Source organism: Poecile atricapillus, chromosome 2 (genome assembly GCF_030490865.1).
Source record: "Poecile atricapillus isolate bPoeAtr1 chromosome 2, bPoeAtr1.hap1, whole genome shotgun sequence".
Lineage (NCBI taxonomy): Eukaryota > Metazoa > Chordata > Aves > Passeriformes > Paridae > Poecile > Poecile atricapillus.
In genome coordinates, this window is record NC_081250.1 from 105,922,178 (window position 1) to 105,994,266 (window position 72,089).

General features: G+C 38.5%; 1 protein-coding gene across 2 annotated transcripts; it reads left to right on the forward strand.

Annotated features, from left to right (window-relative positions):
- Positions 1 to 9,625: 9,625 nt before the first annotated feature.
- On the forward strand, positions 9,626 to 59,875 carry YES1 (YES proto-oncogene 1, Src family tyrosine kinase). Of its 2 annotated transcripts, none has more exons than XM_058832567.1 (12): positions 9,626 to 10,568; positions 43,638 to 43,910; positions 48,087 to 48,186; positions 48,891 to 48,989; positions 52,014 to 52,117; positions 52,306 to 52,455; positions 52,676 to 52,831; positions 53,104 to 53,283; positions 55,565 to 55,641; positions 55,959 to 56,112; positions 56,658 to 56,789; positions 57,561 to 59,875. In XM_058832567.1, the coding sequence occupies exons 1-12, from the start codon at positions 10,142 to 10,144 to the stop codon at positions 57,767 to 57,769; spliced, it is 2,061 nt and encodes a 686-aa protein (XP_058688550.1). In that variant the 5' UTR covers positions 9,626 to 10,141; the 3' UTR covers positions 57,770 to 59,875. The 2 variants fall into 2 exon arrangements, with proteins under 2 accessions (XP_058688550.1, XP_058688551.1); XM_058832568.1 differs by lacking the exon at positions 9,626 to 10,568 and adding an exon at positions 41,689 to 41,708.
- Positions 59,876 to 72,089: the final 12,214 nt, after the last annotated feature.

Consider the following 72,089-nt stretch of genomic DNA (forward strand, 5'->3'; position numbering starts at 1 on the left):
GCAACCTAACCTACACCCTTCACAAGTGTACTTGCCTTCAAAAACATGCACTATTTCCATTAGGACATACAGAGAGACTGACACCTGTATTCGTGGATTTGTACAAATAGAAAAAGAATATAAACTATTTTTCAGTTCCATGCTGGATACTTATATTTAATTATTGTCCTTAGACTTAATTGTAAATGTACAATTTCTATGCATATAGCTATACCAACTCCTCCTCTTGAAAAACATATTATGACAGAAATTCCCACAAAAGCCACGCGCAGGAAGGTCTCCCATGGTGCCTTTGAAGGTCTCCCCCACAGAAGTTTGTCTTCAAAGGTTTTCCAAGTTCAGACATTCCAAAGCTGCAGCTTATTCTTTTGAAGTTATCCAGGAAGCTTTGTTGCTGGGTGGCCTTAGGACACTTCTGCTATTTGTTTTCTTCTGTCTAGTTCAGAAAAAAATTAACCAGGTGCTACCAGGAAACCAAAATAATCTACTTAGCAGCTTCCACAAGAGGGTGCAGTTGCATTTTGTTAAATCCAGAGCCAACCACAGTTAATAAACGGATTGCAGCAACAGCTGCCAGGCTGCCTACAGAAATGACTAACGAAACAATTATAGAAAAAAAATCATCAAATGTGGTGAAAGATGAGAAAAATTATATTGAAACACACTAAATCTATTAATAAACAGCACTGTCAGCTGATGTTGAATAAAAAACCTGGCGTTTCAAACCTCTGTGGGATTCATTTGCAATTTGTTTTCTTTGAGCTAGTGAAGAGCCACAAGCATTCCAAGGGGAAGCCCCCAGCTATGAAATCCACTCTTCCATTTTAATTTGACTTCCCAGATGTTCCCAGAAACGTCATTAAGCAAGTAGAGCATTTACTGACTTTACCAGGATAAATCTGCAGTGATCCTGGGCCCTTCAATAGTTCACCCTGAATTCACTGCAGTGTGGTGAAGCTCAGTTGTCAGTGGCCATTTTGCATACTGGACTAGCAAAGGTTGTTTACTTTACTATGCTTTTCATTATGAAAGCCCCTAACAGACCTGCTTTAAGGACCAGCATCTCATTGTGAAAACTGCACACACAAAGAACATAAAAAATGTCACACTCCTGCAAGAACCAGGTGAAAGTTCGCATAACTTCACTGAGCAAATGATCCACATGCCAACAGGCACGATGCCAACCATCATCTTCAAATGCCCATCAGGCTTTGTTTGTTGCTCTGCTCTCCTTGCCTGATGGTCCCTTAAGCCTGATGGTCCCAAAGTTCTGCAATCCCCATCTCTAAGAGCCTTCTATCCCTATGGGACACTTCAGCCTGGCACAAGAGATAGGGCCCGAGTGTGAGTGAAATTTGAGAAGTAGTGATAGATATCCAGAGTGCTTGACACTGGCTGGTCTGTTGGCCACTTCTGCTCTTAAACTTAGTGAATCACCTGTTTATACTCTGAAAAGCATGTGATTAACTTGGGTAATAGGGAATAATAGGCTCTGTCTCCTACCCACTCTTGACAAGATGAAGCTTGCCCTGATGTAGAAGCCAGCACACAGTTTGTCACATTTAAAGCACAGGCTCCCTTGACAAATAAGCATTGAGACAGCCATCAGTTCTAGCAAGCCAGCGACTCATGGCAACTTTTACAAGGATATAAAACTTCCTGGCAAGTTATTCTAACTACCTGTATCCTAAAAATTCAGTAAGAGTATGGCAACCCTTATCTTTCCTGAAAATATTTTGCTGTCATTAAAAAGAGGTTTGTGCCCATTTTTCAAAAACAAATTTAAGAGTATGCTTCTAAATATTAAATAATGATGAATTTAGCTACACATTTTTAAAGCTAAAAGTACGTTTTTAAACATACAAATTTTTGCTTGGTGGACTGAGACATTTTTTTTAAAAAGCAGTGTTCAGTTTTTAAAAAAATGCCTAGTCCTAGCAAAACAGTTGTGAAATCTCAGATGTGATTTCTCATGTCAAAGGCCCAAGCCTTCCACCAGAGCTCTCTCACATTTTTACAGTTCTCAAGTGACTCTCTGAAACATCAAATTTCAAATGTGCTGAAACACACCAAGTTATGCTACATGGATTTTATCAGGTTATTGTTTGTTGTCTAGGAAGTACACTTACCTTCAAATAAAATTCTCATTGCTAGGTTGGAGCAGTCACAAGATTCTCCTGAGAGGACATTTTCAAATGGACTTGATTTTGGTTTGACTACTTCCCTTTATTGCTGCTCCAGAATTTTCTGTTCACGGTTTTTAATAGAAAAGTGGTTTCTGTAATATTTTTTCCACAGGAAAAAGCTGGTTGTGTCAAAACAATGTAATGTCCCTTTGGGAAAATAAAAAAAGAATCCAAAATGTTTTGAGTTGTCCAAGCAAATCTAAATGTTTGGCTTCAGGATGGTTTGTCATTACTCATCATGAGTTTGTCATGGTTTAGGTCCCTCATTTCTCCCCATCATCTGGGGTTTGTGAATGGATTGCATTTTACATCAAGAATAATAATGTCCCTTCTAGCTGTTAGGATGATGTATCAAAGACGTCCAAGCCCACATTTTAAAACCAGTATACTTTTTGGAACTTTCTGTGTTTTTTCTTCACAATTAGAAAACAAAAGCAAAAATGTGGGATAATTTTGAACGCAGTCTAATTTTCAATAGGCTTAATCTTGAAGGAAAGAGGAGAAGAAAATTCTTGTGCTTTGAAAAATCCCACTTTAAGCAAAAGTGAAAGGAAAAATAAGCAGAAGGAAGAAACATCAATGTCATATATTTTTCTTTAGCTGGTATTTTTCTTCTTTCATTTAGCTACATTTTTCTGCATATCATTAACTAGTATTGTACATTATGAGAATTATAAATGTATCTTTTTATCCCATCATGCACAACTTATTCCATGAGAAATTAAATACCAATATGCAATGATATCTGGCTTCAACAAACTGTTTAATGAAATGTATGAAACAAAAGAAAATAGTGGAATACAACATTACTTAAAATTTTTTTAAAAAGCAAAGATTGATACATTCCCTCCAAAGTTTTACAGTTATCTAAAACAACAGGATCAATTAATTGCATATTCAAAGAAGCAGAGGGGAGGAAAGGACTATTTGCCTGCTGCCTTTCTTAGAATAACTCAAAATTTGTATAAATATATGTTGGTAAAACCTCTCCTTTCTAAATATATTTGTAATTTTTATAGCTTGTAGTTCTGAATTCATGGCATATACTTAGTTCTTCTGAACCTTTACAGCAGTCTTTTCTCTTCGAAGAATATGAACAAAAAGGTTCTGTGTGGCTGTGATGTACCATCACCAGCTTCAGCACTCATGAAGGCAGGCTCAGGTTTGGTTCTGTTCTGCTCCTTTTTTTTCTCCTGAAAGCCAGATGCCCAAGAAGTAAAGTGATAAAACATCAGGACAATCAGGAGCTTGCAGAACAAAGATAAGAGTAACTCAAAAGTAGTTTTCCTTCTTTATTAATTCCTGTATATTTTTTTTCTTTTTGAGCTAGGGGTAGAGAAGACTAGAGCTGCTAACATTTTCCCACAATAGTCGTTGCATGGTGGGAGGTCTGTTCCAGCTTTGTGTTCCCATCTAATTGCAAAGAAATGCTGGCTTAGCCTTTGAAGGCTTGGAACAGAGCATCTCCCATCTCCCTGGCTTGTGAGAGGAAATGCAAAGAGAACTCACCTTAGATCCACACCAAGCCTCTACATGAGAAGTGACTGTGCAGAAGCTTACTTGCCTCTGGGTCAGGTATGGATGTACTATTAACACCTACTGCAAAATGCATATCCCTGACATCTGTGTTGGAGACTTGAGACATTTCAAATGCCTGTGTCCAGTTTGGAAGCAGAGGTGCTGCTCTACAACTTAGCTGGTCAAGTTTCTTCCCTCTAACATGAGAAAGCAGCAGATTTTCACTTTACAAATGTCAGAGCAGTGAGGCAGGCAATTGCCAAGAACAATCTTTGCCTACAAAAAGTGGAAGCTGGGTGGCTATAGGCAACTAAAAACTCTCACACTCAAAAATAACAATTAACAAGGAAACGATACAAGCTCTGCTTGTAATAAACCCAGGCTTCTTTCATCTCTTCATGTCTTTTCCAGATGTCAAGAATCAAGTTTTCTATAGTGGCTGCCTCTTGAGTAGTTGTTCTCTTGGCTGGCTCCATAACTCCATCGTTCAACCCCAACACAGATTCTCAGGGAAGAATGGAAGAAACTGTGCCTGCTGCATGGGAACAAAGCAGATAATGATAAGCAAACCAAAGGGTATTTACCTGGAGTGAGGTGGGAGCTGAAAAACTCCATGCAGAACCATGTAACAGCTAAACATCAGGAAAACAGAGCCATCTAGTCTTCCCTATTGCCCACCACCACTGCTCTCTCCTCATCTAGTAATACAATTAATTGGATTTTCCTAAATTCTGAAATTTCAGAAAATTCAGACTGTTCTGTCTGTAGGTAGGATAATAACTCACTGGTGTCCCTATGTTACTACCTTTTTCCTCATGTCAGTGAGCACAACAATAGATTAGATAGATAGATAGATAGATAGATAGATAGATAGATAGATAGATAGATAGATAGATAGATAGATAGGTATCATTCCCTAGCTAAATTGCATCAACATGTTCTTGGTTTATAGAAAATGATTAGAAGACGTAAACTAAGATCATGTTGGCAGAGCTGAAAAACTACAGGAAAAAACTACAGTTGTAGTTACACCAGCAGACCTGAGGGGATTGTAACCTCCACCTGAAGGAATGGTGATGAGAAAATTAAAATAATGAGGAAAACAATAGAAATGAAGGGCATGCTGAGAAATCAAGCCCATCTTGATCTGACAGGTGTCCAGTTTTCTCATATCTCTAAATGGTGCACAACAGTTATGTCCACCTCTAATGGTGAACAGCCCCATCCTGATCCAAGCTCCATTCTAAGGGTTTGTTTGACATCACAGATTGAGGGAATGATTTTGCTCCTGGAACTATTCCCAAAGTAATAAATTTCATCACATTCATCTTTGAATTAAGAAGGAAGGCTTTCTGATCCTCGGGGTTGTAACCAACCATTATCCTCAAAACATTAGGGAAGGAAAAATAACCTGTCACAGAAAATTCAAAAGATCTATTAAGCATCTAAGTATAATGTAGGGTACTCACACAGCCTGAGGAATTCGTTAATCTTTAACAAGGTGGTAGCTGAGAGGAAAAGACCATACAGAGTCCCAACTAAAGTTTAACTACTGATGATAGGAGAATAAGATTTCTTTCTTCCTTTTTTTTTTTTTTTTTAATTCTATTTCACTTGGCTTTGTGTTTATGAAATCATGTATAAAAGCACCACAACAGCATGTGTTCAACAGTAAAAATTCAGGATGCCCTGAAAAAGAGGGCATTTTGATACAGAATCCCCTTCCAGTGCTCCCTAAATGCCATTTTAACTTGGACTCTGCAGCTACTAACATTATTAAGCATTACTCCTGCAATAATGTCTTAAGTAGTCAGCTCAAGGAAAACAAAATTCATATAACCAGTATGTACATGTACAAATCTCCCTAAGTCAGCAGAAAGTACATCTTTATACTGGCTATCAAATGAGGTCAGAATCTTAAAGGCTATGAATGACTCTGGCAGTGATCTCAAAACCAACCCCAGTTCAGGTCAGCTTTACTGCACAAACTTCTTTTCCTCCTACTCTTTGTCCCTTTCCACTCTCCCTAAGAGTACATGACCTGCTTTGTGAGGAGGAAGGCACACATCCCAAATCTCTCAGAAGACACAGTGGCACAAGTAATGATATTATTTTCTTCTGAACTTGTATGATTTCACAGGTTTCAGAGTTTTCAAATATGAAATTTAAATGAAAAATAAAAAATGAATGTGAGCAAGCTTCCCAATTAAATCACGCAAGAACCAAAGACACAGGAAGTGAAGTTGCTGCCAAAGCAGGGTTGAGTGTTAAGTGTTCATCACATATAGCACTGCCCTTGGAACAAAAGCAGTAGTTATTTTAAGTAACCATAAGCAATACTCATGTGCAATTCAAAGGAGATCGGATATAAAGAGATAAAGATTAGAGTACAGCAATACGGCTTTCATTATACAATGTAATCCAGCATGTCTGATGTAACTGGATGTGACACAAATGTAAATAGCAACAGGTTTGGGAATACAGGGTTTTCAAAGTCTAACATGCTTATAAGCATAACTTTTAGTAAGTTCAAAAACAATCTTTGAAACAATATTTTTCAAAAAGAACCCTCCACATACCTGCTAAAAGTATAATATGCATAAATAATTAGACATGTTACACAAGATCAAACAGAAGTGCTATTTGAGAAAGAACAGAATATTGAACCTTACAAAGAGATGCGGGCACAAACACAAAGATCCTGGCCATTTAGAGATGCAGATGCATTTAAAGGCAAAATGGGACATCTTAAAATTTTTAAGTTTAACACAAGGCTTAAATAGGATACTTGCTTCAGAATAGGAAATAACTACAGATCCACCACACAGTGACTTAGCACTCAATTTCCTTACTAAACTACTATACTGGTATGTAATTTGCATTATATCCAAGGAAGATGTTTCACTTTTAAACATCAATGATTTTATTAATAGCTTATGGAATATTAAATAGAAATTAACATGACAAAAACTACCCACTTATTCCACTAATTCTTAGAATATTCAGATTCAAAAGAAATGTATTTGGGATTAAAAAGAAATACCTATGTTTTGCTAAGCACCATGTTCTTAAAATATTGATCCAAGAGCTTCAAAGTAAGCAAATGACTAATACTAATTCCAGGATGAACTGCTTCTTTGTAATATGATCACACAGTACAATGAGCAATGGGAACTTTGCACATGAATTTAGGAGGTGCTGCTATAAAATACCAGTTTTTATAACTGGTATATATTTTATTTCATAAAATACACTTTCAAAGAGCAATAGCTAGGATGAGGCCTTGACTACCTCAGTTATTTCTCAAAAGGAGGGAAATAATTTGGGTCCAGAAACATTTTTCATTTCTTTTAAAAGAAAAAAATGTTTTCTATGAACCACTATAGTGTTTTTCTATTTATTCTGAATTTTTAGAAACCAAAGTGTTTTCAAGAATGTCTAGATGTTTTCAGGTTACTATCATGTTAACTAACCTGAAACCCATAGATTAACTTTTGGCATGTATTGTTAAAGCTCTTTATAGAATCAATGTGTCCATCTCCTTCAGTATCTCAGGATGCAAGTCCTGTATGCCCCAATTACAAACCGCTGAACCCATAACAATGTTTGAAATATCTTAGCCTGCCTTTCTCCACCTTTATTCCTCTGTTTCTCTCTCTTTCTTTCTGGTCTTATACCTCTATTTGTCCATATCACCCTAAAAATACTTTACGTGGCATAATATGTATCTGATGCTAGCATACATTTCTGGTTCTTTTTTTTCAAATTATTCAAACACATTAAGGATTGTATAAATGCTTACTTAATTTAGAAAATAATTCAAATATACGAGAATTTTCAAAGATAGTACATGGAGAATGCCTTCCTAAATGTAGGCTATTCGCAGAAATCCTCATTATTAGGTTAATGCCAACTAACCTCACAACACAGATGAGGAGTTAGTGAATTCTGAGCCTGTCTGAAGGGCTGTTTGGGAAACTGTGTCCAGCAAACAGCAGCAATGAACCCCTGCACCAGTGGCTTCTTACACTATATTCCAGCTAAAGCATTTGGGGGCAGCTCCTCCCTCCCCCTTCCGGCACAAGGTCAAAAACATTCATTTAAAGCAAAAGAATAAAAGAGAGGGGAAGTTTCTAGAAGCAGGCACTGGCCTTGCCTGATGAGCAGCTGAGATTTGTGCAGTTTTGGCTGATTCAGTCTCCTGAATCGGTCAGTCCACCTGCACTGCAACACATTTGAGAGCCCACTCAGGAATGGCAGCGGTAAGGGAGCTTTACCCAGGTATCATGTGGAAGACAGGTTGCAGGCTGCCTGGCTGGCAGGCAAAAGGTGGCAATGACACGCCGAGTCCCATTCTGTGTAGGATTAATCAGGCTGAACCACCAACAGTATAATCGTTTTAAGTCACCTGTTCAACAGCTCCTTATAAAAAGCACACTCCGAGAACACTCAGACTATCAGTGACAAGTGCATGACAATTTAAGAAGCAACCAATTTTTCCACTGCAATGAAAGCATGTCTAGCCTCCAAGACTCCCGACTCAAACCCTCATCTATTCTTTCACACCCATATGGTGTGAGTCTGAGCTTGCTCTCAGCTATGGGACCGGTCAGCTTGTTTTCTCCCCAACTGCTTTGCTATTTTAATCACACTGTGCTTGAAATTAAGCGTGACAGTCTCTCCACTACTGACCGAGTCAATCACTGGTGCAGCCCCAGCACTGTCTGCGGCAGCCAATAGCACACATACATGTAAGACAGTAAGTAGAGGACACAGGTAACAGCTCAGCCTTTCAGAAACCCACCAAATCATTCCTTAAGATGATCTTTAGGAGAGAAAGCAAGAAGAGAGGTGTGATGAACGGAGAATCCCAACATTTTGGTACCACACAGGCATCGCCAGGTGCCATGAGAAAGGACTAATCCCATCCATCAACACCGAACCTGAAACCCAGAAGTCAAATTACAGCGACAGCTGGCAAGAGCCAGTATGTCTCTAACTTATGAAGCTTTAGCCCAACGCTGCAAAATTTCTTAAATGAGTCATTCTGAAACGTAGTGAGGATGATGACACAACTAGGTCTCGTGTTTTTCAGATACGAACATTTTACCAGTGTGCTGTAAAATTAACCTATCAGCAACACTTGCTTGTGTATACAAAACCTCCCCAAATGATACTGGAGTTCAAACCTTGCTCTCACTCAAGATTCCCATAAGCTCAGTTGGAGTTGTGAATCCATGGCAGACCTAGAGCTTCAACTGGTCTGCAAACTGTTAAGTAATTCATTGCCAAGGTCAATTTGTAAAACTCGCTTTTAAAATTAAAAATCAATTCTGTATAATGTGAGTTAGATTTCTGACTGAACAGGAAATTATAAACTCCACCATTCTAAGGTTACATGAGAACAATTTATGGTATTGAGTCTCCAAATCTAGAACACTTCAGTTTTTTTTGTATTTTGTTAACTGTTTAAGTGTATCTGTGATACTCTAAAAGCAAATACATATGTATTTGCTTTATCTGAAATTCAAAAATACAAATGGCTTTACTCTGCAGCATTGCCTGCAAAATAAACTGAGCATCCTGACTCAATTATTTTTCTTATGAATAAACTATATTAGGTTACATTTAGTGATCAATAAAATTACCATTTTATGATCAGCCTTTAAAGACAATAAAGCGGGAAGAGATGTAAATTTGACTACTAGAGAGCTGGAAACACTAAAAGATAATGCTGAATGAGAACTGCTGATTTGCCCATGTAAACTTCAGTAACTTTGGCTCTTTAGGGTTTTTTTTCTGTCCTTTCGCTCCTCCCTGCAGTCTGCAGTTCTGAAGGCTAGATACATTTGAACCACCTTTTTCCATGAAGCCCACCTTGACACAAGTCCGATGTTTTATTTCTTAAAATACGAAACATTGACTTATGGAAGTGGGAAACCCGTAATGTAAAATTCCCCGGAGTTACTGACGCGTAATTTACAGGCTCGTTCTTTGCTCGGTGTTTGGCGACAGCTCTGTTCCGTGGTGCCGCCCTGGGCATTCCCGAGGTGCCGGCGCCGCTCCCCGCCGGCCGCTGCAGCACCCGCACTGCCGGCGGGCCATCTTGCTTCTGTTTGACCCACGGGAAATTAAATGTACCGAGCCTAAACCGTGGCCCATCTGAAGATGCCTAGGCGAGGAGTTTTAAAAGTTATTTTTTGTTCGCTTTTCACGCACCACGCCGAAGGGCTCCGCTGCCGGAATCTTTCACATTCAGCTTCTCTGGCAAGAGAAGCTCCCCGAGCTCACCAGCCCAGAACGGCACGGCGGAAGGAGCAGCTCTACCCGGACCGGGGTCTCCGCGACCCAAGGCCGGGAGTAGGCGGCCGCCCTCGGGCGAGCCGCGGGGCAGGGCAAGCCCCGGCTCCCTCCCCGCCGCCCCGCACGCCTCCACCATGTTGTCTCGGTGCGCAGCGGCGCGGAGGAGGGACCGCCGCCACCAGCCCGGCTCCGCGGGGGCCGCCCGGCTCCTCCCCGCGGCCTCCGGTTCGGGCGCGGAGGCGCTGCCCCGGCCGGGAAGCGCGGCGATCCCAGCCCGGAGCGCATGGAGGGAAACACGGTGCGGAGGAGGGGCCGCGGTGCCCACCGGAGATCCCGGCCATAGGGGCGGGGAGTCTCCTCCTCCTCCTCTCCTCCTCCCGCAGCGAGGCTCCAGCTCCCCGCACGCACCGGAGCGCTCGGCTCCCTCCTCCTCGTCCCTCCTCCCTTCCCCTCCTCCCCGCTTCCCTCCCCGGGTCGCCGCGGCTCCGGGAGGAGCGGGGGGGCCCCCGCTTCCTTCCCTCCCCCCCTCCTTCTCCCACCCGCCACGCCGAGGAGAGGCAGGTGAGGCCCCGGCCGCGTCCCCGCTCCGCCGCCCCACGGGAGCGGCGGCCGCGATGGCGGCGGCGATGGAGGCGCTAGGCCCCGGCCGCCCGCCCCCGGCCTCGCCCCGCCGTCGCGCCCCGGGGGCGGGGGGCGTCCCGTACCCCCGGCCCCTTCTCCTCGGCAGAAACTTTCTCGGCAACTTTCTCCCGGGCCCGAGCCCCTGCCCGCGGGGCCGAGGGGTCGGGCGGGCGGGAGCCGGGCTGCGCTGGGCGGGCTGCGCGGGGCGGGCTGCGGGCAGTAAGTTTGTGGGGGAGGGCCCCGTCACCCCCGCTTGGCCCGGTGCCCCCCGGCCCCTGCCCGCCGCGGCCGCTGCGGACGGCTGCTCGTCCCCCGGCGGTGACGGCGTTCACCGCCCCGGCTGCTGCTCGGCTGGAGCCGCTCCCGGCTCCGCTCCCGGCGCGGGGCCGGAGGATGTAAAAGGGCAAAAATCAGGAGTCGCCTGTAGGTTGGCCTGCGTGGTTTTATCTTCTATTAATTTTTTTTCCCCCCCGCCCCACTGTTCTGGTTTATTTCCCACTATCGAGCCTGGGACACGACCGCTTTACATTTCTGAGTCATTAATTTAAACGTTCAGTCATCACACTTCATCAAACCTACTTGTCTTCCTTGCAGTTTAAAAAAAAGATTGTTGGACACACACAGGCCCCTGTTCCTGCGGAGTCTGCACATAACACTCTGTGTGGACACGCAGGCTTGATGTCCTTAAAGTTGTGTGCTCGGGCTAAAGGCTAGTGTGACTTCTCCAATATTCAGTTCATTCAGTATTACAAATATGTGAAATTTATTATATTGTTATTTATTATATTAATATATGGGCTTCTACGTGTCTGCCATATGTGGGTATGGTCCACCTGGCACTGGGAAAACTGGGACAAATATTTCTGAAGCTCATGTTGTAAAGGTGGATTTAGATGTACCTGCTGAATTTAACCCTAGACAGAGGCTGGTCATTAATTAAAAATTAGATGTTTGGGTTTACTTAAAGTGGCAGAATGTTCCAAAACCAGTTTTGAAACCTGGAGTGTGTTGACAAAGAAAGTGTATTGGTTTTAACGTAATAATTCATAGACAGCTGAGTGATATTTCAGACAAATTTTTTTAGTGAAATTGATCTTAAGTCAGGGGAGCCAGATATGAAAGTTTACTTCAGAGTCTCTCTTTCCTTTTTGGAAAGACGTTGAAGAGGGACAAAATTGCCTTGTCAGTTACCTTTGCAGTACCTCTGTTTGTAGGTAGTACCGTTCAGCCATAACTATGTTTTTGTAGGCTTTATAGAAGTAAGAACATTTCCGTTCCAAACAGCACTTTGAACCTTGCACTTCAACTCTTGTTTCTGATACGTGTCTGTAAATTTAGCTTATAGGAGGTTCCTACTGAGCATAGGCATAGAGTGGAGGGGAGACTGTATTTTGCACAGCCTGGGTGTTGTGGTTAATTTTGGGACAAGGTAGCACCTCTGGTGGCAACAGAGACAGCAGCATGGGCACTGTGCTTCTGCTGAATTTCAAAGAAAAAGATCTAGTGGTACCAGGTGTGACAGTAGTTAGTAGCAATAAATACCAGCAATTAATTATTCCACGTGCTTTGCTGGCTTCATTTCTTTAACGGGTGCAGCTCAAATAGAATGATAATCTCTGTGTGCCTTCAGTCCCTCTAATAACTCTTCTGGCTCTTAGAAGATTTCAAATAAATTTGGCAGCAGAGGTCTCCCAGGTGAGCAGTTTCTACAAAATTTCTGGAAGTAAGGAAGCTAGGTAGAATGGAGCTTTTGACCTGCACACCGGAGAGTTTATGGCAACACTTGCCTCAAGCTGGAAATCGATGGAGGAAATGGAGCATCCCTGGTTTTGCAGCTTGCAGAGCTACTGGTTCAGTTTTCAGTAGTTATTTAATACCTGGACCCCAGTACTACTCTATCCAGAATGAAACTGGTGAACCCAAGGTAGCTTTAATCTGTATTTTGTATTATAAAGAGGGATTGTCAAGGAAATATTTGTTACTCAACAACAGTTCTTTGGCTACAAAACAAATGAATGGAATTGAAAGTATACTTAAATTTTTGCATTATTTTGAGATAGCTGGAGAAATGCTTAATACATTTTTGGTGTCCTGCACACTGTGTAACAGAATTATTGAAAAAGTCACAATATAGGGGTTTTTATCAATATTCATACAGCAGCGCAGAGAACTATTCTACTGCACCAAAGAAATTCTCTTTATTTTGAGCTTTGCACACTGCTGCAGCTTCTGAAGAATGAAATCATCAGTGTTCTGTCTGATAAGTCATGGCCATCATGTGACAGCGATGCAAAAGTCTGTGGTGTGGCACATGTGAGATTATTTGGTCAAAGTTTACTTTATGAATAAACTGGCTGTATGGTTTTACTTTTCCATATGCGCTACCTGTGGACAAGAGCTATACTTTCAATAGATAATTCAAAACTTTAGTTAAAAGAAATATGTTCTTTCATCCATATTCCCTACTTGCATCCAACTGTTTTGCTGCCTAGTTTGATCCCAGTTTGAGTAAGATACCTTGATGTTAATTTAAAAATTGGTGTCAGTACTAACACGAAAATGGCTTTAGGAACGCGTCCTTATTCTGCTGTGTCGTATCAAGCAGCCTTTTTCAGGTAGGACACCTTCTGTGTGTACGTACACAGCCTGTGGTTTCTGCAGAGTCTTTCTGAAAGGTTTCAGGCTTCTAGTACTGAAAGTCCTGTGCCTGTTGATGGAACAGATTGGTCCGTGAGGGAGAACTGCAGTTTCTCTTAACTACCGTAACAGAATGGATTAGTTTTTGTCTTGTAGGAATCACCTCCAAATACAAGTAGATAACTCAGTCTCAGGATGTATTTCATTTCTGTTCTCCTTGAGAGTGCCAGTAGGAGGTTGTTTTATAGTGATGAATTATACGATGTGGCAGCCTATTTTTTGATAATTTTTTTTATACAAACTGCTTTACAATTGCCATATGGGAACTTCCTTCAATCACTATGGTCCCTGGCTGCATTTGCACCAATTATTAGGGCTGTAGGATTCCAGATTGTATCACCAATTGCTGGATTTTGAAGGAAAACCTGGACAACTTCCCATGTGTATGCTGAGTTTAGCAGGGAAAAGGTAATATTGAAAAGATACTGTCAAGTACTTGTAGGACAGGTTTAAATTTAGGTTATAAGAGATCATTCTGACTGCCTTTTGCACTTAAGGCATCACTATCCTGGATGGTGCCAGTGCATCAAAACAGAAAATGGCACCAAAGTAAGTTACTGAAATGAGTGTGACTGCACCCTTAGGTAAAGTTAATATGCACGGCTGATTGCAGGATCAGAGATCAAGATAGTAACTTTAATGCTAGAAATTGAATAAGTAAACACTGTTACTTATGCATGATTTTTGTTCCCTTTAGATTTACACACATATTCTTTGAAGATGTAAAGGGTAGCCGGAAATAGGATAGGAAATGACCTCTCTTGTCATTTTGGATAGGCACCGCATAGAGCACTGAGTTTCATGCTGTGTCCCGTAAGTCAGTGGACCAAAGCCATGCACAGCTGAAACCAAGCCCTCAAGCTGGACTTCTAGCTGGCTCTGGCTTGTATCCGAGCCCCACAGCTCAGTGGGACACTGCTGTAGAGATCATCACTAACTGGATTTAAGGCTGTGTTGACTGTTGTGGCCAGACTGGGGTTTTGTTTCAATTTTTCTTGACTGTAGTATTAGGTAATGTTATAGAGCATGGTTGGAGAATGCTGAGGAAGTAAAACCTCAGACTGGAAAAATTTGTATTTTAGCTTCTTGAACACTGTTAGTTGTTGAGTAGGGAATTGGGAAACTGTTTTTGCTAACCTGGCTGTATTTTATCTTTGTATTTTTGGAAGGCAAATGCTTTTATAGTAGTGTTACATGTGACTTTAAAAGGTATCAATACTGACTGCACCTGTACCTTAAATGTTTATGTAAATTTTGAATTCTGATGGTGCTACTGACCATCAAATAATTTGTCTTTCAACTTGTCACTTCAGGGAGATGAAAAACTTCTATAGCTAAAGATGTTTCTGTGGCTTTCTTCACACCAGAAGTCCAGAGACGTCTGGGAAAAATAAATGATTCTTCAGAAGTCATGAACTCTTTTAGTTGAAATTTTAGGATTATCTAGACCAGGCTTATGAGAGTGAATAGCTTTATTTAACTCTATTGACAGTGAAGTTGAGTAAACTCGCCCACATAAGTAAATCTTTGTAGATCAGGGCCTTTAACTTTGTTTTGGAGAAACTTTCAGGAGAATTTTGTGGCATTAATCACACATTTAAACTCAGTCTTCTTATTGGGAGAGTTTGATTTAGTAAGGTTAAGTTCCTTTGCACAAGCCCAAAGCACTCTAGTGTTGGAAAACTGAGGCAGTAGTAGTGTTTTAATCATGAAGTGAATTATGAAGTATAAATTCAGGAAGGCCTCAGGTATGCTTCTCAGGACTGACAGCCCTGTAGAAAAGAAGGGTCAGAGTGGAGGATGGTGTTCACGTTCCAAATGTTTGTCCGTAGTTCAGGCAAACATTTTGATGGTGCATGCAAACTTCAGAAACAAAATAATGTATCTGGGCTAAAGGTTTTGAAGTTTTCAACCCTACCTATTGGCCTCACAATTGTAAGAAAAGGCAGTGCTTGTGTGAGGTATTTAAAGAGTAATTAGAGGGTGCTATGGATCTCTTGTGTATTGCAATGGTATAGCATTATAACTGTTTTGGCAGTCAGCCAGGAAAGGGAGGCTTAAAACAAATTAATAGTGAACAATCCAGTTTTAATAAGTTATTTTAAGTATGGTTAGATAACAACATTAATATTTATGTTTAAAATGTGACAAAGAAAAAACAGGTCTCAGTATGTTATATGTATCTTCTATTTTATTGGAAACTAAAATCATGATTGATGCTCGTAACCAGAAGAGTAGAGGAGAAACCCTCCAAAGTCCTTCTCTTTCTTTACATACTCTTCCTGTTTCTGGTTGATTTTTACCAGCTCAGCCTGTTCAACATAAATACTTTATTTTGCCAGTTATAGAACCCCAAATCCAGAAGCTTAAAGACTGCACCAAGGACAGCATGGCCACAGCCTTTCCTAATTCATAGGCTGCCTTCCTGAGCACCCAGTATTGCCCAGAATTTCAGATGGTGGGGGCCCATGGTGAACCTCTGGTCTGACTCAGGTGTTTGGGCTTGGTGGACTTCTGGTATACTTTATAAAAGCCGGCCTCTCCATAGGCTTAGCTTAACATGTGCCTCACAGATGAACACTTTTAATGTTCTGGTCTGAGTATGCTCCACTGAAAAATGAATATAGAATTAATATCTAGAAAATATTTTTGTTTTTGAAGTGCACATTTATCTGAAACTAGCATTTGTTTGCCAAACATAGGAGAGAAAACATTATCAAAGCTGAGGTTGAGGGAGGAAATTTAAAAATAAATACAGAAGTTCTGTATTTCATTGTAAAGTGTTTAAAACAAATCACTAAGATTAGTCATGCATCTTTTTAGTGCTCTTGTATCTCCTTTTTTTTTGAGGCCTGCAGTTGGAGGTAAAAACCTTACATTACTGATTCCCAAATCAAGGTCTTCAGAAGAATATTAACAGAAAGCATACGTAATGCTTCAGTTAGAAGTTGATCTGACCTAGTCTGTGAGAAACACAGAGTTAAACATGACATTTAAGTCTGAAATTTGTATGAAATGGGGGTCTCAAAACATCTTAAAAATTACAGACCTGCACCAAACAGGTCTGTAATGTAGCAAAGTTCACATTTTAAAAATCTGTAAAGACACAGCATTTATATTCTTGTGAAGACTAAGCAAGGGTGAGATGAAATGGAGGAAAGCTTATGGTGATAAAGCAAGTGGTTTGTGTCCTTCTTCCTGTACCTTCTTGAACTGAAAACAGAACATTCCAGCAGAACAATTTGCAACTTCTGGTGTTTTGTTGATACCTAGTATTTAATGTTTGTGACCAGCTCTGACTGTGGTAGTTCAGTTGAAATACTTCACATTACCTTAGAGATGTGAACTTGTAGCGATGCTCTGATGGAGCTGTGAACACACTTAGTAATGCATCTTACCAGCTTGTAAGTAATCTCTCCTAATAGAAAATCCTGCAATACTTCAGTGACAGGTGAACATGAAAATGTGGATTTTTGTTTTCTTTTTCCTAATGCAAATTTATGTGAGGCTTAAATAAGTTCTGCAAAGCAAAGACATTCTCTGCTTTGTGTGATGACTAGCCCAGGTGAGTTGTGTATCATTCTTAAAAGAAAACTGTTCCTTACTGAATGGGGACAGAAGACTTGTAGTTTTCTTGATTGTTTTGGGTTTTTTTTCCTAAATCTGAACAGAACTTCTCTTTGATGCACATGTTCTTTAACTGAAGCCTACTAGAAAAAGTTGTTATAGATCAGACTGGAAGTCTATCAAGGCAAATATCTGTTGTCTTGATTGTTTTCTTTTTTTTTTTTTTTTCCCCAATCTATTCAGGATAAATTGTTAATGTCTCAAGTAGAAATTCTTGGGAGTTTAGTTAGAAGCTAATTTTCAGAATTCTTTGAGCAACAGATGGCATTTCTCATTCTGCCTGTTTTAAATAAAAACTATTCAAGTTTTTTCCAGCTGCAATGTCTTAAAATGTAAGCATGCCCTCTGGTTTCTGAGACATGTGATATATGGGGTTTTTGCCAAAGTGTATTCTTTGGTTTTGTTTTTTGGGATTCCCTCTGCCATATATTTTAGAATACAAGTTGCATTATAGAATGACAAAGCCCTTAAAGCAAAGAGAAGGTGAGTTTGTTTAGCTGATACTGGTGTCAAATATTTGTTTAATCATTGATTAAAGGTTATAATAGCATTATCCACATCAGCTCATCCATACCTAACTGAAAAACATTGACTGGGGAGAGAAAAAGGGTGTATTAGTCTCACTGTAGAAAGCCATGTTGAATTCTATTTTCATAGTCAAGTTAAATATTCTATTCTGGAACACTTAGAGCATACAGCAAAAGACTGTTCCTTTTGAAAACAATTACCCATGAAGAAAAGAGAATGGAAAACAAGGATAATTCCTGAGCTGTTACTACTAGTCAATTGGGGAAATTTTCTTGAGTAACATTTGTTTTCTCAAGCCTGCGAAGTAGGCATTGTATTAACGTTCTGTAGTTGGTGGGGAAAAAAGGGGTTAGGTGTTTTTGTTTGGTGGACTTTAAAGGGTTTTCCTGTGGTTCTGAGAGAGCAAAATACAAGTACAAAATTTTCAACTTCAGAACACACAGAAATTAAATGCTAACTGTATATGGCTTTAGAGGCTAGGATACAATAATAATACGGATACCTTTTTTTTTTACTTTCAAGTACAATTCTGTACTGTATTTTAAGTACAGCTACACACTAAAAACACAATTCATAAATCATAGTGATTGAGGCTATTTAAAGTGATAAGCTTTCAAAATATCTTGCTGAATAATTGCACATTATGTAATTTGCTAAAGATATCAATCTTCTTTTTCATTTTAGGAATTATTTCTTAGATTGTACACTGTAGAAACCGTAGAACTGATTGATTCAGGCTATCATGATGTACGTAAAATGAGACAAGTGTTAGTTTATAGATGAAAAATTATTTCCCTGGAAACGTTTGACTTGTTCATGCATAGTAGGTGTATTTAAATATTCTGGAATTCATTTGCATTGGTTATTAAATCTAGGGCTCTTTGATTACCTCCCCTTCCCTTTTGCTTAGGTCTGACATATCATCAGAATACTATTTAAATCTGGTGCATACATGGTGAAATCATAGCCAAGTTAATACATGACTTACATTAACAAGCATGACACCTTTATTTTATATGGTTATTTTAAATTACTATTTTATCTCAGATTTACACTTGGGCTTCTTCCTTCTTTTCCCAAAGAAAGAGGTTGAGCCTTACTAGTCAGTAAAATATATTGACTCTACATATTAGGTTTACACTAATCCTTTCAGCTTTTTGCCAGGGGCATGGATTTTCTATGTGTATATTTAATGTAATAATAAAGTGTCTTATTAATTCTCTTAAGCTATATACATAATTATTTAAGCAATGAAAGTGCAATTTCTATGCGAGACATTTTTATTTCTTCCTAGTTTGTGTTCAGTGACATTTGAATGAAAATTCTGATTGAAATCCATATAAATAACCATGTTACATTTTAAAGTACAAGTTAATATGTTGCTTCCTAGATAAGGATATTGAGGGCAATAATTCTAGTGCAAACCACAATTTGCTTTAAATCTGATAGATTTATTTACAGTAGGGAATATTAGCTTTAGTTTGTGAATATTTTTTGATCACCACAACCACTAAGGCGTTAGAATGGATAGATCCCATACTTCCAAGTTTTTGTTTTCTTTGAAAATAGCAGCAAAAAATCTCTCCTCTGTCAGTTAACCTTCCCTAAATGTTTCTAAGATTCTGGTGAACCACTATTTAGATAACATTGACGAGTGGAATATTCTTTACACTTTGCAACAGCTTATGTTACTTTAGATATTTGGGTATTCAAATTCTGATTACAGGTGGTTATGAATTAGCTCTGACAGTTTGGTAATTTAAATTTGTTTGAAGTTTTGGCAGATAACAGCATAGTTTGAATGTTTTTGTTTTTTTTAAATTCAGTATAGGTTATCCTAAAAGTAAATCTGTGGTTTTTATAGAAATTTGAGTTAAAAAAAAATAATCTCCACTTTAAATAATAAAGAAATGTGATCAGAAGGGTCACTTACTGTTATAACTATATATGACATGTGGTCAGTCAGCGTATGACTTAATTCAGCTTCCTAGGTCTGTTGTACTCTTTTTCTGCTGTTATACAAATAGTTAGAAGTAAATATTGTTTACTGCATTATGTGCAGTACAGTGTAGTCAAGTAACCAGATAATTTATGTGATGGAGTCAAATCATATTTAGTCTAACAGAGTAACCTGCAAAAAATTCCGAGCCTGTTGATTTATCACAGCCTAAGGAGCTCTTGAGGAAACCCTGATTGCTGTTATGGAAAGTTAAAATGTTTGTAAGTGTTACTGCTGCAGAATTTCTACAGCTTGGAAGCCATGCCATTAAACTGTTGCTTCTCTTAAAACGTTTCCTAGATTTGATGGATTTTTACTTTTCCCTCAAGTTCCCCTGAAACTGAAAGCCAAAGTAGATGCAGATAGTACGGTTTTACAGTCAGAATATCTGAATGGGATCATTCTCTTTAAAAACATTGCCATGTAAAATAACTTCTCACATACTTTAAATTGAAATGGAAATTAGATTTATTTTTTTTTTTTTTCCTTTTTAAAAGGTTTGTTTCAGGGTAGTTTGTTTGTCTGGGGCATTTTTTAGCTAATTTGGAACTGGAAAATCTGAACCTGCTTTTATTCACAGATATTTTAGCGTTGCTATTCTAGGATGTGATCCTTTTTCACACTGAAGTCAAGTGCAAAATTTCCCTTGACTTCAGGGAGAGCTGGATTAGCTTTACACAAAAGGACTAAATCATCCTCTGGGATAAGTGGAGGGAACTCTATTGAAGTAGACTTCATTAGAGTATAAAATGAAGACAAAAAATGTGTTGCCTGCCTTAACAGGCAGTGAAATTGGATCTGTTAGCTCAAACAGTTAGGTTAATTTAGCAGTTGAATCAAAGATTTTTGTCCTTTTTCAATTAGATTGTAGTTATATTAGTTCACTGCATTGAGCAGTGAATAACGTGTCACTTAACCTTTGCTACAAATATTTTACTGAAACTAGAATCTTTTTAAGAGCCTCTTTGTGTGGCATAAGAATTATCATGAGAAAACAAACACTTGGTCAAGCAAACTTTTGAGCAGTTTATCCTTAAGTAGATGAAAGGAATCTGTTTGAATTGCTGTTTAGATCTAGGCTTTATATGACAAGTTGTGTGAGGTTTGGGGAGCCTTATTTGTATTTTCAGGCTCAGGATGGTATCCTGAGTGGCTTTTTGTAGTCTTGCTGAGGTGAGAAATGGGTAATTCATTTACACGGAAAATTGAACGATACGTTATTCCGTGTGTTTTCTGGTGGTGTCTGAAATAATCCCATTGAGTTTCACAGTAGATATTAGTGCCTTTGGCATCTTCCACTAATGCTTTACACAATGGTATCTGATTTGTGTATGCAAAGGATGAAGAAATAATATTTGAGACAAATGATCTCAAATGTAGTGATTATTTATGTAACACTCTGCTATACTTGTAAAATTAATCATTTGCACTCATATTTTTCTTCTGGTATCTGTTGGAATCATGAATTAATTCAACTATCTGTGTGATTATTATGACCTAAGCACTTTCTGTATGGGTTTCTTGTACTTTCTCTTTGAAATTTAACAAGGGGAAAAGGGATGAAATTATTGTACTCTTCTTAGAGTCATTTGGGAATGAGCCCTTAAATGCTGCCCCACATTTCTTTATTAACATTTCAGAGGTTAAATAAATTCTGCTCCCTAGGAAGCTTCCTAGAGCTCTTAGCTGTTTAGCATACATAGCTCTGGAAAAAAGCCCTCCAGAAATAACTGTTGCTGCAATATTTAGCTGGTGTTAAGGGGTTAAGTAGTAAAGTGAAATTTTCTGAAGCACTTGAGATGCTAAATTTACAAAACACGAGAACTGTTTTAAGATTAGTCTTCGTTAGGAAGCCTACTGAAGCACCGGCATCTTCCTGGATACATCCTGTACTTTTGTGTCTTCAGCTTGCTTCATCTATTCACGGTCCTAACTGCTTTTTGGTTTTTAGAAACTCTTGCTGCAACTTCTTTGTGACTGAGACGCATTGTCAATCAGTCCAGTGGTCCCCATGCCAGCCAACTGCCCCCTTAATGCAGCAATTCACTTGGATGAATAGTGCTCATACTTTAAGGAGACAATTGTCTACCAGAGAGAGTGCCAAGTTGATTTAACTTTGTATGGGTGTGAAAGAGTTTTTAAATGGGTGCTGTCAGCTAGACTTGGCCCGGAGCATCAATTGCATGAAAATCGTTATAATCTGATTGGGATTACATCAAAATTTGTTCAAAATATTTTAGTCAATCACTGGGGTGTGAGAGCATTAGTTACCCCAGAAGTGGCTGTGAGACGATTGCCCGTGGTCGCTTGGAACTGTAGCGGACGTGTCCTGGCTGAATGTATAACACGGCTTTTAAAATGGACTCCTTTTTGGCAGTACATCGCTGAATTGGTGAAAGAATACAGGATTTATGTTGTAATCTGCTCTTCCAGTTCCCTTTAATGCCACAATGTGTGTTTGAAACACTTAGTTGGATGTATAAAACAGTGTAAAACCACAACTGTAGCCTGTCATTACTGTAGTGTCGACAGAGCTGAGCTACTATTTAGCCAAACCAGCTACTTGGATTATCCATTACCTGGAGTCGTTTAAAAGTGGACAGAATTTATGAAAATTGCATTGCTTCTTTGCTGACCAAGATTTTTGGATGCATTTTTGGTTTTAGTGGAGGTTGAAATGAAACTTCTAGGTACACCATCACTTGAGTGCAGAGGGTTTAGCACTGCGCTCTCTTTCATTCTTGATAGTGTAAGGATGGACCTTTCCTAAACATAATTTGAACCCTAGTATTTTTTCACTGCAATTCTGAAGGGGAGAGGGTGAAAAAAATTAAGGAAAAAAACATGTGGAGAAGATGCTCCCTGAAATTCCTTTGTTTCTTTTTCAGGGAGGCCTGGAAATCTGAGAAAATAAGTTATTTCTGACAAGAGCCTGACAAAAATATGGTTATTATCCTAAATGTGTAGAAAGGATGCTGCTAAATACTCTTGTTTAAAGGAGAGAGACATTCTTTGGTAGTAAGAAAATTTTTCGTGGTAGTAAGTAGTGAGTATATTTGGGGGTGGGGAGGAGGGTGTTTTCTTTGCTTGTCTGAGGTCATTAGGCCATTACAGCTGCAACAACATTGCTACTAGCTTACATACATTTGTGGAGAAAAAAAGAGGCATTGTTATTTCAGTGCCTGGCTGGAATAAGTAGTTTGTTAAGCAGTGCTGTGAGGTTGTTGGTTGTTTTAGGGACATCTCCAATAGTAGATGTGCAGCTATTAGTAAGTGTATTGTAGGTATCAAAAGAAAAAAAACCAAAAAAACAGAACAGAAGTTTAGATTAGAGCATATGAAGAAAAGGAGCTAGAATGACTTTCAAATATGAAGGACAAGACATTGATTTGGATCTGTCATCATAGCAGGGAGAAGAAATCATGTTTAACCACCTTGTGTGCTGACATTGGCTGGGTAGATGAGAGAAGAGCAATGAACATTGTTTATCTTGTCTTCAGTGATTCTTTTGGCATGGTCTCCCATAGCATCCCTATAAACAAACCAATGAAGTGCATGCCAGGTGGATGAACAGTGAAAGCAACTGGAAACTGTCTGACCTGGTGGGCTCAAAGAGTTGGCATCAGTGGCACAACATCACAAGTGGCTCAAAAGCTGGTGGCCAGTCACTAGCAGTGTACCCCAGGGCTCAGTACCAGAGACAATCCTGTTTAACCCCTCTGTTACTGACCTGAGGGTCACACAGAAGCGCATCCTCAGCAAGCTTGCAAGAGGAGCTGATAGACCAAAGAGGGTTGTGCTGATATCCAGAGGAACATTGACAAAGGAATTGTCTGATGGGAACCTCCAGAAATTCAGTAAAGGGAAATTTAGTGACCCTGGGGAGGAACGAATCCAGGCTCCAGTGTGTGGTAGGGTCCAATCAGTGAAAAAGAAAGTGCAGAAAAGGACCCAGGGGTCCTGGTGGGAAAGATGTGTGTGAGCCATCAATGTGCACTTGCAGCAAAGCAGGCCAGAAGTGTTCTGGATGCATTAGGAAAAGTCACCAGCAGATCAAGGTGGTGATCCTTTCCCCCTACTCACCACTGGTAAGGCCACACTTTGAGTGCTATGTGCTTCTGGGCTCCCCAGTATGAGAAACATGGATGTACTGGAGCAAGTCCAGCAAAGGGCTACTAAGAAGACTACAGGTCTGGAGAATTTGTCTTCTGTGAAGCTGAGAAAGCTAGGATTGCTGAGCCTGGAGAAGAGAGTTCTCAGGGGCACCCTGTGTGTGTAAATAACCTAATGAGGTAGAATAAAGAGGATAGAGTCTGGCTGCTCTCAGTAGTTTCCACTGATACCATGAAGTAATGGGCACAAATTGTAATACAGGAAATTCCATTTAAACATCAGAAAAAAGAGAGGATTTTTTTTTTATGTTAAGGGTGATAGATTGCTGGAACAGGTGGTCCAGAAAATGCTGTGGATTCTCCATCCTTGGCAATAACTCAAAACCCAGCTGGACACAGCCCTGAGCAACTTGCTGTCATTGACATGCTTTGAGCAGGGGGGTTGGGGTAGGCATCCTCCAGATGTCCCTTCCAGTTTCAGCTGTTCTGTGATTTTCATTAAATTATTTAAGAGGGCCAAACCAGTAAGTATGGCAGTTGAAATGAAACAAAATACAGGTGTTGAAAGGAAGAATAGTTTTGTTTGTATTCATAGACAAGTTTGTTTGTTTGTTTCTTATGAACAGCTTTCTTATGACAGCTTGGGAAGAGGGGAGAGAACTCTGCAACTGCATTGTTCTCTTGGGTGTCTTAGCTTTCTGCTATTAATATCAAGGCTGTGTATGGCTTTATTGTCAGCTGTGGCCTCTCATTCCTGCAGCAGCAGCAGTGAGGCTACTGTTAACGTTCCTGCTGCCCAGAAGACTGAGCAGCACCAAAGGCTTTAAGACAAGGAAAAGTTTTCATCTCATATCTGGATAGATGTTTTTTCAATGTCTGTAATTAGGGTAATTTTTTTTTTCTTCTTAATGCTGTAAAAACACAGGATATGAACACTATGCTTGCTCCAATGGTCTTTTTACCAATCCTGGTAGTGTGGTTGTTTTTTTTTTATTTTCTCCATATATTTGATTTAAACATACTGAATTGATGAATCCATGCTGCTCTTCTGTTGGCATTAGAACTACAAGCTTCTATTGGACCGATGCAAAATACGGAGATAAAAAAGGAGCTGAAACAGTTGCATATGGATTTAAACACACTTCTATGTGTAACTGTAACATCCTGCCAGTAGAAATATGGTCACAATGAACTTAGCATTTGAGCTTGCAACATAGAAAACCACTTGATTAGTGTGTAAGACTAATTTTCAACTCTTTGTTGATACATGAGTTAAAAGAGATGAAAGTTGGCACTGTGTTGAAAAAATGTGTGAATTTCAACCTGAAGCTTAGATAGTGCTTAAAAACTTTGTGTTGTAAAAATTCAATTTCACACAAAATTGGTGAGCCTACAAATACTTGTGTACATTGTTTTAGTCCTTATCTCAAGTTACCTGCTTGTTGGTTGTAATTTCCACAGAAGTTCTCAATTCCAGAAAAATGTTAAAGGTTTTACTTCTCTTTGAATGTTGTCTCATTTGCAAATGAATAACTGTGTCTTCACAAGCTCATTTGTGTTTTCTAGTAATTAGGACAGCTATTACATAGTTGAATGGCTACTGCTACACAGGAGCATATATTTATGGAACTATTATTTACAGACTGGAAAAATGTGAGAGACTTTTTGATGCAAATAAATGTTAGTAGTATTACTGTTACAATAAATTTTTATCATGTACTGATCTTCCTAAAGATAATGCTTAAACCTTCTGTGGAAAAAATGAGAAACACTTCCTTGTTTTTAGAGAGGCCTGCTTTGCACTTTAGAAATACAGCTTTCCAAACAGTAAGCAAGCAAGGATCATTGTACTTCGACAATAAGCAACAGATAAAACACCTAGCTAAGTTATAAATTCATGTGTGATCTGTAGTGTCCTAATCTGTATGTGACACTGTTTTTAAGAAAGACTTCAGGACAGATCTGGGGACCTACAGATTACTAAGCCTGACATCTGTTCCTAGTAAATCAGTCAAAATAATAATAATGAAAATAACATGGATAAACATGACGTATTGAGGAAGAGTTAGAAGCCTGCTGTGAAGGGATGTCATGTTTTGCAAACTTGCTGGAGGTTTTTTGAAGACAAGTACATGAATAAGCAAGATCTGACAGAAGCAGTTTCCTTGGATGTCCAACAAGCATTTGACAAGGACCGCCACCAAAGAATCTTGAAGAAACCAAGCAGTCACAGGATAGGGGGAAAGGATTTTATGTGGTTAATTTAATGACTAAAATATAAGAGGAAGAGTTGAAGTAAATAGGGAGGGGCTCCAGGTAACAATTCTCCGGGGTAATGTTAACAGAGCATGTTCAAGTTAATAATGTGTGTAGAAGAAAAAGTGAGCTCACAGACTTCACTGATGGGTAGCAGATGCAAAAGCAAACCCTAGCGTTACACAGGGACCTGACATTGCTCAGCAACCAGATGTTAAAATGGCAGACGAAATTTCCCATAAATTGCTTCATGTATTCTGTTTGAAGGTAAGCGAGAACAAGCTTGTCTTCTCATCTAAAAAGATGAGTTCAAAGCTGACTATTGCCACTAGGAAAGAAAGGGAGAATGATGATTATAACTTTTAAGAAATTTAATCATCTTATGCACTTTTACCCTGCTTACACCTATCCATGTCATTGGTGTAAAAAGAACATAGTTGAAGTTTCAAGGAAGAGAAAATCTAAAATATGGAACTATTTCTGTAAGAGGAGCAGTATGAATTTAAGGTTGAAAAGGTGACCAAAAACTGGTGTGACAGCATCCTCTTAAGTGTTCAGCAACCAATGGGACAAAAATAGGGGGTGTTTATTCACTGTCTTTTTTTAGTGCATGCACACTAAGAGGTATCTAATGAAAATAGCAGCTGATGAATTGAAAACGGACAAAAGGAGGTGGTTCCCAACACAGCGTGTCATTAAGCTATAGAATTTCTTGCCTCAGGAATTTAAGGAGTCTAAACATTACATCAGTGTAGAGGGAAACCGCTGTTTTGTGGAAGAATCATCAAATACCTACCTATTCTTGTTCAGGAAATCCTGCTTCTGCAAACCATTGGGGATCAAGGAATATTCCTGGGAAATATTGCTGTGCATGTATTGTATTCTTGCACGCTCCTGGATGCTGTTAATGAGAGGATATTTGAATGGACATGGACCTCTGGATCTTGCTTAGTACAGCCATTACTTTATTTCAAAGCCTGCCCCTTTTTTATTTTTATTTCTCTTTTACTGGTTTTTCAGAATCCTTTCTAGCAGTAGCACTCAAACTTTGGTCTGCACTGGGGTGCTAAGATATTTAAGGGGGATTTTAGGGCCACTGGTTACACATTCTTTTATTTGTGAGACCTTCTGCGTGCAACCAAAATATAAAATCTGATCATGTTCAGACCAGGGATAGGACTGCAGGTACGTGTCAGTCAATGGCTTAATTTCGTAAGACTTCATCCTCTTACTGGTGTATAGAACATTTTGGTCATGTAATGGATGTTCTAAAGAAGAGGTGGTTTTGAGTGTGTATAGGTCGAACAAATGCACGGCCTGGGCTGACTGTAGGCAGATTATTTCTACTCTCCCTTCTGACTCCTTTGCAGTGATTTTGTATTGCACTTCCTCCTCCAGACATGCTTATTGATGAAAATACACTTTTCTGTGTCTCTAGTGATTATTGAAATAATCAAGAGATCTTGCTACTTATAAATTAAGAAGTAATCCTGTGTTGGATGGCAATATTCCATTTGAGAATCTTCACACTATTTGAAACAAGAGACTGCTTTTCATATAGCTGTCCTGTTCCTTTTGTGAAGGTGGCAGCTCTGCAAATAATAGGTTTTAACTGTTTGGTTCAATCATAATAGATTTTGATTTGGTAGTATACTTTACTACATAACTGATTATTAAATCCTTAGTTCCTGCTTTCTTTAGAAACATTTTTGAAGTTTAGGCTGAGGTTCAGGAATTAGTAGACTTCATAAAATATTTTCATTCAGTTACACATCATATGGACTTCCTGATAGCTTTCCTTCTATAGCTGCCTTATTTTAAAATAATTATTTCATATTCAACAGCTATCAAAAGTTGTACAAAGATGTCAGAAGCGTGTGTAATTTTATTTGAAAGGTGTGTTTATTTTTCCATGAGCAAACATCTATCTGTTGTGCAAGGGGAAAATAATGGTTGCTAATATTTACGTACAACTTAAGCTAATTCCAGTTGCTAATTTGTGGCAGTGCTGTTTCTCACCCTGTTGAAGGACAACTTTTCCAGCCTGATTTTTTGAGTCAGTGGAAGGAGATGATCATTAGGCATGCCATGCCACTTAAACTTGTGTATTAGCTGTCAGGAGACAGGTTGGTTAATGCCAGCTTTGGCTGCCTATACATGAGCTGGTTCTGTAGGCTCCCGTTATAGTCAGTGGAGAGAAATAAGCACTTTCACTGCATGATTCATCTCACCCCCAGATGGATGTCTAAATTTGGAAGATGAATTCCACCTGAAGTCCATTACCGAATATAAATGTCATTAGTTTAAACTAGGGAATTATTTTTAAAGGACACTAGCTTGACTGGCGCAGCAATTGAGTAGAAGTCTGTTTTCTTCCATGAATTGCATTTCAAAGGTTTAAAATCAGCACTCTGTAGCCCGTTTCATATTTTGTGTTGTTTGGAACTGCTCTGCTTTTACAGCAAGTTTGAAAGTTAACAAGTCAGATATATTCACACTGCTTTATTTCTAAGTATCTTAACTCTGCCAGGCTATCTGACTCTTCCTGACAACTGGTTTGATTACTGGAGTAAGGGGATGACAACAGCGTTATGTGCCCTGCTCTTCTAATTATGCTAGTCCCTGTTCTCAGAAGGTTGTCTTTCTGCTCAGAACTTTTTGCTAAATGTTAGGAATTTTAAAAAATAACTTTTTTTCAGTGTCCTTAAAATCATTGCTGCTCTACAGTGGCCTATGTCTTTACAAAGGTTATACACAAGGTCTGTGTGAGGTGATCCAGCCTTCAAATTTTCAGGTACAAAACGTAGGCAGTGAAAATACCTTTTTGTTTCTGTTTGTCTGGAACAGACACTTGGAATGACTGGTATCCTTTTAAAGTATTTTTCATGCTGTGCCATGCTCACACACATGCACAGCATGTCTCCCCTCCCACCCCCTTAATTTTTCCTGTTTATAGGTCTTGATTCCTGACATGGGCAATCTCCTATCCTTTTCTTTTTCTTTTTTTTTCCCTTTTCTGCTTTTTATGTCATGATTTGTGGCAACTTTTTCCTCATGATTACACTGATGAAGTCCTGCCATCAGATTCTATCCTAGTACTTGAATCAAAAATAAGAAATTATTACAATCCCATTTCTATTGTACCTTGTATGAATTATGTATACTTTTATTTTTGTATACCATTTATTATACATATGTTCAGTTACATATTGAGGATGGTAGAGTTCTATAAGGTCTGTTTGGTTTGGTGGTTTTTTTGCATTGAAATGAGTATTTTTTTAGTTCCTACATCAGTCTGAACATTCTAAAAAATAGTTTGAGGTTACAAAATAAATCACTAGAACATTTGAGGTTATGTATATAATAGAAAGCTGTATCATTTGAACATTTTACTCCGCCAGATACAACCATGGTGGGGAGAGGAGTTCCTCACTAGGAGCTATGGGGAAATCGGTGGCTGGAAACTTGAACCCAAAAGATTATTTGGGTTCCTAACTGGGAGAACTGGATGTTGTACAGATATTGTATGGGCTCCTTACTTGTACTGACAAGGATGTAAAGCAGTTCTCAACTCTCTTAAGAAAAATAGCTAAATTCAGAAGTAATACCTATGTCAAGCTATGGAAAGATGTGAGGGCAGGTAAAACACATCACTAGCCCTTAGCACTAGCAGAGAAATTATCAAATAAAAATTGCCAGGCACTTTTAGAAAAAAATATCTCCCCTCAAAGATGGGGCATAAAAAAACCCCATTAGTCTCTACCAGTTGGGAGTGGCTGGGTAATTCTCCCCATTCCTAGCCTGGCAGTTTAATGCTGGATGTTGTATGAGCAGAAAATGCAATACCCTGTCAGTTTGTGTGATAAGGAGCAATTGCTGAGCTCTCCATCTGATGTCAAATAGGACTTTGCTTGGGGACGATACCCCTTCTTCCTGTTGAGTTACAGCCAGTACTTGGTAGAAATATGAAGTGCTACCTACTGCTTCCCTGTAGACAGTTCCAAAGGGGTTACACCCTTCTGTGTACTTTTCCTTTCTTCTTACTGTGTATTTGGGGTTTAGTGTTGTATTGTGCAGATCTTACCTTAGATCAGTCACCAGTGAACTGTGCCACTCCTTTGGTGGCTGCAGGTACAGGTATTTACCTGTAATTCTGCTGAGGCTCAGAGTTACCCAACTTAGTACTACTCTTTGTGAGTAGCAGTACATTCTGGCTAGCAGTCCACAGATTGTGCCAAACAGCTGAACCCGTTTTTCAGCAGATCCATTTTGTGTTTCGTCCAAAAGACAATGTGTTCTTAATATGCAAAATTGATTCTTAAAGCTAACCTGTGGAATGATAGTATTGCATTGCTTCCTGCTGGAAGGATGACATTTAGAAGTATTAAGTTTATAAAGCTGGTAAGGACTTAAGGAATTTTGGAAGTTTAGGAGCTTAGCAAAGAAATCCCATTTCTGCTGGATGGGGATGACATGTAAGTTTCTCTCAGATACATCTTCCTCTTTCAACTTACGAGAATTGAGAAATAGAAGTTTTTATATATCTGTAAACCATCAGTATAAAAAGAACCAAAACACTGAAATTATTAAGAAAACTACATGAAAGGACTTAAAATATATCTCCCCAATCTTCCAGGAGAGACACAGAACAATGACAAGACTTTCTCGTTTTTCTTGTTTTACGGTGCCATGATAAAATGGCATTATTTTAAATGCTTATATTTTTTATTTTGTTTTCAATAAATACTTGGGTTTATTGAAATTTTCAGTCAGAGACTGTCAAATGCAGCAAGGTGGTTTTCATTTAAGCTGTTTTAATCATGCTGCTTATTTTTGGAGATCAGAAGTTCTGTTATTGAAATATCTCTATCAGGCAACATTAGTTCTGTTTGAATAGTGTAAATTTGTTTCCTTGTTGCTCATGACTGAAATCTTTCTGACCTGTGACCAAAATTTTAAAAATTCATGCAGGGTTCTGAAGACTAAGTTGTTTGATGTGCGTTCTTCCACAAAATCCCTAACATCTTTCCTCTACCCTTCAATTTAATGATCAATTGAAATTAAAATTGTCCTTCCTTCTGGCAGTACTTCTGGAGTCAAAAGAATGTCATTAGAAGCCCTGCTTTCTGGTTAGGAGCAAGAAAATCTGTTACTAAATGGCAGTTACTTAGCCTGAAGAGAATTCTTAAACATACATTGTATACTTCTGAAAACAAGGTACCAGGGTGACTGAGAACACAAAATGGCCAAGGCTTTTACTTACCTGTTTAGAAGAGCATTGCCTGAACTGGTCAATAAAAACTGAAGGGTGTCTTTGTGCTGTGGTACCCTTTTGGAAGTTAGCTGTATTTAATTACATGAAATGTGTCAAAACTATTTCCTGTTGCTCTTTGATTATTAGTGGTTTGTTTCTTTTTTGAAGATAACTTTCAGATCTCTAGTTGTTGTTCCACCATCTCTTCTCCCCTTTACTCACCCTTCTCTCATCTATTACTGTTTTATTTGGTATCCTGTACCATGGCTAAAACTTTCCAAAGTTATCTGTTGTGTTCACTTTGCTCATGTTCAGGGTGTAGTGACTGGTGGTCTTTAGATGTTGGCCAGTTCACAATTGGAACATTCTAAATTAGAGGGAAGGCACATTGACTAATATGGAAAACCTTTTAAAAAGAGAATGTTGATAAAGTTCCCCATCACAGGAGATATACTAAGATGGTTTCCCTCTGTTTCACTCCATCAAATAAGAACACCCTCAGGAAAAGTTTGTCTTTGGCATCTTCTGCAGAATTTTTTTATGATTTATATTTAAAGCCCTTTCAGTGGTTATAGGTGGTAGCGTGAAAATCAGCAGAAGATGAGTCTAAATGAAAGCAAACAGAGAATGGGAAGCAAACATTGTGTGGTTTCATGTTACATGCCATCATTGCAGGCTTGGTATACTTGGTACAAGTCTCTCTAATTGCTGGTCTTGAGCTGGAAAAAGTTGAATATTCATAAGCAAATGAAACAACATGAATGTAAGGGAAGGTAGTACCCTGGTTTTAGAAAGCAAAGAATTAATATTCTTGTTTTTTCAGTAGCACGTTCATGAAATCACTAATGAAATGCCCACATTTGGAACAAAACTTCTGTTGGAGACAGAGGATACACCTACTTTGCAAGAACCAACCCTTGTTTTAGACAAGCGGCTGTAAACTACAAATAAGCTAGTGCTGTTTACAAAGACAGGAAGAATGTGCTTTCCTGTGATGTGCTTGTTGAGGTGCAGCAGAAATGTCTTCATCCTGCAGAAGCTGATGAAGTTGGAAGGTAGAACTACGGCATAGCTAAGATCCATGCACATTGCAAAACACAGTGCCAGGTGCTTACAGGGCAGGTGATGAATAATGTAATGGAGTATTGGAGATAATCATAAGAAACGCTGGATAGAGTAGTGGTGAGACTCTTACTCTGTTCTTTTGTCTCTGCTTTCAGATGAGTGATAGACTTCTGAATTATTTTTTTCCAAATTTGTCTTGCAGCCCCATGATTAGGGTTATCTGGATTAACTGAGAGTCATGTCTGTTTAATACAGAAAAATTATTATTGTATTTTCAGCGAGATGAATGTGCACCATGCTTTCAGGATATGGAAACTTCAGTTCAAGAGCAGTGCTGAAAAAGACCTAAGAACCATAATGCTGCTGTCAAAATAAATACTAAAGATCTCAAATGGGTCCAGAGAACATCATGATTTTCCACAAAGTCAAGTGCAAGGTCCTGCTCCCGGATCAGGGAGATCCCCAATAGCAATACAGACTGGAGGAGGAATTAATTGAGAGCAGCCCTGCGAAGAAAAAGATAGATCTTGGTGAATGAAACATTGGGCATGAGGTGACCATATCCTGGGCAGCATCAGAAGTGTGGCCCGTAGGTCAGGGGAGGCGATCGTGCCACTCTCCTCTGCTCTGGTGAGATTCCCACCTGCGTACTACATCCAGCTCTGGGGCCCTGAACAAAACAACGTAGAAGTGTTAGGGCAGGTTCAGAGGAGACCACAAAGGTGATCAGAGGGCTGGGGCACCTCTCATATAAGGACTGGCTGAGAGTGTTTGGATTGTTCAGTCTGGAGAAGAAATGGCTCCAGGAAGAGTTATTGTGGACTGTCAGTGTATAAATGGAACATGTAAGAAGCTGGAGAGAGACTTTTACCAGGGCCAGTAGTGGCACAGCAAGGGGTAGCAACTTTAAACTGAAAAACCGCAGCTTGATATCAGATATAAGTAAGAAATATTTCAGGATGAGGTGGTGAGACACTGTAACAAATATCACTGAGTTTTACGGCCAGGTTGTGTGGGGCCTTGCGCAACCTGAAAGATATCCCTGCTCAGGGTCTTGTGTGCTGGAATTAGATGATCTTTGAAGATCCTTTCCAATCCAAAACATTGTGTGATTATATGAAGGAAGGATTAAGGAATATCCCCTACCTTGAATGCCACGTCTTTTCCTAGTGATCACTGTTAATGGGAGTTTCTGGAAAAACTGGGGGATCTTGGAGGAAATGAGATGACTGAGTGACTGAAGAGCCACTTGATAGACTGGAGTCTAGTGGGACTTCATGAGTCTTATCAAAGGGAAGGTTTAAGTGAGCTGTGATCCTTCTTACACAGGGAACAGGAACAGAGTAGTGGTAGGGCTCCAAGGCAAAGGTGTTCTCTGGATGTCAGCATTAAATTCAGATGGGATGTGAGGCATGTACTTTTAGTGGTTACTGTGTTCAAAATGTAGGACTTGTCCAGACTGTGGGTGAGCTTTCCATAAGAGTAATTTCAGATGAATTTGAGCATTTGTGTACATTCAAGACCATAAAAAGAAAAATTAATTTAGGGCTGCCCTATGGCCTCTATTGTGCAAAATGCCTGACAAGCTAATTAAGATAATTTCTCCTGGTCTTCTTGCCTATGAACACTATAGTATCTGTCAGGAGAGAAATAATAGAACAGCACTAATGATAGCTATTAAGGTAATAATTCTTGTTTAGTTAGAACTTCGTCCAGCTCTTTCCTTTTTATAAGGGTGTTATTTAACAGGTGTCATCTTTTTGGTATCATTTTGAATTTCTTTACAATTTAATTGTAGCTTTCCCCTTTTTTATGTACAAAGGAAAAACACAAGCTATTGATTAATGAAGAACAATATGCATGTGTGATTGTAATTGTTTATACATACTTTCACTTTTTGTTTTAGTCCAAAGTTTGATATTTTCTGGCTGTCTTCTTGAAATCCTGTTGTTCAGCAAAGAGCTAATTGTTGAAAGAGGTCTGGATCTATTAAAGGACCCTTTAATAAATGAGCTGCAACAGTTTGTCAGTAATTGGAGTTAAACACTTTAATCACTGATTTTTCTTAACATGCTAATCATATCAAGTATATAAAACAGCATAGAGAATAAAGGAGAATTTGCTTTCAACTTAGGGTGATGTTTAACAAAGAGTAGAATGGGAAATTCATGTCTGCAAAGCAGAAATGTGCAAATATAAAGTACAGTGTATCAAACAGCAAATAAATAATATCTTAAGTTTCGTGATATTTCTTACCAGTGACCCTGTGCTATAATTTGGGTGAATATAATACTATGGGGTCTTTCATTGATTTATCACTTTAAGTTACTGCAACTGTTCCTTTCCTGTATATTTCTAAGTTGACTAATGAAGTTGCTAGAAGATTCTTGCTGATATTGAATTCTTCTGTCATCTTAGAAGTATGCCCAGCTGACAAGATGAAAATGATTCATAAGAATTTCAGTATCTCTGAGATTCTGGGAGCTTGCAAATCTTGTAGTCCATTTTTCATATGTAGTTCATAGTTGAACATTGAAAGAAATTGCTTCTTAAATTATCTTTTCAGAACAAAAATGCAATTTGTTCTTATATCATGTAAATTTTATGTTCCTTTTTCTGTAAGGCAGATGTCCCTTGGGAAGGTGTTTAGCATGCTTCATGCTGTGAGACCCAGAAAGCAATGTTAGTTTACTTTAGTAAACAAAATTTAAAAGTGTCTTTTTTTTTAAATAACTTCTGCATACTTTTTTAATTTTTAATATACTTAAATAGAATGTCTGAAAACTGGTTGTATGAAAACGGTCTATGATATCAGGCATAGGTTTGTTGTTTTCCAAATAAAATTCAGTGAAAACAAAATATTTCTATTTATAAATTGATTCCTACATCCTCTCTGAAATATCCTGGATGTCTTTGACAAGGTATGACATGCCATAGAATCTGAAACAATGTTTTGGCCAGACTTCTTGAACATATGAAACTTTTAGCTTTTAAGGTACTTGTAATTATTTGCAAGTTAATAAAAGTAGCCATTACACTCTTAAAAAAAACCAGAAGAATTGTCCTTTTCTGCATTTATTTATTGACTATACACTTAAATGTTGACGACAATAGAGCAGCAATAATATTGTCTAGACAATATATTGGTTGTTTTGTCTGTGATATCATCTGTTGTCAGAGAAAATGTCTTGGTGTGGTAAGGGCTTGAAATTGTATGGCTAGACATTATGGCTCTAAATTTTAAAAATGGTCTCATGTATATGTATTAGATATTTCATCACATAAAACTGCTTTTGCAATTCTGATATTTTAGGTAATCTCTCCCTTGTGATCTTGACTAGTGGAATAAAGATAATTAATCCACCAGTGCTATGTATTTTGCATCATTTGCCTTTTCACTCTTTCTGAGAGTGAAAAATATGTTGACTACACTCAAAATTCAGTATACATCCTGAAAACAAACTTTCTTTATGTAGAAGTGCTATTTGGCAGTTGGTAAGGGTTTTAAAAATTAATTTTAACTATTTAAGTTTGCCATATTTGCTCTGCTCTGCTTTGGAAGTAAGAAACAGCTCTCTCTGGATGTCAGGTACCCCCAGCTAGGCTCTGTGCCTGCTGCAGGTGGGTTTGGGGTGTTAGGTATTTTTTTGTTTGCTTGGGGTTTTTTCCCACCCATGAACTTCTTTCTTCTGTGTTTTCCATTGTCTTGCACACAAGGTAAACAGCTTCTATCTGAAGTGGAGATTCTTCCTGTGAGCAGCTGGAAGACAAGGAGGTTGATGGTGGGAATGTGCCTTTTCAGATGCTTGAGCAGTTTGGATGAGGAAACTTTGCGCTGGTGTATCAGACTAAAAGGTTGCTGCAAGATCTTAGTCGTGGCTTTGGCTACGACACCGCCTGTGGGTTTTCCTAAGCCTTGTGTAGATCAGAATGTTTCTGATAACATTATAATAATAACTACTTCTATTTTCCTGGATAAGATTATCTGACTTAATAAAACATAAAACAATTCAAGTGAAGACATACTAGAATGCAAATCCTGTGCAGACGTTGCGTAAGTCCATTAGTTTAAATTCATAAGCTGGGACATACCTGTTGGAGTTTTCTTCAGGTAGCTGAGTCCTTAGTCTTTGAGAGGAATTTCTGAGCTATAGGTTGGTGGAGGTGAGAGCAGTTTGCATTCATCCTGCTTGTCTCATGTTTCAAGACATCTCCTGCTGATATCTCTTTATAAAAAGAGACAGCCTTATTTTTTGTCACAGTCCAGACCCATGGTGTAGGTAGAACTCCTGGTTAGGGCCAAGGGCCACTATGGAAGACAGAATAATAAACTAAGTCTTCTTTGACTAGAAGCATGTTTAAAATTGCAGTAGGCTTGCTTTCTTCTACCTCTAGTCTGTCATTCTTGGCCACTTCCTAGTCTGATTGGAAGTCACCTTTTCTTGCATATAACATCTGGTCTAAGAAAACCTACTACCCTAGGTTATGTAGGTTAAACTCTGACTGTAAATGAGCACGAATTTATGAGTATGTCTGTTTTGCAGAGCCATTCATGATATGGTCATTGTCTCCACTATACTCTTGGAGCCTTTGCCTGTCTCTAAAGTGAAAGATGCTTTAGACTTAAACAAATCTGTACCTCTACAGGTTCAGCTGTTCAGGTACAGAGTGAGTAGGATGAGATCCTTCATGTTTGGCCTAGATTAAAGGAAGAATGTAACTGAGATGAAAAACAGAGTGCTCACATCTCTCCTCACTTTGCCTCACTGATGACCCCTAATTCCACTTTTGTTTTTAGAACTTTTCATTGCCATAGGCAATTTTTTCTTCAACTTTTCAACCTAGCTCCAATGGGACTTTGCAGTTGGATTGCTAGGGCCTATTGTGCCCTGGTATGAAGGTTGAACCACCTGTTGGGGCAGTTCCATCTCCTACCTGTTAGTTCCAACAAGGACAGTAGGTATTTCTTCGGTAGATAAGCCTTTGTCTGGGGTGATCCAAATTAGAGGACTGTAAATTCTTAGACTCCTGCATAGGTATGATGTTCAAAGTCTGATACATGTGGGCAAATCTCCCATGTCTAAGCCATTCAAACCTCTGAGGAAACAAACTTCCTTTTAACTTCTTCCATTCCAAAAACAAAAGCCAGGAAATCAGGGAAAGATATGAAGGATTGAAGGGCCTTTTTCTTCTAGCAGTTTCTGCTTTTCCTTGTTTTTCAGGTAACATTTTGGAATATGGTATTCCTTCAGAGCACAGATGTTGTGATCTTGTAAGCCAATTAACTGGTTCCTCCAGTAGAAGGATCAGTATCAATCATTAATTTATAGCAAATTCAAGGTTCTGAGTCCTGTAAAAAAACACAAACCAGAATAGAAAAATTACATATTTCCAATATATTTTGATTCTGAAATGCAATCTATCTACCTATAAAGCATTTTTATACTCAGTTGTTTTTTCTCTGTACAAAATCCTCTGTTTGCTACAATGGGTTTGCTAGCTGTAGCTTTGTTAGAAAACAATCTAGGGTCTGTTCTGCTGCTGTGAAATCAAAATCATTACTACAGCAGCCCCAGATTTTTTTGTTTAATATGTTTGTATAGTCATGATCAAAGAAGGACTAGGTCTGTACAACCATTAGGATTCAAAAGTTCAGACTGCCTTAGTAAAGAAGAGTAATAAAGAGGATGGTTTTAAATATCTATTTTAGTATATGGGCAAGCTGAGGTCTAATAGTACTTGTTTATAGTTATTTTTTGGTGTAGAACTGCACAAAGATGTGTGGTAAACACTGAAATTCAAGTAACAAATGCTTGCTTCAGTGTTTGTTTTTTTTTTAATGCTTCTTCCTTTATCTTGAATTTTTGCTCCTTATTAGATTGTTAATTGCAAGGTCATGTTAGTTGCACTTTAAATGCATAATGATGTAGACTCTCTAAGGCCTCATTAAACTAATGTTACTGCTAATTATGATACTGAATACAGTAGAACATCATTCTTTGAAATGTCATGGATTGTTCATGGTAAAATAAGCAAACCCTGCAATTTATGACAGTTCATAAAAGATAAATTATATCCCATGATAAAAACGGCACAATTTTTAAAAATTTGCATGTTCTGCAAAGAATACAGGGCAATTCTTTAGCTTACTGTCCTTAATAAACAAGGCAGATTGTTTTGTATACTAGAAAGCCCACTCTTGTTTTCATACCAAAGCAGTGACCTGTTAAAGATGGACTGAATTAGCTGGATGTTATAGTATTGGCTAAAGACTTCTTAGCCTCTTTACTAGTGGTTTTCATTTTTTTCAGTCTATGTCACATCTAATAAATGATTTTTCAATACCACCAGCTGAAACCAGCTGTTTGGCAGATGCTCTATGCTGTTTGCCCAGTGTACAAAAAGCCAGTATAGGTTCTGTGTCTCCAGTGACATGTGGAATCAGCTCTACACTTGTTTGAGCAAATAGACAGCTGCCAGCTAATGGATCCATTAGCAAACTTCCACAGAATATCCCGTCTTTATCAGCGCATGAAATTTTAATAACTTTAAGTCATTACTTTAGTTGAAAGTTAAGAAGACCTTTTTTGTAAGACCTTTTTGTAAGGCATTTGTTTCACAGAAGTGAAGGCATGTCTTTTCTTGACAGAAACAATTTTTTTTTTTATGCTAACAGTGAGAAATGAATCTACAGTAGCACTGGAAATCTTCAATTTTTATTCATCATTTTATTAGCCTTTTGTGAACCTCAAATTAATTTATTTTTCTGTATTAGGTAGCATGGGGAGTTGCTTTTTTAGTTGGAGGATTTTTTGTATGTTTTAGGTGGGAAAATATTTGCAATCTTGCCTTATCCTTCTGAAAAGAGACTTGATTTGCTTGTTCTTCTAACTTGACTTACTTTTTGTCGTGAAAGATCACTCCTGTGCTCTTTTTTAGCTGTATGAACAGTTTCAGTAATCAAAAGTAATGAAATAAAAATGTTGCAAACTGCCTTCTCTTAGTGATTTTCCTTTGCTGTACCTCTTAGTTATGGTACAGTCCCCAGTCTATATGAGAGGTTGAAAAGAGAGGAAGTCCCTAGAGCATCTTTCCCTTTGTGGCACATCACAACTGTTAGATGTGACTGTCACTCCTGGCCTGTCTCATGGTGAAGTCTTAGAAGGCAACTGGGACATGCTGCCTTGTAACAGAAGAGCAAGATCAGAGGACTATTCAGTTGGCCCCAAAAGGAAACACCAATTTTCTTGGGTGCTTTTTGTTCAGTTGTTCTGTTGGTTTTGGTTTTTTTTTTCATTTTGGGGGGTATTTTAATAGTGAATGGGTTTTCTTATCAAATGCATTGCAGCAAGTGAAGTAAACACGAGACTCTCCCAGCCCTTGGTCCTTCAGGGTTTCAGATGCTAACACCTCGTCCTCAAAGTGCTGATGAGGAGAGTATGGGGGAAAGGGAACACAGTGTTTAGAGGCATTTGCAGGTAGCTTTAAGGCTGTGGCTGGAACAGGCAGTTTATCCACCCGAGTTGAAATCACCTCTTTCAATGAAATCTTTATCTAATCTTCCTTCATGCCAGTAGAGACCTTCCTTGAAGCGCTCCTGACAATCCTGTGTCCCAAGGAACCAAGGAGTAACTTTTGTAACTACCAACTGGAAGGAGCAAAGACACACCGGATAAATGAGTGGTTTCCTTGTGATGCCCACCTCTGTGGGCTGGATGGACACCCTGAGGGAATTTGTCAGTATGCTAAGATACAATGGCTTTAGAAGAAAAGCTTGTTTTTCTTGGTCTGGTAGCTCATCCTTAAAGGAAAGCAGAAAAAGCCGACACGAAGACTTTACTGGCACACTTTTCAATTGTTGAACAAAGCTTTTCTCATGATCTGGCACTCTGCTGTAAAAAGGAGTTGGAAAGACACAAGGACAGCATTGACTTTCTTGGAGCTCTCATCTTGTCAGAGTGTTTATTAAGGGTCTTCTTCATTGTCTGAGATATTCGTAGAGTATTGAATGGCAATTAACCATTGTTCTTTATATGACTTCTCCAAAAAGCACAAATCCAGTGAGATGCTACAAAAATCTCATTTGATTCCTACTTCCTGGAGTACTCTTATTTTTCTGTTGATTTCTGTGGGCACCCTGTTAACCTTCAACTGTCCTTAACAGTGATCATTTTAGCTTCAGGTTTGACTTGAAAGCATTCTGACATAGGTTTGCTTTCATCTAGAGGGCAGAACAAGGCAGCTGGGCTTGTAGTCTGTGCCTTTCTGGACGTGGTTTCGTGATAGACCTCCAGCAAGCTCACTGCCACCCTCTCCCACCCAAAATGTGTGGGCACAGTGATTAGAATCCATAGGTGAATCTTTGTTTCAAAGAAAGAACAAGATGCTGAAGTTACTCAAGTCGATTGCCTCAGACACCAGTCTGGTGTGAAATAATGATCTAACTAGTGGGAAGTCAGCGGCTTGTGAATAAGATACCTTGGGCCAGCATTTCTTTAAATAGATGGACTTCTGCAGTGCAAACAGGAATTTCCCATCTGAATCTATTTCTAAGGAGTTCAGTGCGTCAGAAAGAGAGCTGTTAGCTTTTTATGACAGAAATTTATTCCTTAATATATTTTTGCTGGCCGGGCAGAGATTGATAAAAATAGTTATAGTTATTTCAGTTACATACATTTTTGATAACAAATGCAGTACCAGAATAATCAAATCCAACATTGCACACCAGCTGCTTAGGGATTTTTTGTTCTTTATCCAGTAATTTATTAAAAGACTAAACAGTACTAAGTTGTTGGGGGTTTCCCCCACATGATGGGCAGTCAGGATTTGTTTACTACTGGCTCCCCTCATACTTCTAATTCTTCCTCACAAATGCATACACAGTATTTTACTGCAGTTCACACCTGTATCTTTTTGCTTTCAAAAGCTAAGGAGTTTGCTCAATTTTGTTTTGTAGATAGGCAGTTATAAAAGTAGTTTACATTTTTGTCTGCTTATTTCTAATGTCTTTCTCTTTGAAGTGCTGATTGAATCTCTGATGTTAATCTCTTTAACCCCTGAAAGAAGATTACCTTAACAGTGAAGTGGCTGGGGAGGGGAGAAGCAAGGGAGAGGCCGATTCTGTTTTTCTAGAATGAATTCAGTTCTTCAATAAGGGCTTTTCTTTGTGACATTCAAGCATACCAATAGCAAGTTCCTGCTGCTAAATAAACCTTAGCTGGAGTAGTTACCAGCCATTTGATCAAATCAGCAATTCCTTGGGCAGAATCCAGCAGTTTTACCGGACTTGGTAAATTGTTTATTATCTATTTTTTTATTACCTTTTTGTTTGTTTTTTAGTCTTGAAGTCTTACCAGCCTGCTACAAGTTATGCAAATGCCAGAAGGAAGGAAAAAATTTGTGATGGATATTTGGACAGTCTGTGTACTTCACTTCTAATCTACTTGATTAACATTAGTTATGTGCTGGACTTTTGAATTTTGTGCTCAACTTCTAGCCAAAGGCAAGGAATCAGTGCTAATAGAAAAGACGTTTTTGTAAAGGTGATTGCATTTTTATTCAGTGCTAGCAGAAAACATTGATTCAAGTTTTTTAAAAATAGTCAAGTAGGCCTCAGAGGAAGACAAGAATTTACAATAGGCAGCCACATGGCCAAAAGAAAGTATTTTGGATTACAGTGTCTGCAGTGGTAGAGAAATTAAAAGGATGTGATTCTGGGTGTTTGACTTATATTGTGAATTAATAACTGGCTTTTCTACTGTAGATAGTGAGTTGTTTTTTTGTAAACTATTTAGGCACACTGCATTTTTATGCACATATTTGAGCCTTGTCTGTTAATATTTGTTCATAGTTAATAAGTTGGCAATAATAGTATGAGAAGTAAAAATAATTGAAAAGGTGTGCTTTGTGATGATTCATTATTCTGTGGAAACCCTTAAATTGTGATTTGTAAAAGGGCAGTTATTTGACTTTGTTGCTGTTTGTTTCTGCATCAGTAATTGTATTACATTGCAGTAGTAGGGGCTGAAATGACAGGGTGAATATACTTAATCTTTTTGAGCATTAAATTTTAGAGGGTGTTTCACTGTCTGTGAACCTTGTTCTTTCCAGGAACTCTGATTCATGGTTCTTGAGGAAATTACAGTAGCTTTATCATTGTAACAGTTAGTTATACAGAGGGTATTATTTTCTCTGTGTGACTATATTAAGGCAGTATTTGTTTAGTAAAATTTACTTTGTTCCATATTTCTGTGTCTAATAGTTAATAAGGTAAGAAGGAACTGAGAAGGAAAAAAAAGAATTAGACACACATTGGGAAATACTGTGTTTCCCTAATTGTTAGTTAGAGTCCATGAAATGGTTGTTGTACTTATCAAAATATGTGGTTTCATGCTTTCAGACTCCTGCTGTTTATTTTTTTTAATTGATTCATTAGAGAATGTGGAGCAGTTGATTTTCTGTGTCTATAGAGGTTTTACTTTTGAAGTTAGCGTAGATTTTTTAAATCCCCTCCTGCAAATAATGCAGGAATTTTAATGCCAGACTAGTGCTGCATCTAATAGACGCTGCTGTTTTCTTCCTGATTTATTTCCCAGCTGGGGTAAGCCAGAAAATGCCTGCTACTAGTTGTCACCACCTGATAAATGGCAGGTGGTGGTGACTTCTTAAGGCTCAGTCGGTGTTAATTGCTGGCGACAGGTCTCCTCTCTGATTCCCTTCAGCAGCAGGTAATAGGTGCCCCCACAGTAAACATCCCTGGCTGTGTCTGCCTGTAGTGCAAGCTGGTGGCAGTCCTGGGCCATCAGGGATATAAATGTCACCTGTCTGGGCACAGTTCTGTTTCTGAATCCCTAAGGATATTGTAATTGCTCTTTATTTTTTTGCAATTTTAGTTACTCTAGAGCTTAACCCTCTCCTGTGGTTGTGAGTATCTGAGGTTTGTTTGTGAGGTGTATTTGGGGAGCTGGCAATGGATGAAAACTTCTCTATGTCTTTAAAGATGTCACCAGCTGGGCAAGACTTCATTACACAGATACTTAAAAGAAAAAGCAGGAATGCCCATTTCGTTTTCTTTGTATAATTGCTTTGGATTTGCTTCCTATAATCAAGTCTGGATTTGTCACATCTGTTTCCCCCTCCATCCTGCTATAGAAGACTCCAGTGTCTTTTCCTCATCTGTTACCTGATTCCCCCTTTTTTACCATTTACAGTCCATCAAGTAACCAGGATGAAGAATAATCCAAATGTGCTGTTACTATGTGAAGTTGTAGGGGAAAGTAATTAGGAGTTCACTGGTCTGGTAGTAGTTTAGATTTTATTCCAGAACACTTTTCCATCAGAGTTTACACTCTGCATGGGGTTTAACAGTAATAAATTAACATTTGGGTTAACTTTTTGGGAATATTCTGTGTTATCTATCAAAAAACACAACACGAAGGTGAACTCTATTTTTTTACCTCTCGTTCTCACAGATTCAACCATGGGGTGCATTAAAAGCAAAGAAGGTAAAGGCCCAGCCATGAAATACAGAACTGAAAATGCTCCAGAACCTGTTATTTCCCATGTCAGTCATTATGGATCAGATTCCAGCCAAGCAACACAGTCACCGTCAATAAAGGGATCAGCAGTTAATTTTAATAGTCATTCCATGACTCCTTTTGGAGGGCCTTCAGGAATGACACCCTTTGGAGGAGCATCTTCTTCATTTTCAGCTGTGCCAAGTACATATCCTAGTACTTTAACAGGTGAGTGTTACATAAAAAGATGCTATTATTATTATTTATTGTTATAGCTGCTTGACAGTCATAGTCAAAATACTATGACACCTCGCCACAGAGAAATAAATTGCAAATTTAAAATAAATTGCCTTTTAAAGATTCCTGATTTCAGTATCTTTACTGCTCAGATAATAATTCAGCCTGTATTCACTAGTGAGTGAGGCATGAAGGTTGGCTTTTATTTTTGTGGAGACAATTAGGGTCACAACACAGAGAAATTTTAGACTTACTAAAGTCATTAATGGGAATAGTTGATAAAATTACATTAGAAGTTTTAAGATGTTGAAAGGATGTGTATAGGATAATGGCTTTAAACTTTGAGAGATGTCCAAAATGAAAAACACTTCAGATTCAGGAAATTGATATTTTAAACTGGCTTCAAGTCTGATTACTTTTAAGTTATATTAATACAACATTGCATCAATTTATAAAGCTAAACAGGATTTGCATTATATTCTGTGTACTTTCCTATGGGTACAGTATGTGTGGAACGAAAGAGCAGAATTACCATTGTTGGTGGCCAAATGGAAAATGTAAAAATAGAATTTGCAACACACAGAGACCCTCTTGGCTGAGGTACAGAAGATACAGCATTTTAAAGCAACATGCACATTTGATGTTATAAACCCAGCTCTATAGCAAAATCTTAACTCTTAAAAAAATACTGATTTTGTCCATATAACTAAATTTCATAATTTTGGTGGGTATTTTTGAGAGGAAGCTGTGATTTACTTTTTTGAGAGAGAGACACTAAAAAGACTAATTTATTCTAGAAGCTCTATGCAGACACTTCATGAAACAGAGTAAATAATTTCTTATTAGTCTATTTCTAGTTTTCCCACAAACATCTAATGTTGGCACAATTATGATGCTTAAGTGTTTGCATTGTCCCAGTGGCATTTAAAGTCTTTTAAATACAAGATATTTAAGATCCATGAAAACACATTCTAACCTTGTCATTAAGCAGTTCAGGAAACCAAATATGAATTGTTAGGTAATGATCACCTCATAGTCCTTTTCTTTGGAATACATTAAAAACCAAATAATTAAAATGAACATCTAGACTGTATCATTTATGAGTCAGCTCTGAATCCCTGTTTTGGATGAACATATGCTGAAATTAAATAAACACGGCATTTCTTTATTTTCATTAGATCTGCTGAGGAAAGTTTATTGTATTTCATCTCCCCCAGGAACCATGGCATATTTCTTCTTACTAGATCTGGTTCTTTGGTCATGTAGGAATCTCCAGCAGTGCATGCAGGCAGTCTTGGGCATACCCAGACATCAGGGATGTAGCCCCCCACTGGGCACCACAAATCCTTTGCTGCAGAGGCCAGAGGGGATGTTCTCTTGCCCTGTTCCTGTTCCTGCTGATTGTTAAGCATGCTGTATCTTGAACCAGAGTCAACAAGAGAGATTTCTCCTGAAAAGAGAGTCTTGATATCTCATTAGTGTGAAAAGTTATCAGCAGGCAGGCTGATTTGTGCTCGCATTGTTTTGCAATTAGGTAAAATGATACTGCATACTAAATGATTCCTTCTCGTTCTGTAAAATCAGCCCATCCACAAAAAAACACACATTTAAATAAATACATACATACATACACAAATAAAATTGCACTAACAGTTATTTGGTACATTCAGTACTGCTTTTCAGATCAATCAAAATTTTTTCAGATCAATCAAAATTGGGTGTTTTTGTGAGCGAGTGAGATGACAGCCTTCATCTGCTGTAAGCTCTTTGTATTTGTGACCAATAAAACACTGGATCACATTCTGTTTCCCTTTGCTTCACAAGAGAGGAGAATAGATGGGCTTGTCAAACAGGATGTAAGTGTCAGTAGTACTTATCCAGTTGATCAGTGATGTGTGACAAGAGGATGATATGGTTGTCATCATGGCCTATAGTGAGGCTGAGAAGAGTTGAGCTATCTTTTATTCCTCTAGAACAGAAAAGGAGAAGAAACCTGAGTTAGTCACATTGCTCCTATATTACACACTGTCTGTCTTCAGATACTTTGAATTCACAGAATATTGCTGAAAATCAAAACAGATAAATGGATTGCTGTTCTTGCCTTCCATGAAGCTGTGCTAGTGCTCTGTAATCCCCATGCTGAACAAGAAGGTAAAGTCTTCTCACCAAAACCATAGATTAGAAGATGGACTACTGACCAAATGAAAGGAAAATCTTTAAGGGAAGTCTTGTGGCTGCAAATAACTAGAGCAGCTAAACTAGATTACTTTGCAGTGGTTCATGAAGAAAACAGCTGCAAGAGACTTGAAATGTCATTTGACAATACCTTTGTTTAAATCAGTCTGTGCTGATGCTGTTCTCTTCAAGTATTTTATTATTCTTTGCTATGAAAAAATAACACTTGTGACTGAGAATAAAAAGAGGGTTTATGGTAGTTGAAGTTTTTCGAGTTTCTGTATATGCAGTTAAAAACTTTTGTGATATTGTGAATTGAGAGTATTGATTGTTTTCATCTGCTGAAAAACTCTCTGGGGATGGTTTGTTTCCATAACACTGGCTTTCTGTTTGTGTAAATATGGTTGTATCCTCACTATTTTCTTGCTCCACTTACCAGTTTGTGTCATCAAAATAATGTAGTAATAAGGATAAAAATTGGTGGAACTGTTTTCATTTTTAACTTAAATTAGGAGCTGCTAACTTCTAAGGAATATCTTTAATTCATTTTCAGTTCATAAATCACACTTTTAAAAAAAACTCAATTACTCTGACCTCCTGTGGGGATTTTGTTCTGTTTTGCCTAGCAGAACTGTAAATTCATTTCCAGCTGAGGCCAACGGAGAGACTGTAACTACAGGAAGACTCCAAACCAAATGAAAATATTTAGGTGATTAGGAGCTATTATGTCAAAAAGTGACATTGCAAAAGAATATTGTATATAGATTATTGCCATTGCATTATGTATTCTTCCTTTCTGATCACTGTCATGCTAATTGTAAGATCTAAAATTAGGTGCAGTGTGTTCTCTTGGTGGACTTTCATGTATATCCTGGTATGTATATGTGCATATTAGAGATGTAGTATTATACATTTAAAAATGTTATTGCTTGGATGATCACTAGGCTTCTTAAACATTCATTAGACTGAGAAATAGCATTTCTAGGGCTTAAAAAGTCTTTCTGAATTGTCTATTTGCTATTTTCTATTTCAGCTTTCTCCTAATTATGGTACTTGGTTCTTTCGTTTTTGCTAGTAGCCTGTACCTGTCAAACACCCTGTTCTGCTTTCCCTCTTCCTCTTGTCCATCTTCCCAGTTTTAAAGATTAGTCCTTTGAAGTATAGAAAAAGTTTTTCTGCTGGTAAGTGTAGAAGCCTTCCTACCACCCACCTCTCTCATATCTGTCCTCTTTGGGGGACCTGTTCAACAGTATGCCCTGTACCAGAAGTGGGATGGGAAAGCAGATTCCTTAGGGTTGGTGGAGTGCAGCTGTTCTTCATGTGACCTGTCTTGGTCCTTGTTCTCTGGAGTAAAGCACTGTTGGATCATCCTCGGCAAGGGTCTGCTTCACGGGTGGAGAGACTTGGTGGAATCAAAAAAATCAGCAGTGCTGAAGTAGAGGAATGTCTTTGTCCTCAAGAGAATACTCCTATTTCTGGTTCAGTTCCTTGGGTAGGTCTTGATGTGTAACCTCAAAAAGTTGGGAATACATCAGTTATTTATAGCTAAGTGCAACAGGAACTTTTACGTCTGTGAAAATTAGTGGCTGATTGTTCACCGTTGTGGTGGTGGAGGTTCTTCCTGAATTGCATTTCTTAACAAGAAACAAGCTTAATAAAGAAGCTAGGTTTTTTTGGTTGTTTTTTTGTTGTTTTTTTTTCTCTGATGATGCATCATGCAAGTTTCTGTATATAAGTGCTGTAATTATTAATGTAGTTCCAGTGATGTGTCTAGTGGCCTTTTGTGGTGTATAAGCATATTTTCAGAATGTCTGTTTATAGGCAGTCCTAAGAAATTAGCAGGTTATTGATCTATCTTCCAAAATGAGATGCAACCCAGAGTGTTTAGTTGCTTCCAAGTCCAAACTGATTAATTGTTTCATGGACAAGTCCTTAAATCAAGTGTTGTAACATTACTGCTAGATCATATGGGATTTTTTTCTTTTTCTTAAGGTGGTGTTACTGTATTTGTGGCCTTATATGATTATGAAGCTAGAACTACAGATGACCTTTCATTTAAGAAAGGTGAACGGTTCCAGATAATAAATAACACGTAAGTGTTCTCATTCACAGACCTCACTGGGTTGTTTGGAATAATTAGATCCTGAATTCTTTTGAAAATCTGTATCCTATTTCAGTAAAGGGTAGATAGATTGTTTTTTTTAATTTTTTTTTTTTTTTTTTAATACATTCAGTATTCAACAAGCATGGGGTTAAAATATATAATACTGCTAAGACAATAACTTTTCAGGTTGAGATGAGGGTTTGGGTGCAGACATAGAACTGTAGCAACTGTGGTAGCCCCAAGCCTCTTCTCGGCTGGGTGACTTCCTTCCTCTCCCTGCTGCAGCAAGGCACAGCTACCCCCTTCAGGGCACAAAAGGTGGCCACAGGTACTGCTCCATCCCAGACTTTGCACCCTGGAGTTACTCTCTGATCTGGAGAGGCAGAGGAAGACTAGACAGCTCAGAAGTTTATTTACATATCTCTGCCATAAAGCATTTTGGTTTTACATTTAAAAAAAAAAAAAAGCTCCAAATCTTTAAAATATTAAATTCCTAAGAGACATTAGAGAAGAGACATTTGTGTTCCTCAGAACACAAGATATATGTTGGTGCAGCACCAACTATTTTAGATGCCCTCATAATTAAGATAAAATGTTACCTAATTTACCTGCCTTTCATATGAGTGTGTTACAAGTGCTACAGAATTTTGTGTTGTTTAAATGTGGAAGAGATAATTGATATTTCATTGCAGGGAAGGAGACTGGTGGGAAGCAAGATCCATTGCTACAGGAAAGACAGGCTACATCCCAAGCAATTACGTAGCTCCTGCAGACTCCATTCAAGCAGAAGAGTAAGACAATGTAGCCTCTCAATCTAACACACTTTGTACCCTGTGGTGATACTGTTTTTAAATTCATTATATGTAACATTTAAGAGTAAAGTAGGAGAATATTGTTATTGAGAGGATAGCAGTGCTGTTTGGATTATGTCAAAGGTATAATTATTAGTAAGCATGATGTGGACACGCACACAGATGTTTTATGCCCGCTTGCCACATGTGGGGCTAAAGGAGAAAGGATGGGAGAATTCAAGAATGATAAAAATTGTAGGGCACACTTTGTGTACAATATAAAGCAAACATGGGTGGGTTCTAGCTAAAGAGTTCACACAACACACCATCAACATAAGGTTTTTATCCTTATTTTCACTTGCCAAACCCTGAGTCAAGATCAGCTGTGTACTTGGTATGACCTAACCTTACATTCTACAAAAGCATTTGTCTGCACAATTATTGCTAATCTATTAATCTGCAATAACTTTTTGGTGACAAAATTGTTTGATATGCTAATTGCTAATTGTTTGACTGCTGTGAATTTGGAAAATTATACTGCTTTGTGTACCAGTACTTTCTACATTTATTTATTAACATCCTGAAGTGCTTAGACAACCACATAAAATGACTGTGGAATCCGTAGGTTGGACTAAAGTTTTAGGTTATGCTTTTTCCAAGGTGGGATTTGTCATAAGTATTTGCTGTACTAGGAATATAAAGTTGCACAGCTCTTGTTTCAATATACAGGCATAATACTGTCAATCAGAGGCTCCCTGATATGTGAGCTATGCACTTCTCTGTTTGCTACTGCAAATCTGGGAAAAGTGCCTGATTTTCAACATGTTTCCTGAATCTCAAGCTGAGTCTTTTGCATGTTGCTGCTGCTGCTCTCACATGGCTCTTTGCTATTAAAAAATTATTTTATCAACGATGCTCAGTTTTTTTACAACCTTCAGTTTCATCTGGTTTTAAAATGATTAAAAAAAGAAAAAAAGTCGAATTTTTTTTTTTTTTTTTTTAACTATGCAATAAAAGCTTATGTCATTACAACTGCAGTGGTGGTAAAATGGAAATGATAGCTTTTTACAAAGAAAGTATGGCTCCTAAACACTGGCCATAACAGTGGTGGGATTTGTCATAAGTTTATGTGATGACTAGAGGTGAGAGTGAAGGGTGATGAATGAGTTAGCTTTTAAAAACTGTTTATTTTAAAGAACCAGTGCTAATTTTATTATATATCCCCACAGTATTTGGATAAAGTGCATTTGCTTTAGAGTTTGTTAGCTCTGTGCTTTGACAGTGTTTGTAGATTTTGTGTTGTGGCTGCAATTAAAGTTACAAGTGCAAATGCAATACAGAGCCCCAAGTTGCTAAGATTTTGTCTGTGGCCTTTTCTAGTCTTGGAGGCATTTATAGCAGAAACTGCTTGTGACAGGATTCATATTATTTGTGTGCTTTTTTTTAATGACACCATAATATAAATGTTTAATTGTCTCTGAAAAGTAAAGCAATTCAACCCTACTTATAGGTAGTGAAATAAAACAGCATTTTACAATATAGTTTGTAAATTGTTGTAGTCCAGGGAAGAGGCATTTTCATGTGAAGTTATGAACTAAGATTCAAGTTTGCTTCTGTAAGATTATGGGTTACCTCTAAATTGTTTCCAGTGCATATACTCTCATATCCATTTCTAACTTTGCACATCTCCTTCAACACTCAAACTGAAAATACAACAAAATGTAAGAATAAGTTTCAAATTTCCATGTGATTGCACAGGCCATTCTGCTCATGGCCAACAAAGTGATCCCTCTTTATCTACATTTTTCCCCCAGAAAATGTTTCACCCACAAAGCCATTGCTGTGCAGCAGTTTCCAATACCAGTTTTCCCATCACTCATGAAGCCAAATTAGTTTGACGATATGATAGTGGCAGAGAAAAATGTTTGAAATTTACACTTTACGTCACTTTGTAACTTCTGAGGCACCTAATAAAAATAAAATGCAGTTAGAAATAAGTCTTACTCCAAAGTCTGGGGATTCATATGAAGATGGACCTTAAAATTATCACTGGCTCAGGACAGCGCTGTGTGCAGGGTCTTCATCAGGATGAGCATGCTGTGGGAGTGTAGAAATAAAAACTCCTTTTGTGAAAGAGCTGAAGGCAAGAAAAAATGCAAGTCTTTTAAAACATCTGTGTTCTTTTTGGTATCAGAATGATTCAGCAATTTGGAATGTTACTCACAGAGAAGTAAATGACACCTATCATAGGGTTTTTCTTAAGTGATCAGTAGAAAAATGTGCTCTCTACTGATGCAGAGAAAGATGGGAGGCAACAGAAAATGAAACAGGAGAGATTCTAGCTGAATTTAGGAAACTTTTTATCCTGAGGACAGCCAGGAAGGGGTACAGGTTGCCCAGGTTGATAGTCTGTCCTTCAAGATTTTCAAGCCTAAAGTGTACTACATCCTGAGCAACTAGGTCTGATGTCACTGCTGACCCTGCCTGCAGCAGGAGGCTGGACCAGAGAACTCCAAGGGTCCTTCCAACCAGAATGAGCCTGTCATCCAATTATATTTATGCACACTCACTTTGCATTAAAAATTGTTTTCTAACATAAAACCAAAACTTTTTAAAGAAGGGGGTGTCAGCTGCTGCATTGTTGAATGTGCCCCCCAAAGTGTCTCATCTGATTTATCTTGGCCTGTAAACTTAGCCTGAGGAGTGTCTCCCATTCAGTGTTAAGAACAGTTGATGTCTGTTGTTAAACCAGCAGAAAACCATAGGGTTTGCAGATACAGGCCTCTTCATATGTATTTTGTAAATAATAGAAATGACAGTCATATAGAAATAGGTTGTCTTAATCTTTTGATTACATGTATGTCATTGCTTTTTGTTGATCTGTATCTGCTTTGGGATACTTGTAGCCCAGTAACTGTTTTGGAATAATGGTCCAGTCAGTGCTTGAGATTCCTAAAACTTTTGCTTATGAGTACTAAAGCATAGGAAGCTTTTATTTACACATTTTCTTTTAATTTTTTCTAGGTGGTATTTTGGTAAGATGGGCAGGAAAGATGCAGAAAGGCTACTTTTAAATCCTGGGAACCAGCGTGGTATTTTCTTAGTAAGAGAGAGTGAAACCACTAAAGGTATGTATGTGTCTGTGTATCTCTTCTCTCTCCCATTCCCTACTCTCCCCACCAGCAAGGTGAACATTATTATGTCTATCCCATGATACACATGAATGTGCACACCATGTATGTGCAGGACAGTTGGGGAGATACCTTAAATACCTTTTAATATTTTAGTGAAGCACCAGATGTCACTTTTTTCCTAGGTGCTTATTCCCTTTCTATACGTGACTGGGATGAGGTCAGAGGTGATAATGTAAAACACTACAAAATCAGGAAACTTGACAATGGTGGATACTATATCACAACCAGAGCACAATTTGAATCTCTGCAGAAGTTGGTGAAACACTACAGAGGTAAGCCCAAGTTCCAGTGTCCCAATGTTACCCTGTGCCTATGGTGAGGAAGAAGGACTGTGTACATAGCATATTCTTAAAATTCACAACTATAAAATTTCCTTCTGATTTCAACAAAAAGTAAATTGACTAATTCTTTATCAATATTAAGATGTTACTTTTGTTGCAGTTTTACCCCTCCTTAACTGTGAAGCTGTTAAATATTTTTCCTGTTTTCCAGAACATGCCGATGGGCTGTGTCATAAGCTAACAACTGTGTGTCCCACTGTGAAACCACAAACACAGGGACTAGCAAAAGATGCCTGGGAAATTCCTAGAGAATCTTTAAGGCTGGAAGTTAAGTTGGGCCAAGGATGTTTTGGTGAAGTATGGATGGGTAAGAGCTTAATGTGACACATTTCAGTTGTTGCTGTGAATGTTTTAATAGTATTGTAAGTAAATCAGTATTGGGATCTGAAAAGACAATATCATAGAGAAATGAAGGGAAAAAATACCAGTTACGATCATGCATGTATTGGTAAAATTAATATTCAATATAGTTCTAGTTTATGATTATTCTGTTAGCTGAGAAAACAGAAGCAAAAAAAGTTTCAGCAGAAAATTTCTTCACTATTACAGTGGGGAATAAAACCTGATCTGTTTCTCTAGGAACATGGAATGGAACTACAAAAGTAGCAATCAAGACACTAAAACCTGGTACAATGATGCCAGAAGCTTTCCTGCAGGAGGCTCAGATCATGAAGAAACTACGACATGACAAACTTGTTCCTCTATACGCAGTCGTTTCTGAGGAGCCTATCTACATCGTCACTGAATTCATGACAAAAGGTGCGGGACAGAATAGTTAGAAATACTACATTTAAAAGGTTATTTAAGAGCTCAGCAGTAAATCAAATGTTTAATTAATGTTAGGTGTAAGCTAACTGGAGTATAAGTGTTAATTTTGATTAAATTAAAATGAGCAACACTTGACCTACTTGGAGCAGTTCTGATTTAGATTATGGGCAGAGGCATGTTTTTTTTGCACATCTGTGTCACCCTTGCTAATCTTCCAAGTATAAGATGGGGGGTGGGGGGGAGGGAGGGGAAGTTCTCCTGATTTTTAGTGTGTACTGTCCATCACATTTTAAATGGAATGGTGTAGCTGGGAATATTATTATAAAATTATGGCTGCCTGTAGACAGGTCATGCTAACAACAGAACGTGTTGAGCTTTGAGTTTTTAGTGTTTCTTTCCCAGCAGTGTAATAGTAAATTTTAAAAAGGTTGAGGGTTTTTTTCCTCAGACTCCCTCCTTTATCCCCTTGTTTTCAGTCTTTGATCCTTCTTCCTTTGCTCTATATCATTTCCCCCTCCCCCTGCTGCTGAAACAGAGATTTAGAGATTTAGGCAGAATGTAGAAATAAACATCATAAGCATATTAGTGTTAAGAAGCAGCAGATTTCCAAGTCAATTATTCCATTTTTTATAAAATACAGACTTCTATTCAACTCACAGAGAAATTTTGCTATCCTCATAAGATACAGAAGCAAGGAGTGGCTAGTGGTGTTCAGTACTGCACTACAAATGTATGGATTTGCTTTTTTCCTGTTTGGATTGGGTTTTTAAAGGGTTGTAAAAGTTTAAAAAGGTAAAAAAGAACAGAAAATTTAAAAAGTTCCTTCTGCATTTTGGTTCCTAAAAAACACTAGACAGCCATGCAAAATCAGTTTCCATTGTTCAGAAATCAGGTTTCAGCAAGGCAATAAGGAATGAAATATTTATAACTGTCTAAAGAAAAGCAAACTTTACTACCAGAACTGGTTACCTTGCAAAAGCAGAAGTAAAGAATTGTAATTTGTCTAAATTATGGTTTCTAAATGCTGTTGGAAGCTTCTTTTTGTAGCTTTCCTTTGACAAATTTCACATTTTACAAAAAAACCTATAGAACTTCTTTGTTCTAAGCTGGTAGAACTATTTATTTTTATTTATATTTCCCCTCTTACAAGGAAAATAAATAGGTACAAACTGCAGAGTATCTAACTGTTTTTTGCACTGTGGACAGGTTACTAGAGATCAGCGTGAAATCTTTGCTCCTCTTCAGTCCTTTGATCTCATGAACCAATGTCAGAAAAAGTCTGTGCAAACACACACAGCAAACAGCAGCAGCAGTGTGGGTCTGGCCTGCCACATTTTTACTTTCACTGTGCAAAAATACAGCTTCACAAAAGTTATTTTGGAGAACTCTAATTCAGAGTTGCTACTATGAATCCACTTCAGGGTATGCAGTCAAGTGGTTTTTCCCCACCATGGCCACACTTATAATTTTGTTCCTGTCATTTTGACTGTGACAAGAGTGAGTAGCTACCAATTTTCACCAGTTTCTTAGGAAAGAGGTCATGTTCTTACCTCACGTGACATAATGCTGCCTGTAGGGAAAACTGTTACATAGAGACAAAGCTTTACTGCACAGGTAGAGTTTGTTGTCATAACTGAAGCACAGGTCCTTGGAACTGATTTCAGATACTGCTCCTGTAATGTTCTGGGTACAACTGCATCATATAAATGGGAGAAAATAAGGTATCGTAAAGAACGGAAAATAGTTTTCCCTGTAAGAAAGGAAAAGCAAATATAAGCAAATGTAAGAAAATAAAAGAAAAAAATTCAGAATAATTTCTCTAATATATGATTTGGGCTGGCAAAAAAATGTAAGTAAGGAATAGAGGTTTTTTTGTTCTGTAATTATAAATCTTACAGTGGAAGAAAGTCCAGCTTTCTCCAGCTTAGGAGGAGCACTGATCCCAACAACACTGGAAAAATTCTAATGTGTTGCCAAAAACAGCAGTCTGTTTTATTACTGTTTAGTTACTTGCATCATTGAAGTGGATTCCAAACCACTTGGATAGAATTGCACTAACTAGTTACCAGTGCAGAGGTAACTATGGGCATGATCATTGGGTCACATATTCTGGTAAATGATGGATTTGCAAGTACAGATTTCATGAGATAAATGTGTCAATCATAATGTCTAAGAATAAAAAAAAAAAAAAAAAATCTCACTTGTGTTTTCAGGTCAAGTTAATGTTTTTGTTTTTTTCCTTTTTTTCCCCCAAATGTGTCATGTTTTACAGGCAGCTTGCTAGACTTCCTTAAAGAAGGGGAAGGAAAATACTTAAAACTCCCACAGCTGGTCGACATGGCTGCTCAGGTACCGAAAAAACTGTATTTTGTGCTTAGAGAAGAGGTATTAGATATCAACTAAACAAAATTATTGAATGTTCTGGCTGTTATATGCTGCTCTGTCTTACACCTTCTCTTGTGGGTTGTAATTTGTCAGAAAGGAAACAGTCTGGCTTGCAATTAGCAGCCAGACACACTAATCAGGGCCAAGCTCTTGGTTGCTATGTTATAATTCCTATACTTACACAATGGGAATGGAGCTAAAATAAAGGGGTGCAGTTTAATGCTTGGGAGAGATGTATATAGTCATGAAAAATAACCTTTTGTAACACTTTTCTTTTTGAGATTGCGGACGGCATGGCTTACATTGAAAGAATGAACTACATCCACAGGGACCTCCGGGCAGCTAACATTCTTGTAGGAGACAATCTTGTGTGTAAAATAGCAGATTTTGGTTTAGCAAGGTTAATAGAGGACAATGAGTACACTGCGAGACAAGGTAAGGCCAGTTAATTTATTTAATTAATAAGACTGATTGCCTTTCAATTGCTTAGAACTATTACATTTAGCAGCACATGCCTGTGTATTGTGTGTTCATGGATAAAGATCATGCGTGGAAGTGTGCTTTCACAGCTATGTTTAGGTGAGCCCCTTGCCTAGGTGTAATCCTAGTAAAGTTCCTTTGTTCAAAGTTATGTGGCAGTTTGTTTGTGTTTTCATAAAGCATTTTTAATTATTTCTGGGGGATAAAATGTACTACAGTTTGAAGAGAGATGTGATTCCAGAGATGTTGTTCATCAGGTTCACTTTTTGAAACATATTTAAATAAGACTCTCAGATGTCTTTAGTGCTTCCAGATATTGTAGCCAGTAGTTGCTGTCCTAGTTTGAGACATACTAAAATACTATACCACCTTGAATTTTATCAATAAAGCAAAGTATAAAAATGTTTTTAGTGTATTATTTTTTTCCAAATATTTTGAAGTTTAAACAAATTGTGGATTAGCAAGGGAAAATTGAGAATCTGTCTTTCCAATGTTTGTAGGAGCTAAATTTCCAATTAAATGGACCGCTCCAGAAGCAGCGTTGTATGGTCGGTTTACAATCAAGTCGGATGTGTGGTCATTTGGAATTTTACTGACAGAGCTGGTAACTAAGGGAAGAGTGCCATATCCAGGTAACAGGAAGATTTAATAGATTTTTCTTTTCTTTTCTTTGTTGTATTTTGTGCCTCTGAAGTTACCTTTTGTACTTTTTCCCTTCATTCAGAGCCCACAGTTGACAAGCAGAGACAAAAACTTAGTCACACCTCACTGGTTCCTTTGTTCAGAAAGATTTTTTTTTTTTTTCAGATTAAATATTGCATATTTTGAAGAGTTTTAACATAATAGCACTTCTAAATGTGACTGACAGTTTATTTCAGATTAGTGGGGATCCTTATGTTTCCTATCTGTCCCTGATATTTCTACTTTTGATATTTTCCCAGGCTGCAGAAAGCATCAATACACTGGACCTGCTAAACCAGTTTTTGAAATGAAACATTTTTTAGCAGATATTTTGCTGGATCTGGAATTTGTAAGACGGTTCCGTTAGGGATATATAAAGCCTTTTTCTTGGCCAGATTTCAAGTTAAGCAGTCCTTGAGTGGAACCTAAGGCAGGGAGAAGCTATTTGTGCTTGAGTCTCCTTTCTGAAAGGACAGGTCCAATGCAGTGGGAGAGGGAGAAAGGGAAAAGTACCAGGTGTTGAGGAATTACCAGTTTACTGAAATAATTTTCAGAAAATGTATTTAATGCAAAATGAAAAAAATTAATTCACTATAAAGTGTGTTCATTAAAGATTCTGTTCTGGTAGAATCACATGCATTGCAGCTGCAGAGGTTCTGGAAAAACTTTGGGAAACTGTTCTTTGCATAATGTCATTCAGAGCAAATATGCTTTCCTTTTAGGAATGGTGAATCGAGAAGTTCTGGAACAAGTGGAACGTGGGTATAGGATGCCTTGTCCGCAAGGCTGCCCAGAGTCTCTCCATGAGTTAATGAAACTGTGCTGGAAGAAGGACCCTGATGAGAGACCAACATTTGAGTATATACAGTCTTTCTTGGAGGACTACTTTACTGCTACAGAACCACAGTACCAGCCTGGAGACAATTTATAAGCCAACATGCACAAATCTGCCAAATGTAAAAGACTTGCAAAGAATTCCTGAAGTCTCTAAGAAATCACAGGAAAGAAAATCTTCGCTACTTTGCATGCTCTTAATGGCAAACTGGAATTTCATAATGCAGTTGCACAAAACCACTTTTAAAGTGTTATACTCTGATTTACCAATGACATGTTTTTATTTTTTCCTCTTTCCCAACTTCTTTTCAGGGTCCAAAGGAAGCTTACTGAGAATACAGGGCAGAAAAAATGAGTGTTGGTGTGAACAATAGCAGAAAAAACAATGTTTCAAATCCTTTATTCTCCCAGTGTTTGCTAATCATTCTACTGCTAATGAGGGAATTGTCTGGAATCAGTGTCCTTGGGGTGAGGCCGTTTTAAAGCAGAAGAACGTTGTGGGACCAAGCAATTCTATTCCAGTTCAGTAAAACTCCCTGTGTTTAAAACTACATGTGTGTGCCCCCACCCCTGCAAAACAAAAGATGGTACAACTGTATTTGATTTATAGTCTCGATCTTTAAGCTTCCACTTTCATGGACTTAATTAGGGTAGGCAGGTAAAAAGAGAAATTGGAACAGTGAATGAGAAACTTGATCTAAATGGTAGACCTCAATAGTGAGATTAGAGAGCATAATGCACTGTGTTAATACTTGTATTAATATAACTGGAAAGTAGCATGAGAGATTTTTCCTTTTTTTCTTTCTGCATAGCTAATTAAGAATAATGAAGGTAACTAGAAAATGAGGTAATATTTTATAAAATTGTGTTGATAAAGTATGATGATATTTGAACTTGAAGCTATGTAATACAATCATGGGGGGAAAGCCTTTAATCTTTTAAGCTCCAATGAAACAGCAAGCTTTTGTATGGGAAGACTACCTGAACAAAGTTCACCAGGAAAGCAAGACTGAAGCTGGTAAATGGCCATCTCTTAGTCCTTTTTCAGAGACAGGTTTGGTACTGTTTTATGTGGCTTGTAAGTGTTAACAAGGGTGGGTGCCACAAGTGCTATCTATCACTAGTTCAGGGATTTGATTGCACTTTTGCTTTTCTTGACTATTAAGACACACACACACAGTTGCTCTTCCCACTTCTGCCCTTCCTACAGAATTATTTAACTAAAAATAAATGAAAGAAAATGTGAAAGTTTAAAAAATAAAGGGATACAATATATTTAATATTGTCCGAGTAATAAAATTTGCTGGCATTCAGCCCAGCTGACACTACATCTAGATTTATCTTCTTTGGCTACTGACATATCAAGCAATAATGTCATGTCTTTTACTCAACAATTTGCATGAGGTTCTTGAATTTCTGATCAAGCTTATGTACTTTAATTTTGAAACACTCTTAGTTACCAGCCTGGAATTCATATCATCATTGTAAAACTATCCAACAAATGAATTCAGAAAAGCTGGTAATATAGTTCTGGTACTAAACTTAACGTTCATGGGTTTACACTACATTGAATCCAACTACCAAACAGGTCTGTGTAGAAACAGTGCCATCATTTTTCATTTTCCCTCATCATTGCTCATCAACTATACATCTGTGGTTATCAAATTTTAAAAGGGCTTTCTATAAGAAAAACAAAAACAAAACAAAAAAATACAGACACACAATACTCAAAACCCAAAAATATGAAGAAATTTTAATTTTTCTAAATATTTTAAAATTAATAACACAATCATATGAGTTTATGTATTAATACAGTCATAACAAAAAATGCCAAAAATGACACTGGCATTGTATGGATTTTTAATTACTGAATGGAACAGTTCATTGTAATAACACTTGTATAGTAAAGGAATAAAACACTAACTTAATGAACGTGTTCATTGTAAATGGTTGTGTATTATAAAACTTCTCCAAAAGAGTTTGTATGTTTATGAAAATTTATTTGTTTCACCTGAAGACCTTGATGTGGTTCTTATCTTAACAGAGTTTAAAATTCACATTCACACTTTTTATATAAATAGTAATAAGTTTAATTATGTAACTAAGTATTTTTATAAAGTATGGCATTGTTGAACTGTTTTGCAGAATTGGTTCAAAATAAATTTCACCTTGATTGCATCTGCTTATTTGAGGTGGGGGAGGGGAGAAGGTGGGAGGGGGACAAAAGCAGAGTAGCCTTCACATTGAGGGGAGATGGATGGGAATAAAACATTCATGAGGTTTTTTTTAATCCTCTGTAAATTGTACTTCCATACAGGATTGTGAGTTCATCGTGCATTATTGCTGTTGAAACAGAGACATTTTCTAGCCCGGTTCACAGGTCCTTGGCAGGAATGGTTTAGAACAATTCTGCCTGGGCTTAAAACAAACCCCTGTGGTGGTCAGACAGATGGACTTGGGATTCTTGTGGGAGCAAGTCCAACTTAAACTCTCAGCTGGCAGTCACTGCCACGCTGTAAGGCAAGCACATATCCTCCCTCTTGCTTTCTCTGGGATTAGCAGCCGCTGTTCACTTCTGTCTAATTTTTCAGGGAATTTTACACATTTTTTCTTGTGATAGCCAATGTTTTATCTCAACCTCATTGAACGTTACCTGTCTCAATGACCAGTACGACTCAAAGTGCAGATCCTGGCATGTATATACAGTGCCACTGTAGGTCAAGGAGCTAGTACTGTTTGAGTTTCAATAATAACTAATACAGCACTAAAACTATTCTTCCTACAGAACCTACAAACTGCAAAGTTTACTGTATTTTTAGTATTTCCTGTAATGGTAATTAATGTTTTACTATTTTTAATGAGAACAATCATGTAATTTCTGGTAATCTGTGTTCCTCCCTGTTGTCCATCCAGACCTTGTGATTCCCATTCTGCATGCTAGGCCTGCAGACTGTTTCTGTCATGCATTGTTTCAAGCTGTAGTATTTTAATATTTTCATAGTATTTTTGAGTAAACTTCCAAATATAAACATGTGTACGATTCTACTATTTAGATAAAGTACATTCCTGCTTTAGCATAAAGCGTTATGGAAAGGACCTTATGTGTTCTTATCCTTGCAACCACTGAATTGTCATTTCATCAGGCTTGTGAGTAGCCATTACAACTGAAAAGTAGCCTTGGAAAGGTTTGGAGGGGGTTTTTGTTAGGTTTGGTGAGTTTTTTTGGATGGTCGGGGTATTTTTTGTTTAAAGAAAGACTTACAGAGTTTGCTAATGGGCAGAAACAAGGCAGAATGCTGTCTTACCCAGTCATCTACAATACTGTTTATCCTAAAACACGTTTTCTGCAGCTGGAGTGAGTATAAATGAGTATAAAGAAGTAAACTTAATGAGCCCCCACTTTTGTTATTTATTTTCAACTGTTCAATAAACTTCTCAGTTTTTAAGTATTCCGTGGAAATGCTGTAGATGTTTGTATTTGTGCCAACTTTCCCCCGACACAGCTTCACTTAGAGCTACACAATCCCATTGGGTTTATACCACAGGAGCACTCAACATAAACTAAGCAGTACATTGCAGGCAGGAGACTCAAATCCTCACACCCGGCTTAAGGAATTTAGGGCTAGATTGGAGCAACTGATCTGGACACCAGAAGCAGGGCTGGGTGGGTAACTGCCTAAGTCCAGAACTGTGATTCACTCAGTAACTATTGCCTCGTGCAGTAGGTACCTGGGCTTTGTTCAAATGTCTCAAAGTGCAGGTGCCTTCATAGACACACATCTTGTTCCCACTTCAGCCTCACTGTAGTGCAGCAACGAAACTGCCTTTGACTTTCCAGGCACTGCAGGAGTGTGACTGTCAGTGTGAGACTGGCCAAGTATACATCTCTAACAGACACCCTTCCAAGATGGTGGGGAGAGTCAGGAGACAGAAATGAGGTGGTTGTATGTATTTTGGATGTAACAGCCTTGAGTGTAAAACCTGGGTTCTGATCAAGAGTCCTGGCTAGCTGGGTGTGATTGTGAGAGACTCTTATGAGGTTGTTGAGAGTTGGAAGCAGAACCCACTGCAGATTTCACCCTCAGCTGCAGACTTTAACATATCCTCAAGGACCAGATTATTTTCTCTGCACTTTTTCCTAGTGACACAGAAAGAGTGTTAGCTACAGAAACAGCAACAGCTTCCCTGCTTCTTTCTCCCTTAGCATAGGGGAGGAAAAGGGGAAGAGTGAGATAGAAGGATGGAGCAGGCAGCTGAGGTACCACACTTCACTGGGCAGAGGGAAGCTGGCTGAGGGGTGTGGCATGGCAGATGTCATATGTTCTTGTCTCTGTCATATTTTCAAAATGAGGCAGAAATGCAGGGGAACTGAACAGCATCTGTTCCCTTGTGCACAGTGGAAATGGAGCAAGGCTAATGCCAAATGCTGTTCTCTCTGGTGGTTCTGGGTAGCTCACCCTGACTCTAGCATAGCCACTTCATATTACTTGGGGAGCCCCAAGCATTGTTTTGGTCTCAGAAATTTCTAAGAACAAACCTTGATCAGCATTTAGGGAATTAAAAAAAAAAAAAAAAAGATACTGAGAGCCTGACCAGGGAGTTACTGGCCCCTGGATCCCAAACAGACAGCATATCAGACACTGGGAGGTAGCTTAGCATTTCTTTCCCATATATATGGATGTAAGATTTTGTGTCAGGTTTCCCATGTTCTTCTCTGGTCCTACTCTTTGGGCTTATTTTCCTCAATAGTTCTGCATGCAAACATGTTTTTTGTAGGTAGCACATTGATTATATTTTTTAACATTCTCTTTAAAGGCATATTTTTTGTCAATTTTTCGTCAAACAACCACTGTTTTTAGGTATTGTTTGGTATCGAAGTATTTATAGCACTGTGTATTTTTACAGAACGCTGTCCATCTTAGTATTTAGTTTACTGTAGGCAAGGAGAAACATGTTGGCCATTGTGTTGTTTTTGTTTTATTCTTAAAGAAGACAGGACAGATACCTAGTTAAACTCAGCAGGGTCTGAGAAACAGACGAAATTTAAAAAGGAAACCTGAATACAAGCAGTCTTGATGAATTAGTCATGTAGCAACTGGAAAGCTGACTGCTGTGAAAGCATTCCTTTCTTTAATCAAAAAGCTACTGCCAGTAGGAGCACTTCCTTTGTGCCCTGCTGCTAGGTTATTGAGTCTCTAGCTGAGGCTGCTGGTAAGTACATACTGGGAAATTGATAGATCTGTGCATTTTACTTTTGCCCCTGAAAATCTATCCCAACCTTTTTTTCCTGCACCTCCAGAGGTGCCAGCTGCTGGATTCACCATTCATTCAATACCACCCCCCCCACTCTCTCATTTATTCGCATTTGGGGCAGCATTCCAGGGTCTAAAATGGCTGTTGATCCTTCTCTTGGCTTCAGTGTTTGGCAGTGCCAGTGGTATATTTGCTGAAGTGAGGAAGAGCAATGAAGCATTCCTGCTCTTTCAAAAACAAAATATGATAAATCTCAGTTCAATATGACTCTATGATAAGAGTACCACACATGAAGACAACGTCTGTTCCTTTGACTCCTTCATCATGAAATCAGTGCGGACTTTTCCCTGCTTCTCCAGCAGGTGTAGAAAATGCCACTCAGGATGATGGTCATGGTGTGCTGTGGAGCAGGGAATGACAGTGCTAAATTGCAGGCCCTGCTCAGTCCTGTCAAGGAGGCCAAGTCAGTGATGCTGTCATTCTGGAGAGTTCCCAGGAAAAGGCAAGAGTGTTAGTTCACATTCCGAAGAGTGAAAGCTGGTGACTAGATGACTTAGGTTCCTTACATGCCTCTATCCACCTTCCTCTCCTCTCAGCTCTAGCCAGAGTGTTCACAACAAACCAGCTTTTATTTCTCCATTGTGGCTGTGCAATAATAGCATGGACATAGACGAAAATTCACAGGTTGGTGTTTTCTCTTTTTTAAGTGGACAGTGCCTGGCAAAGTAAGCAGCTTTATTAGAGCAAGGTAAGATCTGTACCCCTTTCACTGGAGTTTTGATTTTGTTCTATATTATTACCCTCTTCATTTTTGGAATGACTCTGTCTTTCAAAGTGTCTTATGACTACCACAAATGTATATTATTTCTATTGTGCTAAAAGACTAGAAGTAGAATAGATTTTATTTAGATTTTAGTCTGGTGTTACTTGTTAAAGTGACTTGTTAAACTGCCTTGTTAAAGTGACTGCATCAAAATCTGTCTGTTTAATTTTCATGACATCTTTATCAAAGAACCACTGTTTGCAAGGAGAGGATTTTGGTTTTTTTTCCCACATGAAACTGAAGTTCAATCAATTGCTTGATTGATTTAACAGTGAGTTAAAGGTTATAATGAGCAGATTACAAGTAGGCTAAATATGAGCTCTGGCGCCACTGTCATTAGAATGGCCCCAGCCTTTTCAGACTTCTACTAAGTGTTCTGAGGAGCAAGTGTGTATATACTTAGCAATAGTTATGCCCCTGCTTTAAATTGATCAGTAAAGTAGGAAGAAATGACCCTTTTTACAACCTGAGGATGACCAAGAGCTTTCAGGAGGATAGGGGGGTACACATCCATGATGACAGGCCAGCCTATCTTGTGGGAATACTCTTAATCTATTGACGAAGTAGCCTGGGCTTCATTTGTTCTTTGTTCCAAGACAGACACTGTTATGCCAGGCAATAAACAGAAATCTGCTGATAGGCAGCATCTCTCTCAGGGGTTTCCAAGGCATTCATCATCTTGCCCAACAATCCTTATTGCCTAATACATAGCATTTCTCACACACTCTCAAACAAATGAGATCAGTGTCATTATCTCTGTCATGATCCTTTGTCAAGGGGAGAAGGGATGTTTTGACTCATCCAGGGTCAAGAAGACTGTGATCAAGCAGCAGCCAGAATCTAGCATTTGGTAAAATGAACATTTCCTTTCAGACAGGCAACTTTTCACATCACCTACCAACTTTGACCCCTGGTCCTGAGCTTGGAGAAGAGAAGCTGCAGTAATTTCCCATTATTGCTTACAATGGACACCTGAGCTACTAAAAAAAATAAAATAAAATAAAATAAAATAAAATAAAATAAAATAAAATAAAATAAAATAAAATAAAATAAAATAAAATAAAATAAAATAAAATAAAATAAAATAAAATGAGACAGAAACTTGTATAAAATCTGTGGGCCCTGCACAGCAATTTGGCTGCCACAAAGCCAGTGTACAAGTTATGTCATGCAGACAGTGTGGAGCATGAATCTCTAGCCTGAGACTCGCCCAGGGGGCCCTGGGATGCAGCTAGCCACCTTTGAGACAGCCCATATGTGAGTGAGTGCTGGACCTTGGCCTCTGAGAATGGCAGTGATTGCCAATGGGATCTGCTTTCCCAGGTCACTGAGCTGCCACATCTCAGACACATGGCCAGGGGGCAGGAGGCTTTTGTCAAGCGGTTTGGACAGGACACAGCTTCTGTGACTGTTCCACAAGCACTGCCCAGTGGGCACATTCATGAATTCCCCTGCAGTTCTTACTGCCCCCTTTTTGTACTTCGATGTAGGTTCCAGACATGACTGCTTTGCAGCAGTGCCTTTCAGCCCTAGACCATAGAACGAGCATGTCTTTCTTTGCCATTCCAGTCTGTTTCACTGACACTGCCAATATGTCAAAACCTTCTAGGCACTCAGCTGAACACCCACAAAACCTCTGACTTGATGATATCATGCCTTTTCCTCCTTCAATCTACCTTTGCAATTGTTTCTCACAGAAATGTCTCGTTTGAGGGTTTTTTTTATTCACTTAGAATCTGGCAAGTACGTACTCAGTTATTTTAAGCTTCTTTAGGAACAAACCATTATCTTATATTGGAGTCTGTGTATCACCTGGTTTGTTGTAAGATGCTGAAAACCCTCCCTGTCGTCATGGGTGAAATGTGCGTAGTACAACCTGCCTAGATACATAAATGACCTCAGGCACTGTAGTACATGATTCATCACATCCAAGAAAAGTGGGATGGGATGTTGTTCCCATGCAGGTGGGAACAGCAGAGGAACCTAGACACAGGCAAGGCACAGACATCAGTTACTTGTGTCTCAAGCAAATACCCTAAGCAAGGGAGAACTCAGAACTGGAATCACTGTCTCCTAACTCTTGAGACTGTTTATTCCCTGCTGCTGAAGAAAATTATGGTTGGCACAAGGCTTATGCTCTGTCTGTCATTTCTCTGACACTGCAGTTTGCTGAAGAAGGTTGGCATGTGGTTTACCCTGGCAAAAACCTTTGCTTGGAATAAATGTTGACATTGAGTAGTGGTATGTGGGACTGGAAAAAAACAATTCTGGTGCAGCCCTGAGTCTTGGGGATTGAAACAGCTGGAGCACAACTGCCATTACCTCACTGCCAGAAACAAAATGTCTTATAAGTAAATGAGAGCTTGAATGTGACTGCAAGTACCAAAACAACTCAGGGAGATGCAGCAGCGGCTGGAAAGAGATGGTATGTAAAGGCTGTCTAATTTGGAAAAATGTTCTTTTCCTCGTAGGTTAATGGGATCTGATGACCTCTGTCCCCTTAACAGTTCTCTGAACTGCCAGTCCAGTGTGGCTGTTTTCTTCCTCTGTGGAGTGGGAGGTGATACAGAATAACTTTCATCTTGAAAATCCTTTGTGATTATTAATTTTTTTGAGGAAGGGGTATGCATCTGGAAATGGGTAGCATAAGATGAAACATGGCCATTCAACTAAACCGACAGTGGCCACCCAGGTCTGGGTGCAAAGTGAATGGTTCCATGCTGGTAGTTCAAATTCACAGACTGTCTGAAAAGGTTAATTCTCAAAGTACCAGCTGAGGAAAGGGCCCACAGTCCTTCTGTTACAGGCATTTGGATGTAATGAGGCAGTAAATTCAGCTATGTTTGGCAGTCATATGTGCTGTCAAGGCTTTCTTTATTCATGTGGTCAATAGAGACACGGGAGAAATTGTCAACAACTTTGAAGGCTTCTCCAGAGTGCTTACCAGCAACAGGCAACTCTGCTGTACACATTTTAGGGTGCCATCATGAGAAGGGTAGTAACAAACATGTAAGTTGTGAATTTTCACGAAATAGTTCCATTTGCATTCTTAGAAATTGAGAACACATGTGGCTCTCAGGCAGGCCAGTGTGAGAGTGACCAGTCAGAAATCCAGGGGGGTATTTGATGCAAGTTGCACATTTCTGCACCTTCTCTTTTTTGTAATTTTTAACCAATATGAATTGTTCTTTTTTTCTTTTTTCTTTTTTCTTTTTTCTTTTTTTCCCTGCAGTATCAGTGACTTTTCCACTCGCTGTGTTATCAACAGTGCAGTCTTGTAAACCATGGGGAGCTAAATATAATTTAACAGAAACTGAGGCATCGGTGAGTATCAAACCACTGTGGATGACACTGAGGGATCTATTTTTTAGCTCAGCAGATAGGACCAGAGAAGGGCACTGTCCACTTGGCTATAGCTGCTGTCCTGAAAGCTCTGTGGGCCAAACAAGAGGGAAAGGTGACGCCCATAGGACCACAATGTAAGAATGCTCATTAACTCAGAGAGATTCTCTGCTCCTGGTTGCCCTCATTTGCATGTGGTCTTGATTTTGAAGCAATCTATACATATGTTTGGCTTTGAAATAGCAAATGAAATACAGTCATCACTCAGTTCTTGGTGACTCTGCCCATGCTTAATTTTTGCAGGATGGAAAATTGTAGCCACTGCACAGCACTTAGTGTTGGAATTGGTCAGAACATTACAGAGTAATTTTGTGGAACTCTGGCATTTCTGAAAGAAAATATCTTTGCCAAGTCTTGTTTCTTCATATACCCTTCTCTTGATTTCAACTTTCTTACTTACATATTTTAATCTGAGATTTTCACCTTTTAGCCACTTCCCTACTGAATAAGCTGTTGATCTGGGAGCCAAATCTTGCATAGTTAACATGTTCCTGTTTATTAAAAATAGACTTTTTAAGCAGTGATGTGAGGAGCCATAAAGATAGCCTGGTTAGAAAGGAAAATTAGTGAACAAAAGATATTGTCTGCTCAAAAAAAAACTGACACAGAAAGGGCTGCCTGGAACTGCAAGCTTGGGGACCAGCCCTGTGAACTAGTGAAAAACATCCTTGAAAAGGGCAGCTGGCCTCTTTGAAGTGCAGCTGAGGTACCTAGAAACCAGAAACATCCACAGATACCACTGATAAGCACCAAACAAGGAGACTGTAACAACAACTTGTCATGTGAAGGTGGAAAACAGTCTGAAAAAAAAAAAAGCTCTGGAGGAACAGAAAACAGCACCCCAAACTGTCTTTGAAAAATAGAAATTAAACAGGATCTACTGGCTGCTCAATGCCCCATTCCTTCTTATGACTGTGTTATAAAAACGATTAATGTTTATCCAAAAATGAGTCTAAGAACTTCATGGTTAAATCCCACACAACCTTTCTATAAGCATTTGGGCTCTCCCCAGGGGCACCTGGCTAAAAAAAGAGTATGTGATATGGATCATTTTGGAAATGGGACTTTACCAGCTTTCTAACTGTCTAGCTCTGTCCTCCTCTCTTTCAGGAAGGGTTAGTCCCTCAGGTTGTTCCCACCTTTTGAGATGGTTTTTGCTGCTTTTGAAATCTGGCTAATTCACTTCATACCAATAGCATAAAGATTAATATAAGTAATCAGAAAAATATCTGCTGTTATATCATTAATAAATTTGCTTCATTCATGGTAAACAGTAATCTAAAATAGTATATAACTACTTGGCTGCTGCTGTCACTGGTTGTACCCCAGTACAGGTTCATGTTTATTATTAATTGATACCTTGTTGTTGTTTGATAATATATATTATTGATGGCAGATATTAATTTGTAATAACTTGATACATATTCATTCATATTAATTTTATTAATATATGTTTTCTAGTGGCCATTTTTGTGGTATTTGTGGCAATCTGTTATAAATTAAATAAATTTAGTGGGAAAAGCTTTCACATCCTCATATATTAGACTCCCACAAACCCACAGTCATTATCTCTCAACACCTTTTTTAATAATCACTCTACCAATACTGCTTCCATAATGAAACCAGGTTAAAAAGGATTCTCAGTCCTTAATGACTTTCAGGAGAAAGTGTCAAATTGTTCTTGCTTGGTATTGAGAACCACTTTGCTTTAGTGTCAGGAATTCATTTTGCATGCCAAATGTAAATGTTACTTGCATTTTGTGACATTTCATCATAAAGAAAGAACCATCCATGTGTTATGGTATCACTGTGGTTCCAATTATTTAATTTGTTTAGTTTTCTAGTTTATGTGAAAGTTACAGGTCAACATGGCCAGAAAGTGTAAAGGAACTGGGCCCTATTAGAGGAGTACATGTTTTAGCTGGCATCCCAACAAAAATTGTCTTTCAGATTGTTTCAGACAGAAGCTGTGTCACCGGCAGGGAGTGCTGCTTTCTGCCCAGAGAAGTCCTTTCCTCCCAACATACCCTCTTCCAGTGTCTGCCCTCTAGCAGAGATGCAAACTAGGCCCTCTCCTGGGGAACCTCTACCTACAGCTTGCAGGAAAAGCCCTTTCTCACATAGCAGCTGGCAGTGGGGACTGATGTCTACAGCTATAGGAAGCTGTGTGCTTAAAAAAGGTGCTTTAATCTGTAGGTCTTTCTTTAGCGTTTGGACAAGAAGCTGCTTTTCTTTAAGTCTGGATAATTGGGAGTTTGTTTTAGTTTTTTTAATAGCTGTGGGCTTTTTCACAAAAACAGCTCCTTACTGAAAACTACGAACTCAGTCATTTAATTGCCTGTGCTACCATTGTCTGCTAGTAAATGCTTGGCCTTCATGTGTTGATCTATTTGCTGAAGTGATCAGTCATTTCGGGAGGAATTCCCTTCAGTATTAAGATCTAAAAGATCCTGTTCTAAAATAACTTTGTATTTCCTTTTCTGAGAGCAGGACATATGAGAACGGGGTGGTTCTCTGTTTTAATTTGATAGATAAAATAGTGTGACTTGGCTTTTCTGTTTAATCCTTTACTCCTGCTTGGATAGAGTTTAAAAAGAAGCTGAAAAGGGCTTATTATCAACTACTCACAGCCATGAAATTAGGCAAACACACATTTGGCAGTGCAACACAAGCTGATGAGGGAGGGGGGTGTGAAGGTTTAGAGTATCTGCTGTTTGAACTCCCTGCTTGCTTCAGAAAAATGGGGAAAAATTTGACAACCATTCCTCTATTGACTAGCATTACTTGATCTTTTTTTCATCATAATGTTTTATTATGCTATGGGATATATTTATTTTATATGTCACACTTGAAGAAGGCTGCCAAGAATTTGCTATTCTGCATGGAATAGAGATATATTACTGGTGTGCTACCAGATGAGGAAGCTTGTGGTAAATCATCTTTCCTTCAAAGCTGGAGTTTTGGTACCCTCCATTTTCCTAATCCTGGATTTGTCTCATCAGTTTTGATGGGAGTAACCCTGTCAGGAACACACCATCAGCCTGTGGAACTGACAGGCTGGAGGAGCAACAGTAGTGATGAAATCTGGAGTGTGAGGAGAATTTGATCCAGTTCAGCATAATCTGATATTCATTCTTGTTCCTCTACAGAAATACTCCAAAATGGTCTGCTTGGGAAAAAAGACAGGTGTGAACTTAAATACATCTGTACCTGATGAAAACAGTTACTTGCATCTCTTAGGGAGTAGGAACAGGACTGTGTGAGATGAAGTCTGTTTGTTGGCATCTTATTGTGTGTCCCAGGAGTGCAGTGTCAAACATCAGGTTTGTGCCACATTGGTGATGTTTTGGCATGTAACTCTTTGCATTGGGTTAGCAAGGAGCTTGTGCTGATCTCTGCTTATTCCAAGGACTTATCTGCTTTGCAGTTCTCTTGCAGTAAAATAGCTAGGGAGAAGAGGGACGGCTTATTTGTCCAAATTGATCTATTTGATTAAAATGCCAGGTTTTGGGAAAAATAAAGAAGTAAAAACATCTCCAATCTTTCAGTTTTCCCAAATAACATTCTTTGATGCATTATTAAACAAAATAATACACTCTAGACTAAAACACAGCCTGACTTGTAATTATTCTTGTCTGCTTCAGAACAGAAAATATTAAAGTATGGATATCTGGCTTATTCAGGATCCTATTCCTGTCTGGGCTACTCAGACCAGCAGTTAAAACATGTTTGAACGTTCAACTTTATAGCTGTAAAACTTTAAATAGTATGTGAAGCGGGAAATGCTAACAGATGACAATCTATTCTCACTGCTTTTTACTTTTAGGAGCAGTGTTTACTCATTGCTCCTAAACACTTAAAAGTTTTGCTGGACTGACTGAAATGTATCATTGCAGGTCCATTTGGGAGGTAAAAAAGTGGGCTTAATACTGTTTCAGGGATTTTCCCTGCTAGGCAGAGTGTTTATGAATGAAGATATATCCAAGGAACTATCATAGAAATGGAAATTTCTTTGTTGGCATATTGTGTGTAACAGGCAGTTTGCATAGGTAGAGCTGTTGCTGGTTTCTGCAAGGGGCTTATGCACACAGGAATTCTCAGGGGAGTGCTATGAATCAACCAAAAGTATGATCATTGAGAGTGTTAATAAAAGTAGATAAAATCTATGTTTGGATAGATACTGTGCTTTGAGAAGCACAGTACCCTTAACCTGCGGTAACTTCCTGGATAAGAAATGGGGATATCTTCTTCAGAGCCAACACAGACCTCAGAATTTGATAAATGCTGGTTTAATCCAGAAATTCTGGTTGCCATCACTTTGAGGGATACTGTGGAACTGTCAATAGCAGAGGGCCCCTGGCTTCTTTCATAAACAGCATCCCTATTGCCAGAGAGAGCTGCATGTGCTTGACTTTCTGTCTCAGTTTATTGGTGTCAGATCAAGTTAATGCAGCTGGTATTTTTCTTTCAGAAAATATACACCTTGGTATACCTAGAAACACTGTTGCCAAGCTATGAGATGTTCATACCTGGATTAGAAAAATTTATTATTCGTTACAGTTAGCTGGGTCGAGGAGTTTGGTTCAGCTGTATGTTACTGATATACCTGATCTCATTTTCTGATGGTTTCTTCTAGCTACTTGTGAGGAAGAAATAAAAAGCTTATTTTAATTACATGTAAATTAATATTATTCTAGATGCAGTGTGGTGGAATTATTTGGAGATATATAATAAATTGATTCAACTTAGCTTGCAGCTGCACACATAGGCCTTGAGAGAGGGCTGGATAATGTATAGTAAACACTTGACTTGAGTGTTACACCTCTGTGTTTTGTGCTTTGAAAGGACAAACTGGGCCTAATCTAAGTCTTCCAGGTCTGTGATATGGGCAGTGATGACTTTGCTTCTGTATCTCTCCCAGACACTCCCCCCTTCCACT

What these genes read in the sequence shown, in the direction of transcription:
- YES1 (XM_058832567.1), top strand. Translation starts at nt 10,142, where the DNA reads ATGTTGTCTCGGTGCGCAGCGGCGCGGAGGAGGGACCGCCGCCACCAG. An exon ending in GACTCCATTCAAGCAGAAGA is followed by an intron (nt 48,990 to 52,013) that starts GTAAGACAATGT and finishes AATTTTTTCTAG; the next exon opens with GTGGTATTTTGGTAAGATGG. An exon ending in CACTGAATTCATGACAAAAG is followed by an intron (nt 53,284 to 55,564) that starts GTGCGGGACAGA and finishes CATGTTTTACAG; the next exon opens with GCAGCTTGCTAGACTTCCTT.